The 72,089-nt window shown below is 36.1% G+C and overlaps 1 protein-coding gene across 1 annotated transcript; it reads left to right on the top strand.

Moving 5' to 3' along the window:
- Positions 1–45,730: 45,730 nt before the first annotated feature.
- LOC149544816 (transcription factor bHLH155-like) lies at positions 45,731–62,804 on the top strand. The gene is made up of 10 exons (XM_089795399.1): positions 45,731–47,242; positions 52,178–52,387; positions 53,954–54,065; positions 55,571–55,612; positions 55,793–55,852; positions 58,003–60,087; positions 60,237–60,338; positions 61,404–61,541; positions 62,250–62,375; positions 62,511–62,804. Exons 1-10 carry the CDS (start codon positions 47,136–47,138, stop codon positions 62,628–62,630), a joined length of 3,102 nt encoding a protein of 1,033 aa, XP_089651525.1. The 5' UTR covers positions 45,731–47,135; the 3' UTR covers positions 62,631–62,804.
- Positions 62,805–72,089: the final 9,285 nt, after the last annotated feature.

The following is a 72,089-nucleotide window of genomic DNA, read 5'->3' as shown; positions in this document are numbered from 1 at the left end:
TACATAAGCACATTGGATGCCATTCTAGGCCATAAGGAGCAATGTTAAGTGTTTTGCTCATAGCTTGATCATATGGACTCTATTTTTGGCAAACAAGATATTGAGCATAGTGCTTTTAGGCTAGAGTAGTATTGGGATAAGTGACCTCTCGAAAAGTCTCGATGCTTCACCCCTGTGAGCATCACCTAGATCCAATGAGTACTAAGTGTTCCATTTGTTCTAATGGGAGATGGATTCATGTTGAATCACTACTCATGAAACATGGGTCAATGAGTTTGACTTAAAATCACACAATTAATGTTAGAAAGGATAGGGTTGTCGTTACATGAAGAGATTGACCTTTTAATGCCCGACACAACCAATAGTCTTATAGAACCACAAGAGGCATTTAAGCCATGTCCTGAATCCTATGAGGGACACTAGCCCACTACCAACAATTAAATCCTGATAGCAATATCACAATTTGATGTGTTGTGGAAATCATCTCCTACTTATCAATTGATGAGCTTAAGGGGCTTTCTAATGAATGGTTCACAAGGCACAACACTTGGTGAAGGTTTTACAAATGGGTTTGCAAGCTTTGGGTTTAACCATGGAGGAAACTCCATAGTTAAGCATGCTTAGGTTGGAGTAGTACTAGGATGGGTGACCTCCTAGGAAATCCTGGTGCTTCACCCCTATGAGCACCACCTAGATCCAATGAGTGCTAAGTGTTCCATTTATTCTCATGAGAGATGGATTCATGTTGAATCACTACTCATGAAACATAGGTCATTGAGTTTGACTCAAAATCACATAGTTAAATTTTGATAGCAATATGACAAACAAGATATTTTTAATTTTGCTTTTGGATTTGATTGTGTTCATTTTTTTAGCATCAACGTTTCGGATCACACTCTGTGATCCATCATCACTTTTTCATTCTTGCATTCTCTCATCCTGATGATGGATCACAAAGTGTGATCCAAAACGTTGATGCTAAAAAAATGAACACAATCAAATCCATAAGCAAAATTAAAAAGTCTAATGGATTGTGGAAACCTAATCAAATTGAAACAAGATATTGTCAGAAAGTGGGTTCTGAGCCCATCATAATGATGTAGGTTTCATCAAATTTTGATGTTTTTTAGGTACCTATATTTACTATTAAATGTTGAACTTCCTTTTTTTCACTTTAGGGATCATATCTTTTGCGTCTGAGCTATGTCTTTAGCCAACGAAAAGGCATTGGAAAGTTCTTGCAATGCTTTATCTAGATCTACTATCTTTTTCATTAGAATATTTCAAAGGTACATAAGTCACTCAACTGAATCATTTTTATGTCCTCTTTGTATACACATTCCTTTTAGTTGTTGGGGTTCAATTTCTTGTATTATGGGGGGTATTTTTCTATATGTTGTTTTTGTCATTTACTTTAGTACAACATATATCTATCAAAACTAGAAATACCCTCTTGAAATAATGGTCAAGACCTCTTCTTGTCTAGCTCCTTTTAAATCCACATAAATATCTCACATGGACAGTTGCCATTGTAGACACCTAAAAACCTTTAGAAAATAAAGTATTTTTATTTTTTGAAAAAGTCCTGATGACATCATCATTTATTAATTAATTATTTAATTAATTAATTAATTAATTTTATGCCATTAAATCCCTTTATCTTAATTAAAAATATTTAATTAAGGAATCCCTCCCAAAAATGTTTAAATCTTATTTAAACATTATTTCCTTATTTATTAATTATTTAATTAATAAATTGACCAAAAATCCTAAAATAAATAAAAAAATTATTTTTTGCCCAAAACTTGGCCAATTTCCTTAAGACCACTAACCTCTTCCAAAATCTTCTAATCCTTCTTTACTTTTAATTAAAGGCTAATCCCATCATTTCCTACCCCTAATCCCAACTCAAAATATTTAATTAAGATTAAATATTAATCCTCATGTTTATTAAAAAAGTTTTAATAAATATCTCCTCAACCCAAACCCTTGAAATAAATAAAACTTTATTTATTTCCTAAAAATCTAATTTATCCTCACCCTAAGAAGTTCTAGACTCTTCTAGAAAGTCTTCATCCTCATCTTAGGAAATTCTAGACTATTCTAGAAAGTCTTTATCCTCATCCAAAGTCTAGACTCTTCTAGAAGATGTCTTTAAAACTAATCCTAATCCCCTCCTAACCTTGTCACATTCCCTAAACATGAGTTAAAACTTCCTAACCCAAGCCAAAGTTAACAAATATCTCCTCCTTCACCCACCCTCATTAAATTCCATCCACTTGCCTATCCCTAAGCTAATCCTAAACCATCCTAATCCATCCTCTAATCATTTGCACAAGCCTAAACAAGCTTAAAACCTTCCTAATCAAGTCCAAGTTGAAATTGCTCTCATCACCCTCAAAATATCTCAACCATAAAACTTTATGAAGTCCACTAGGTCATAAATGACTCTTACAAGCCCTTTTATTGCTCTTACAAGTCATTATGAGCGTCTTTATGAAGATTTTATCCCTTGAGCCTCCTTTGTTGACTCATCCTTCCCCTTTTCTCCATCCTCTCACCATGTGACATGTGTCACTCCTTGATTGGCTATAAGGAAGCACAATCCATGTGCTCTCCTCTCATGCAATCTGAGCCCTCCATAAGCTTTTTCCCATCCTTGCATCTTAGCCCTCAATCCCTCAAGCCTCTTGCCTATAAATTGGAACCTTCCCCTTTGCAAAATAACACAATCCATGAAGTAAAGTTATAATGCTATTTTGAGAGCCAAATCCATACTAAAGCCATCTATCCACACCAAAAATCCACAGTCATCCATTGAAGCCTTTGGAAGCATATTGAGCATACATCCTATCCATTTAGATAAAGCCACTCAACAAGAGAGCTTCTCATTGAGAGAGCCCATTAATGGCTCATATTTTCAATTGAGAGCTCATCTTAGTCTATCTTGAAGTTTATGAATTTTGTTTAGTTTGTAAAAGCTTTATTTAAATTTGGTTTCTATTAGCATACTAACATTGCTCATATACATTTTGGCACGCCCGGTGGGACCCCGCATGGGTCATCTTTATTAGCTTTTTTAATCAAGTTTTGTATGTTATTTGCTGATTTTGGCTAATTTTTCTTGTTTTTGTGATTGGTAGGATTGTATAAATTGGTTTTGTAGGTCCACATGAGCATGAAGAAGACAAAGGAACTCATAATCTATCTCATAGTGTTTGCAGATTTTTCAAGCTTATAGGTGGACAAAGAACTTGAAATTCTTCTTCCTCTTCTTGTCTATATTCTTCTTATTCTATCTACTTCTTCTTCTTCTTCTTGTGGGAGATCTTGGCCATTTTTTTTTAAGGAAGCAAAATCATACACACTTCTTTTTAGTGCTTAAAATGAACCCCCAAATCATACTTAAATCTATTGAAAAATTAAAAATTTGCAAGAAAGAAAAAATCTTTTAACAAGTGAAACTAAACCAATCTAATCATTTGCATCCTTGCAACATCAAAGTTTTAGATGCATTCATGCAAAATTAGAAACACTTCATTTTTGGGAATTTAAAAAGAACTTCAAGTTTCCATTTCAAAAGGTTCAAAATCAACACTAAGTGCACACTAAAATCTAAATCAAACTCAAAGCATCAATCAAGGATAAAATGAACCTCATTTGCAAATATTTTAAAGTTCTTTTAAAAATCTCATGAAAACTAAGAGTCCTAAAACTTTTGTTATTTGTTCCAAACAAATGTCTTGTTGCAAAATCTTGAATGTTTCTTAGGTTTTTCATGCATCAAAACAATCTAGGAATATCATTTTTGGGCTTAAAACATGCAAACTAGAACACAAAATCTTGAATGAAAAGAAAAGTCCAAAGAGTCATTTTCACTTTTGAGTACAAAACAATCTTGAATGATCTAAGGTTAAAAAAAAGCACTTCAAAGTTCTTAAAACAACACACAAAATCTCAATTTTGAATGGTCAAAAGAAAAAACTTGAATGTTTAATCACTTGTCTTTGAATGCATGTTGCTAAACACACTCTTGAATGCCATGGATTAAAATCAAATTTTTCTTGAATGCATGATTAAAACAACAAATCCAATCTTGAATTCTAAGGATCAATTAACCATTGCAATATAAACACTTCATTTGGAGCTTCTAAAAATTGAACAAAACAAATCTCTTTTCCACATGCAATCTAGGTAAAGTTTGATTTTTGGACATTTAAGAGACTTTGTTAAGTTAAATACAAATTTGCAAAAATCAATTTGAGTAGTTCCTTGGACTCACCTCTTTTCTAATCACCCGTCAATTCAACCATTGGTTGCAATCTCAGTGCCATTTATGGGGATGGGTCTACTTGAAAAAGGTGTTAAATGTTCCACAATCTAAATCACTCACTTGGTCTTTGAATGTTTGCTTTAACTTTATCAAAATTCTTAAATGATCAAAACTCTAGATTAAATCGATCACACTTCAAGTTTGGGCACTAAAATTGAACAACAACTGACGTGGAGAGCCTCCGGGCGCGCGCTTGGCAATCGAGTTTCACACATCTTTGTTTTGGGCTTAAAATAAACTCACACTCAATCTTGAATGCCTTAAAGAAAAATCAATCAATACTTGACGTGGAGGGCCTCTGGGTGCACAGGTTTACCTTCTTGTTGACCCTAACTCTTCTTCTTGTTCGCATTCTTCGATCAATTTTATTTTTGTCGACGCTTCAAAGTTGGAATGAACATTGTATGCCATAATCACAAGTGTCTTCAATCATAGCTTACAAAATTAAAATCATCAATTGGAATGAACGCGTGTCTTTTAAAGCCCAATATCATGTATGTGGTCTTGTTTTACACTTTTTAGGAGGCCTGCTTGGGGATTTCATCACCCCTTGGGACGACCTCAACTCCAGCGTTCCGGCGGAGTATAAAGATCGGGAGGTGAATCCAAAGACACTCTCTCTTGGGATCAAAATTTTGTCACTCGGGCTAAGCCTCAAGGAACTTTATACCCTTGAGAAGTGAAAGAGGAGAAGTGGGTTACCGCTCCTCTCGGCTGTGTGACATCTTTTTGGTTTCATCTATGGATTTGGGCCTCACGTACCTTGCATATATCGAGGACTCCCTAGCTAAACCAAATTTCATCCTTGTAGAAAGCTTCCTAGGATGTTGGTGTGTTTGACGTGCTTGCTGAAAAATTTTGTCTGCTTGTTTGTTCATAGCTTTTGAATGAATGTTTGCCAACTTTGGTCAAAATCCCAGAAAAGCAGAAATCTCCCAGCTCAAGGCATACTTAGCATAGTCACTGCCTTATCAGAAAATCATCCAAGCTCCCCCGCTGCAACCGAATCTATCTAGTTCCTTGCTTTAGAACAATCCCAAATCCAAAGTCTCTCCAAATCATCCCCCCCCAACCAGCTAGAAACCCAATCCAAAATCACCCAAGCCTTTAGAGAGTTGTTGTCATTCAGCTAGAATTTGTTATCCAATCAATCCGACCAATCCACCAGCCTCACCAAGCTTATCCTTTTGACAGAGCTTTGTTTAGGGTAATCTAGCTTTGTCACCTGTTATCCCTCATCACCTTGAGCTAAAGGTTGGGATCCACAAGTGATCAATCTCGTGTCATGCCCATAGGATCATTAGTCTATTCTTAGGTTGACACAATCTCCACCAATCCAGCACATAGGAAAGCAAAACTCTCACTTTTTGACAGCATGCCCTTGAAGTCTTCCATCCACAGGAAAGCCAAAAATCTCTAGCCAATCCTCCTTAAGTCTGTCATGCAACTTTGACTCTCCCTAGGAAATCTTTCATCAACCAATCCAAAATATGTGCTTAACCCAAATCCAACCATGAGCTTTCGTGTTCATCCATACGCAAGACCCCATCCCCATCAAACTCATCATCAAAGCATGAAGTACCAATCCTATCATGATGTATTTGGTCGCATTGTCCTTGCTCCCGCCACCTCCTATTCCAATGATGATGAAAATCTTGTTGACTATGACGGGTATATTGAAAGCCTTAGAAACATTCCCCCAAGCATCCCCCAAAATCCAAGAGTTATTCCAAACTATCTAGTCATGCCATCTGATATTCCAGCTTCCCCTCCATCACCCAATCAACCAAACTTCCAATCTTCCACCCCCATCACACTAGCTATTCTTGTCAATCTACCTCCACCTCTGACACACGAGTCTCCAAGGAATCTCCTAGAGGAAATACAAGAAAAGTTGCTTCCAACAATTGATAAGCCATGTCATCTAATCCAACCATGTGAAGTAGTCAGTGATGAAGCTTCCCCATCTATAATATCACCTCCATCTCCCATAGCTATCATCCCCATACCATCCATCAAATTGCTTAAAATCCTTCCACTTCCCGCAAGCATCAAAATCCTGCCACCTATCAAATCCCTCCAAATCCTATCCACATCGCCTCCAAGCATTTCCCAAATCTCTCGTAATGACCCTTATGCATCCATCTTCTACTCACCCATCTCCACTACTGAATCTCCCATCTATCCATCCGCTGCCTTTGAAGAATCCATCCCTTCACCTCTTATCGCACCATCCACTCAAAACCAATCCTATCAAGACCCTGCCCAAAAGCATGTTGACATCCCCCAAAGCATAAATGAAGATATCATCGTACCATGTCTTCCATCCATAGTGCAGTCACCATCTCCTCCATCTCCAAAACCTCAAGCCATATCTCCTCCACTACAAGATATCTTGTCATCCCACCAGCTACATCAAGATCCTATCCTTCCATCTCCCCCGCTCCATGCTTCCATCTTACCACCTATCCAAGCTATTCCACCATCTATAATCTACCCTCTTGGTTCACTTACATTCATCCATGGTGGCCCTCTCTCAGCAGAAGAATTAAGAACAGTATCTCCCCATTGCAATACACCTAATAAATCACTTCTACCATTTTCTGCAAGCAAAAATTTTCCTCAGCTTGTTCAAATGCTCAATCGATGGCATTATCAAGGTCAAGGTTTAGGACCACAAGAGTAAGGAATCAGAGAGCCTATTATTGCACAAAAAAATCTAGGATTTGATGGTCTTGGATATGTATCCAAAGGCTCACCATCTAAAGGTGTTGGTACACCACACCCCCAAACCAAGCCTATCTCCAAGCCCACCATGCCAGCCTCCCATCACTCCTTCAAGAAATCTTATGTCATCCCCCCTCCACCATCTTTGCAACCCAAAACAACCTACCATATCCCCCCTTCATTTGCTAAATCCATTTTGGGTCCCTATGTCCCAAAACCTACCATCCTCCATCCTCCTATTAGCCATCATAAAAATCCTATTCCATCCATTCCTATGCAAGATCAACAAAGGCACATATCAGGGCACATCATCCATCATCATCCCCCTACATGCTCTTCCATATCCTCTCCATCTCACAAAGCTTCTCCTAATCATCTTCCCAAAGCTTACCACAGCAATGTAAATGCCAACTTCAAAATGCATAAAGCTAAAAATCCACGTCCTAGGCAATCATATGTCTATTCTAAAAGACATACTCCAAAAAGGAAAAATCCAATCAAAGAATGCAAAACAATGCAAAAGCCTATGAAAAGAAAATCCAAAACCATGTGGATGCCCAAGAAAAAAGTTGAAACCCAATGCATAATGGCATCCACCATTGCTAATCCCCCATCTAGTGACTCATGTCCCCCATCTGCTAACTCCATCTTGGGTGCCTATATCCCCAAGCACGCTTCCACAAATCCTCCATCACGCCTGCATCTACCATCTATCCCCCATATGCTCTTTTCACACCTGTCCCAACATTTGCCAATGTTGCTCTTGCAAGCATCCCCATCTCATGCTCCTTTCCAGCATTTTCATCCCTCCATCTCCTACCATCAATCCCATCTAATCCGATCTATTGCATAAATCACACATCCGGTGTACCAACAGCTAGCAACAAAATTGAACATTCCAACAGCCAGTGAAAAATCCAAAAAAAGCCAAAATAGCTGAAGAAAGCCAAAATCATTCCAGCTAAGTCCAAAGTCAAAAAGTCAAAAAAGAAAATAAAAATAAAGCATCCACTGGTGAAAACTTGGCAATTCAAGCGCCTTGGACAAGTACCATGATGAAAACTTGGCAAACAAGCATCATGCGTAATCCCACCATCCCCAGCTTAGCCTATCACCCTCATGCTTTTGGTCATCTCTTGACATCCAACTCCATCTTCCAATCTATCCACCTATCCTCCATCCTCCAGCTTCCATCTCACACCATCCACTAATCTTATGCAGCTTCAGCCAATCATCTCAGCTATCATCCATCTCCCTAGCCCCTTCTGCTTTTTCCATCCTAGCTTCAATCCTATCACATCCATCATAAGACCTCCTTTCGCATGTTATCTTCTGATTGGGGGCACTATATTCCTTGGAGATCTTTTCTTGTCCATCCTCCCTTGTCATTGGTATCTAGCTCTAGGCTATCCTCATGCAAACCCAATGTCATCTCTTTATATCCATCATAATCCTAGCTATCTACCATCCTATCCAGCTATCTCATCCTGCTCCTCTAGCTATCCTTGGTCACAAAATCTCTCATCATCATTGGATGCATCCTGCCAAATCCATATCTTTCGCTATCACCCCACCCTTAGCTTTCGCATCTTGCACAACATCGAACCATCTTGCTATCCTATCATCCTAAGCTTTTGCCTGCTTGTAACTATCTTGGTCAACTTTAGCTTGTAAATATCTTGGTCCGTCAGCTTGTACATCCTCTTTAGCTTAGTACCATTGTATCTATCTAGCTTTTTTGTTAGTTCCTCCTTGATCAGCATCTTGCACACATCGCACATCTTGATTAGCTATTCCAATGCATCCTTTAGCTAGATTTCCTGTCACCAAAGTGTTATCTTTCTTAGTTCAGCTTGCTGGACGCATCACTCATCGAAATCCACCAGCTTAGGTGCTCTCTGATAGGTCCTTGTAGGATATAGCTTTCCTCATGTCTGATCTTGGTCCGTTAGTACCTCGTCCTACCCATCTCGTTGGCAAATGGTTCTCTTTTGGATTTTCACTTTCTTTTGATTTGGACTCTTCCCTGTTGGGTCTTGAAATATCTTTTCCAAGCAATCTCCTTGTTCCCTCCTCAAGGTTGCCACGATCTTCCATATCATGGTATGCTACGAATGGGGCAATTAGACCGTAAGGTCTTGATCAAGTCTTTCTTTTGTTTTTCTTTTCTGCTTGTGGGTTACCCAGTGTCGGTTCCGCACTGCTTCCTCTGGGATTCATGTGTGATGCTCGGGCAACCCTTGCGTGTTTGTTTCGAGTCAGTTTGTCAGTCCTCTGGATGATTGGTGAAAAGGCCTTGATGTTCTTGGTAACCTTGGCAATTAACCAACAGTCCTATAGCAAATCTAGTGCTCAACTACATGGTGGTACTTCTCTTTGAAGTATCCCCCCGCTCAAAAAGCTTCAATGGTTTTCCTTCATCTCCATTATCCCCCATCCATATCCAGCATCCGTCTCTCCTACCCCAGCTGATGCATCAGTATCTCTTTGAATCACTCATCACTCTTAGCTTTAGGGATCCACAATCCTAGTCTTAGGGATCCACCAATCCAAATCAATCCACCAAGCCTCATCTTTCGAGATCCACAATCCTAGTCCTAGGGATCTCCGAAACCCATCTTCCACCAATCTGACTCTTTGAAATTCTGTTGCATCAGCTTTATAATCCCCTCATCCATCTCCCTATCCTGGATTCCTTTTTATAGCGCTCTGCTCCTTCATCCTCCACCTTCCCTAAAGTCTTAAGCTTGCTTCCTCTTCTGCATCTGATTCTTCTTTATCATTCTCCCATAGTGAGAGTTTGAGCTAATTCAGCCCCTTCTCTTTGCCAATCTGAGTTTCCTTGTTCATCCGAGATTATTATACTTTTCAAGAAGCCATCGAGCCTCGCTTTCTCTCCCCGCCGCCTTCTTGAGGGGGCAACTCGCAGTCCATTCTCTCCTCTTCTGCTCTAGCCTTTGGCATCTTATTTTCTTATCTTTGATGCCATGCCACTTGTGGCATCACATCAAAGAGGGGCAAAATGTAGACACCTAAAAACCTTTAGAAAATAAAGTATTTTTATTTTTTGAAAAAGTCCTGATGACATCATCATTTATTAATTAATTATTTAATTTTATGCCATTAAATCCCTTTATCTTAATTAAAAATATTTAATTAAGGAATCCCTCCCAAAAATGTTTAAATCTTATTTAAACATTATTTCCTTATTTATTAATTATTTAATTAATAAATTGACCAAAAATCCTAAAATAAATAAAAAATTTATTTTTTGCCCAAAACTTGGCCAATTTCCTTAAGACCACTAACCTCTTCCAAAATCTTCTAATCCTTCTTTAATTTTAATTAAAGGCTAATCCCATCATTTCCTACCTCTAATCCCAACTCAAAATATTTAATTAAGATTAAATATTAATCCTCATGTTTATTAAAAAAGTTTTAATAAATATCTCCTCAACCCAAACCCTTGAAATAAATAAAACTTTATTTATTTCCTAAAAATCTAATTTATCCTCACCCTAAGAAGTTCTAGACTCTTCTAGAAAGTCTTCATCCTCATCTTAGGAAATTCTAGACTATTCTAGAAAGTCTTTATCCTCATCCAAAGTCTAGACTCTTCTAGAAAATGTCTTTAAAACTAATCCTAATCCCCTCCTAACCTTGTCACATTCCCTAAACATGAGTTAAAACTTCCTAACCCAAGCCAAAGTTAACAAATATCTCCTCCTTCACCCACCCTCATTAAATTCCATCCACTTGCCTATCCCTAAGCTAATCCTAAACCATCCTAATCCATCCTCTAATCATTTGCACAAGCCTAAACAAGCTTAAAACCTTCCTAATCAAGTCCAAGTCAAAATTGCTCTCATCACCCTCAAAATATCTCAACCATAAAACTTTATGAAGTCCACTAGGTCATAAATGACTCTTACAAGCCCTTTTATTGCTCTTACAAGTCATTATGAGCGTCTTTATGAAGATTTTATCCCTTGAGCCTCCTTTGTTGACTCATCCTTCCCCTTTTCTCCATCCTCTCACCATGTGACATGTGTCACTCCTTGATTGGCTATAAGGAAGCACAATCCATGTGCTCTCCTCTCATGCAATCTGAGCCCTCCATAAGCTTTTTCCCATCCTTGCATCTTAGCCCTCAATCCCTCAAGCCTCTTGCCTATAAATTGGAACCTTCCCCTTTGCAAAATAACACAATCCATGAAGTAAAGTTATAATGCTATTTTGAGAGCCAAATCCATACTAAAGCCATCTATCCACACCAAAAATCCACAATCATCCATTGAAGCCTTTGGAAGCATATTAAGCATACATCCTATCCATTTAGATAAAGCCACTCAACAAGAGAGCTTCTCATTGAGAGAGCCCATTAATGGCTCATATTTTCAATTGAGAGCTCATCTTAGTCTATCTTGAAGTTTATGAATTTTGTTTAGTTTGTAGAAGCTTTATTTAAATTTGGTTTCTATTAGCATACTAACATTGCTCATATACAACCATGGCATGGTTACTTCATTCCAAGGATTTGTGGTCTTGTTTAGATGAAGACCAACCTATTTTTTAGAGCCTTTATTAGACATACTAGCACAAGAATAAGATGGATGAGGCCACAGGTTTGATTTCTTTGAGTATTTAAGACATTTTGCAATTTCATCTTAATGAGTGTACTACTCTTTGAGAGATGTGGGTCAAGTTCAAGGACTTGCTTGGTACAGTTAATGAGTTCTAGGCACTTTAGCTTGAGGCAGAGTTTATATCACTTGTACCTAATTCTTTCCCCTCCATTGAGGACTTTGTGATGAATCTTAAGCAACAACGATCATTGTTATAGGGTTGTGGTAAGATAAAGACAGATAAAGAGTGCATTTTATTAATCTTGTCTAAGCTTTGGGGTAACTTTCAAATCTTCTTCTCTACATTTCACTCCATTATGGATGCATTAGGCTCATCCTTCACCATGCCTACATTTGAGATTTGTTGTGATTGATTAACTAGAGAGTAGGCCAAGCTTTCCCAGTTGGACTCTCTATTAGGATCAAAGAACATAACATTGGTTGCATAGTCATCTACAACAAAGAAGAGGTAGAAACTAAAGCCCAAGAGAGATTCAGTTGGCCATGAGCATCCCTCCAAGCCATCTACATAGTCTCCTTCTAAAACCACAACCCAACCCTAAGAAGGATAACTCTTCTAAGTCTGGTGAGTCTTCCTCCAAGACTAAGAAGTTCACAGGAAATCCTTGTAATTTTTGTGGCAAGGAAGGACATTCAGTTTCCAAGTGTTGGAAATAGTTAGAGGCTTTAGAGGAAGATGTTGGTGTAAATAAGTATTTATTATTCACACTTTACTTAATTTTACTTAGGATAATGTATATTCATATGAGTTATCATGTAGACACCTAGGAGTTTGCATATTCATATGAGTTGTCATGTAGACAACATAGTAGTTTACACTCCAATTGAGCACATGTTGTCTACTACATCTCTTTATGAGATACACCTTTGCATTCTTATCCTCTCTTTGCTAAATCCTAGTCATATTAGTTGACTTTATATATAAGGCACTTCTATATTAATGTATTTATCCAAATATTTGATATCCAATTATCTGATATCCATTCTCATTTGATCATATCTTGTCTCTCTTGTGCTATCTCTTGAGCTTCTAGATCTTGGCATTTCATTCTTGCCTTAGGAAAATTCTTACATGGTATCAAAGCTATACCAAATTCTTACATGGTATCAGAGCCATAGGAGTTTCATTACATAGCCATTGGAGAGATTTATTTTGTAGGTCAAGATTGGTGCTTGCTAGTGCAAATCAGATATTGGTATCACATTTAGAAGGTCAAAAAACCCCAAAATTGATTTTCGTTTCATCAAAATTGGACATCTGAGATGAAATCTAGAGTCATTTGATTTTTGGAGGTGTGACAGTGGCAATTTGGGATAAACAATTATAGAGGTGATTTTCAAACAACGATATCTCCCTCATACGGACTCATTTTTTTGAGCAATTTTTTTTTTTTTTGAGGTAGAATTTTGTGATCTACACATTGGTGTAGGTTTTTTGTGATATTTGTTCCTAAATTTTTTCAAAAATTTCCAATCCCAATTTTTACAACTTCAGATGCTTAGTTCGGGCTCATATGGATACATATTCAGGTGTTATTTTTTTTGAAAGTGCATAATTTTTGTCTACTTTCCAAATTTGGTATTAGTTTGGAGTAATATTGAGTAAACATAGTACTTTAAGAATTTGGTTATTCTTTGGCCTATTTTGGCACTTGTAATTAATTAGATCCTTAAGAGGTATTGTGCCTTATCTTGTTGAGTCATATATAGCTTCATATTTTTAGTTGTAAATATCAAAAAATTAGAGTTCCACTTTGGCCCAAAATTGGCAAGTGGCTATTGTACCCGCACTAAGTATAAAGTGTCAAAGCATCTATTTTGGAGGGGTTGCATTGATTAGTACATCATGGATGAGGAAGATTTAATTAGCTTGACAACAAAAAACTATAAGCAATGGAGTGAATTAGTTCTCACTTATCTTAGTGAGAATAATGCATTGCCATATGTGAAAGGACTTTCATACAAGATTCTACAATGGTTTGCAAGTTGAGGAAGTCTATCTATGGCCTTAAGTAGGCTCCTAGGGCTTGGTATGCCAAGATGGATTCCTTTCTACTCTCAGCAGGATTCACCAGGTGTCATTCAAATTCAAATGTCTACATTCTTTGAAGGGATGACTCACACTTAACACTTGTGCTTTATGTAGATGAATTGATCATTACAGGAAGTACTCCATCCATCATTACCAGTATCAAGACTTCTTTGCAGGAAAAATTTGTCATGACAGACTTGGTTTTACTTCATTATTTCCTTAGTATTGAGATCACATAGTCTTCAATTGTGATCACATTTTCTCAACCTAAATATGCTCTTGATTTACTTTCTCTCTTTCGAATGAGTCATTGCAAGCCTACACCTACTCTATTTCTTTTAGGTGTTAAGTTAGAGGGCAAGTGCTCCACTCTACTTGTTGATGCTACATTATATAGATGGTTGGGAGTCTCGTTTACTTGACACATACACACCCTAACATAGCTTTTGCAGTTGGCATGGTTTCTCGCTTCATGCAAGAGCCACATGAGCTTTATTGGAAGGCTACCAAATGCATCTTACACTACATAAAGGGTACACATACACATGGGATACACTATGCAATAGGTATTGGACTTTAGTTGGTTGGATACTCTACTTTAGGTTACATGTTTCATCTTGATTCCAGCCCCATTTGTTGGAAAAGTAAGAAGCAAAATACTATTGATCTTTCTTCGATTGAGGCTAAGTATTGAGGGGTTATTACTATAGCTATAGAGGCTATATGGCTACGACACATCTTGAAGGAGTTTGGGTTCAACTTTCCATAGTCTACAGTCATTTATTGTGATAATCAGAGTGTATTTGAGATCTCAAAGCATCTAGTTCAACATCAATGAACCAAACACATTGAGGTTCATATGCACTACATGAGAGAGTTGATACATGAGTAGGTCATTGAGTTGAGGTATTGTCCTACAACAAAATAGGTTGCAGACATCTTCACCAAACCGTTCACTAAGGTCAAGTATATCCATTTGTTGGATCTCTTGGGGTTCGTGATATTTCAGTAAGGGGGTCACTCAACTTCTCTCTTCTTTCTTATGGGAGGGATCTTTTCCTCACACAAGGTCTTTTTCTCTCTCATTTTATTTTATTGTACTTATCTCTCTTTTTAGAGGGGATTTTTTCCCACATGGTGTTTCCTCTTTCTCTACTTTATGAGAGATTGCATTACATATCATTTGTAATTGTATATTGTACATGGGTACCTAACATGGCCTAGTAGTCAGGACCCATCTTACATTATTGTCTAGCTTTTGTGAGCTTAAGTACATTTCCCTGAGTTACACTTGGGGGGGAGGGGGGTATTGGTGTAAATAAGTATTTACTATTTACACTTTACTTAAGTTTACTTAGGATAATGCATATTCATATGAGTTGTCATGCAGACAAAATAGTAATTTGCACTCCAATTGAGCACATGTTGTTTACTACATCTCTTTATGAGATACACCTTTACATTCTTATCCTCTCATTATTACATGTACATTCATGCACAATGGAGGATAATCCACTCTTGGTGAACATGTGCTTAGTTATTACGCTTGTCTCTTTGCTAACTCCTAGTCATATTAGTTGCCTTTATATACAAGGCACTTATATAATGTGTTTATCTAAATATCTGATATCCAATTATTTGATATCCATTCTCATTTGGTCATATCTTGTCTCTCTTGTGCTATTTCTTGAGCTTCTAGAGCTTGGCATTTCATTCTTACCTTAGGCAAATTCTTCCATGGTATCAGAGCTATACCAAATTCTTATAGAAGCCATGCAACAACATCACATCTCCTCTACTTAGCCCCCTTCCTCATCTATAGGGAAGGGTTATGCTCTTAATGCACAAGCCTTATCTTCGGGTTCATCTTGGATCATTGATTCTGGTGCTTCTCACCATATGACTCATTCACAGGGTTTAGTCACCACACTTGTTTGTAGTGATACATCACATATTGTAGTTGGTGACACTACATAGATCCTAGTTCCTAGTTCAGGTTCAGTTTCATTAGATGGTGGTTCTCTTCAAGACATTCTTCTAGTTCTTGATATTTCTACAAACCTTCTTTTAGTTTATCATTTTTTCCTTTGTGGCTATGGTAAGACCGTTGAGTTCTCACCACATGACAAGGCTATTCATGATCTCCTTCATATTGAATTATTTATTGCTACTAATAGTTTGGATCTTCAATCTCACTTATACTAGTTTGATGGCTTTGAGAATTCAGAAAGTGTAGGTTCTTCTCTTATTGCTCATGCGAACCTTGTGAGAAAACTTTGGCATGAGCATTTGGGCCATGTCAACTACAAATATTTACAACAAATGAGTATACATGCACTTGTTTCTAGGCTACCATAGATCTCTTGCATTGATGGTGTTTGTCATGGATGTGTTATTGGCAAGCATCATCGAGATCTCTTTCCTTCGAGAATAATCACATGTGCTAAGGCACCCTTGGAGTTGGTCCACAATGACCTTATGTCATATCCTACTCCTTCCTTCTTAGGGGATCACTATGTGCTCACCTTCATTGATGACTTCTCTAGATGTATATGGTGTACTTTCTTAAGTACAATTCTGATGTCTTTGATTCCTTTCAATTCTTTAAGACATTTATGGAGAAATAATCTAGTTTTTCTATCAGATGGATACACACAAATAATGGGGGAGAGTATGTGAATTAAGAATTCAAAGATTTTTTCACTTAGCATGGTTTACTACATCAATTTTTAGTTCCACACACCCCTTAGTATAATGGTGTTGCCAAGAGAAAGAATAGAACCTTATGGGAGATGGCCAATTGCATGATTCAGTCACTAGATATGCAATCTTCATTTTGGGTTGAAGCAATCAATTGTGCCAACTACATGTAGAATTGGATGCCCCGCAAGGTATTTTGGTAGATGACTCCTGAGGAGGCTTGGTCCCATGCCAAGCCCAATGTTTCTACATTTTGAGTTCTTAGCAGTAAGGTATGGGCCTTTATTCCCGATGCTCAGAGAAAATCTATGGAGAAGAAAATTTGACCACTCATCTTTGTTGGATACTATGAGGATGTGAGGGCATATAGATTGTTTGATCCTAATTCCATAGAGGTCTTATTTTGACAAGATGTCCAATTTGATGAGTGCTTTCCCCTTCCAAATTCTCCCTCCTTAGATACTTCCTCATTACCTACTCCTTCCTCTTCATCTCTTGAGGATGTTCCATTTTTTAGGATGATTCAGATGATGATCTACCATTACCACCATCACCCATTGCTCCAACTTTTCCTAGGTGGGCCCATATTATAGTTGAGGTAGTTAGCCCTTTGGCAAGGGATCCCATAGATACACATTGTACTCATGCTCAGACATCTAGCTCCAATCTTCTAAATCATGCTATTTCCACAAATCCTTAGAGATTTTTAGACGCAACATGACATCTAGAGTGGGATTTGTCTATGGATGAGGAGTATTCTTCTTTGATGAAGAATTAAACTTGGGATCTTTACACTCTTCCAAAAGGAAGAAAGTTGGTTTGGTGCAAGTGATTGTACTATACCAAGTATGTTGCAGATGGCTCTATTGATAAGTATAAGGTGTGACTTGTTGTGAAGGGATTCTTGCCAATTGAGGGTATTGACTACTCTAAGATCTTTTCTTTCATTACCAAGATGAACTCTATTCACTTTGTACTTTCACTAGCAACTTCACAAGGATGACCAACCTTTTGGATGGATGGGAAGAGCACATTCTTGAATAGTAATCTACGTGAGGAGATCTCTATGGAGCAACCATAGGGATTTGTGCAAGACTCTTCCTTAGTTTGTAGGCTTCAAAATTCATTTTATGGTCTCAAACAAGCCCCTCAAGCTTGGTATGAGAAGATGGACTCTTGTTACTTTCTACACACTTGACCCATTGTTATTCTGATCATACAATGTACATTTAGTGTCAAGGGGTTGATATTGTAATATTGTGCTTTATGTTCATGATCTCATCATTACTGGTAGCTTATCTACCATGATTTAGAGTATTCAACAAGCATTGATGGAGCAGTTTGAGATGGCAAATCTTGGTCTTCTACACTAATTTTTAAGCCTATAGGTTACTCAAACTTCCAATGGTATTTCATCTATCAATAGAAGTATTCCCTTGATATGTTCTAGTGCTTCAACATGCTTGATTGCAAGCCCTCCCCTACACCATTTCAATCAAGTATTATCTTGTCTACCACTTGTCCTATTGCTTCAACAAATCCCACTTTATACCAATAGTTGGTTGGCAATTTTTCATGTCCCTTTTCAAATAATTAAAAATAATAATCTTTGCTAAGGCAGGCAGGCCCAAAAAGGTGAAGTTTTGGAAAAAGGGGATAATCTTTGGAAGCTAATGGACTAATAAATGAAGATTATTATTAAAATATTTTTTATTAACCCCTTTTGGACGTGAGTTAGGGTTATGCCCTCTTTTAAGGGGTTTGGAGGCATTTTGGGCTCATTCCAGAACTTGATTTTTGCGCATTGCTTTGTTGTTCTTCAGAGGCTGCCAAACCTGTGAAGAAGGATACCCAAGAATAGGAGTTTGAAGGTTTCTAGGAAGGATAAGGATGTGAGTTTGAAGCCATTCCATGTGCATGCTCATGCAGAGTTTGCCTTTGTGCTGAACAGTGTAGATTTGTGGGTTTTTGGGTGTATTTTTTGTAAGAGTTTGGTGTTTCCGGTTGAGTATTTCATATCAGTTTGGGTTGCTGTTGTATATCAGACTTTTAAATGTTAAAATAGAGCTGAAAATATGTATTTGAATATGATTATACTTCTGTGATAGATTATTTATTTTTTGTGGTGATTCCAGGCTATTTTGTGCTATTTTCGGGAGCCCAATGAGCATTGTTTTTGTCCTCCGTTTGGGAGCTACTATGTGCATGTTATATAGATCTGGAAATGTCATTTTATAGGCTATTATGCTGCTCAAATTTTTGGAAAAGGTCCATTTTCAGATTTATTAATAATAGGTGAAGCTGTGAAGCTTTTGGCACTATTTCTGGCATACCTGATTTGGGGTTTATTGAGAAATTGGTGGATTTTTGAAATATTGGTTGTTTGATTTTAAAGATCTGATTTGAGGCTTGAAACATCATATAAAATTAGAGAAAGGAACATTTCAATGGTATCAGAGCTATGATCTTGCCAGCCTGAGGGTTTGTAGAAGTTTGCATGTCAATTTTGACAACTACCCAAATCTTGCATGTCATAATTTACGGTTGCATGTTGCTTCTAATCAGATGCATGTCAAAATTTATTGTTGCATGCTACTTCTAATCATTTGCATGTTAGTTCTTGGTGAATTTGGTGGTTTCATGTTGCTTCTAATCAGCTGCATGTCAAAATTTATGGTTGCATGCAACTAAGTGAAAGAGAAAAGGGATATTTGCAGCGAGAAAAGAATAAAGAAATTTTGATCAAACCTCCAGTTGAAAGTAAAAGTACAAAATCCAAGGAAGGAAAAAGTATGGCTTATCCAGATGAGATGGCAAAGAAATTCTTCCAAGACATCCAAGGTATTTTTCATAATTACTAGTTGTTGTAGCTGCATATTGCAAGTAGTTTAAGTCTCATATTTGTATTGAATATTGCCAAATTAGTTGCACATTCATGTTAAGTTATTGTTTAGACAATCTAGAGTCTTTTTGTAAGCATTCTCTTTGATGCAAAATGAAACAAGATTCCTTGCAGCAATCTAAAAAATTATGTTAGTCATACGACCCCTTGCTTGCAAAGTGTTTGACGAAATGTCAAACAACTAAAGTATAAAGATTCTTGGTGTTTGAAGAAGTTATAACATATTGGGGTTACACTTTACGTTATCTAGAATGGACAGCTATAGTATAGAGTCTTAGAGGACACGATCTTGGACAATTGATATCCAGAGTTTGAATAGTAGAAAGGATGGTTATTTAGACATTCAAGATAAACTTAGGAAAATAAGCCATGACATATCTAAACAGTTGGTTAAGCACCACCGTATGATGAATGACATGTTGTCTGACCCAGCTAAGGTGGATAAGTTGACTGGATTTCTATTTGGCAGTTTTTCTCATAGGGCAGATGACACAATTACCAAGAACTTGTATGAGGAGTTTGAGAAACTAGCTTATAGCCAGGTAGAGGTCTCAGATTCTACTTTGCCACAAGAGGTAGTGAGAAAGGATATTACACAGATTGATAGTAGTGGTCAACCTAATACTCAAATTGAGACAATTGTATATAGGTCATCAAAGGGTGATGTCACAGGTATTCAGGATGGTATAGTTACAACAGGCAGTGACTACAACATAGTGGGTTCATATGATGATTATGAGGATATTATTGTGCATGATGGTGAGATACCTAGTAGAGATGAGCAGACATTGAGCATTCATGACTTTGCTGAGAAAGAGTACCAGCCACAGTTAGATGCTTCATCACATGAGGTTAAGGCTGGTAGTACTTCACATGATTTGTCTAGCCAGCTGAAAGTGAACAAAGACAGTATTGTGACTTCATTATCTCATCATGACAGGTATGTGGAGTTAGTTGGTATTGGTCATATTACTCAGGTGAGGAGTTTGCTTGAGTTACCAGCTGATTCTAGTTTACAGATATGGACTCGAGATTGTTATATTGGCATTTGGGATTCAATTAACTGGAGATCTTTAACACTTTTTGGTAGCAGTGTTTGTTTGGGTGCTATCATGGATTTGATTAGCAGATTGCATGGTGTTGTCTTTTCTTGTGCCAGCAGCTTGTCCGATGTTGGTATTAGTTTTTATACACCAGTGTAGGGCTTTGTTCATATATCTAGTCAACCATACTCGCTGGAATGTGTTGATGATCTTTCATATTTGGCAGTGTGTACAGATGAGTCCCAGGATCATATTGGCATTGATGACATCCAGGAGGATGCAGTGGGCAATTTTGAAGACTTAGTTTCCTTGGCAGTTTCTTTTGGTACAGAGGAGTTGGACAGCAGTGCTACAATTTTTTATACTCCATATGTTGATATGAGCTTTGGAGTTGATTCACAGGATATGGATGGTAATACTCTAGAGACTAGTAACTTTGAGGATACTCCTTTAGACAGTGCATTAGAGGAGGTTTGTAGGAGACAATCTAGTCAATGCCATCATGTGTCTAATCGATTGAGAGTTAGTGAGCGAGACATTGCTATCACTTGCCATCATTTCAATGCTACTCGTCAGTTGTTAGCAGTTTATGGATGGGGTTCTCCTACTAGTGATGAGCAAGAAGGCAGTTATCTTTCCTTGACAAAGATCCACTCTTTATGGGAGGCTATTCGGATTTTGAGACATAATTATATGTAGTTGGTAGCCGACAGAGATTATCTTATGGAGTGGGGGAGTACAGCATATGACACATTATTGGCCAAGGAAGATGAGGTGAGTGAGCTTACTCAGCAACTCAAGGTGACTTCTGAGATTCTTGAGAGTACACAGTTGGCTTTCGAGGAGTCGCAGTTTCATTTGACTAAGGTGACCATGGAGTTGGAGCGACTGCAATCTTTACCAAATTTTGTACAGTCACAAGCTGTGGTGTCTAGTTATTTGAGGATGTCCATGGTTTAGATTATCAAAGACAGTGGAGATGGGGATGCATCCATCCTTGATACTAACATTGGCATATCGGGTTCGTCCCCACTAGAGTCAGGATCAGTTAAGTTGGGTGCTACAGCAGATTGTTGTGGTATGCCTGACATGGTGGTGACCTCTAGTACTAATGGCACGAAGACTAGAGATGTTGTATCAAAGACCATGTGTGATGTTGGTGAGCTGATAGTTGGCATGGTTCCTACTAGTAATATTACTCCCTTGGCGATGTCTTCAGAGGTAGTAGTTAGTTCCAACTTGATTAGTGATCGATTGCAGTTAGTTACATTTGGATTGCAGTCTGAGCCACTGACTGAGATTGGCGCATTCTAGCGACATTACATTGTGAGGTATGCTCATCAATTTACCTTTGATGACCATGTTGGTGAGATGATGATACAGAGATGTACTTTGGTTCCTAGTGCTTATCATCAAATATGGGATAGTTTGATGCCTTGGGATGAGAGTTGTGATGGGCACGACATAGCGATAGGTTCTGCAGTTGATAGCTTGATAATACATGACTTAGAGCAAGAGTTTTGGAGTGATGCTTCAGCGGGTGTTGTTATTGATTCTACTCCTTTGGCTATGACATCTCCTCACTTAGCTCGTGATCAGTCACAGTGGGTTGTATCACTTGTTCATGGCAAATTTGGTTTGGGTTCCATTTCTTGTTGTTTATCTTGTGATGGCTTTTCACCATCAGGGGTGCATGGGAGTTATGGTTATGAGACAGTGGCCAATGATTTGTAAAGTTGTGTTGAGTGAAAGAGTTGTACAGTGTGTAGATTCTCCATGCTTGGTATAGTTTCATTCAGGAGCATTCACCATTGTTGCAGAGTTGGATTGTACATTCCGTATAGGCCAGTGGGATGTGTTCATGGTATTTACTGTGTTGGCAGTTTGATTTGTCCACCTTACTTGGTTTTTGATGTTCTAAGAGTTTGTGTCTCATGGGTTTCTGACTGTGGAAGTTGTGACTTTGGAGTTTGGTTGAGCTGTAGTAGTCAGTTTGATTATAGATTCCTCTTGGTTATATTGCAAAGGATATTGCAGGAGCCTGTGTTAATTGACAATAGTATAGTTCATGACTACATTTGGGATCCAGGTGGATTGATTGGTTTATTGTTCAGCCATTGCTTGAGGACAAGCAATATTTGGGAGGGGAGGACTTGTCATGTCCCTTTTCAAATAATTAAAAATAATAATCTTTGCTAAGGCAGGCAAGCCCAAAAAGGTGAAGTTTTGGAAAAAGGGGATAATATTTGGAAGATAATGGACTAATAAATGAAGATTATTATTAAAATATGTTTTATTAACCCCTCTTGGACATGACTTAGGGTTATGCCCTCTTTTAAGGGGTTTGGAGGCATTTTGGGCTCATTCCAGAACTTGATTTTTGCGCATTGCTTTGTTGTTCTTCAGAGGCTGCCAAACCTGTGAAGAAGGAGACCCAAGAACGGGAGTTTGCAAGTTTTCAAGAAGGATAAGGATGGGAGTTTGAATCCATTCCATGTGCATGCTCATGCAGAGTTTGCCTTTGTGCTGAACAGTGCAGATTTGTGGGTTTTCGAGTGTATTTTTTGTAAGAGTTTGGTGTTTCCGGTTGAGTATTTCATATCAATTTGGGTTGCTTCTGTATATCAGACTTTTAAATTTTAAAATAGAGCTGAAAATATGTATTTGGATATGATTATACTTCTGTGATAGATTATTAAGTTTTTGTGGTGATTCCGGGCTATTTTGTGCTATTTTCGGGAGCCCGATGAGCATTATTTTTGTCCTCCGTTTGGGAGCTATTGTGTGCATGTTATATAGATCTAGAAATGTCATTTTATAGGCTGTTATGCTGCTCAAATTTCTATAAAAATGTCCACTTTCAGATTTATTAATAATAGGTGAAGCTGTGAAGCTTTTGGCACTATTTCTGGCATACTCGATTTGGGGTTTATTGAGAAATTGGTGGATCTTTGAAATATTGGTTGTTTGATTTTAAAGATCTGATTTGAGGCTTGAAATATCATATAAAATTAGAGAAAGGGACATTTCACAATTTCTTGTACCTAACACACACTCGTCTTGATCTCTCCTTTGTTGTTGGTCTTATTTCTTGATTTTCCCATTATCCTCATGAGAGCCATTGGAAAGCATCCAAATGTATCTTGAGGTACATTCAGGGCACTACACATTTTGGAATCAACTACACTACAAGATCCCCACATATTTTTGGTTTTACTGAGTCTTATTGGGTCAGTGATGCTAATGAGAGGAAGTCTACCTCTGGATTTATTTTTTTCTTTCTTAGCTCTAGTCCTATCACATGGTCTTGCAAGAAGCGGTCTACTATTGCATTATCCTCTATAGAGGCCTAGTACTAAGCAATAGTGTTACCTAGTCAGGAGATTTTATGGCTTCAACAGTTGATGACTGAGTTTGGGTTTCCTCCTTATAGTCCCATTATGCTTTGGTGTGATAATCAAAGTGCTATACATATTTCTTGCAACCCCGTGGAGTATCAATGTGCTAAGAATATTGAGATCCATATCCACTTCATCGGATATTTGATTCAGGATGGTGTATTCTTCTTGAAGTACATTCCTACAGAAGTATAGGATGCCAACATCTTCACTAAATATTTTGCATCATCGTTCTATCTTTAGTTGCACACCATGCTTGGGGTGAAGGAAGTTGTCCTTGGGGGGTCTTAGTGAGGTCTTCCTTCCTTTCATGTTTTTTGACATGTTTTCTCATCTCTTTTTGGAGTAAAGTTTTTGCCATGAGGTTTTCTCTATTTCTCTGCTTCACAAAGATTTGGTTGTGATTGGGTACCTAATCATACCTTTCCGTTGAGACCCAAGTTTCTTCTACATTGTAGTTTCCTTTCTTTTGCATGCATTGTTTGTAGTTGCATTGTCACTCATCTTAAGGGGGGGTGTTAGAGTAAAATATTTATTATCTTTTACTTACCCTTAATATTTCACTCTTGAAGTTTGACTTTTGTCTCTTCATGAAGGTGACATTTATATTTGTTTCCTTTTATTAAATGTCACATTATCTCTTAAGGATTTCTTTTAAGGTTTCCTTTTTTATAGTGGTTTATCTCCTTTTATAATGAATGGTCCACTTGTATATTGTAGCACTTTTTGATTCATTATTTTCCTCTTGAATATATTTTCATCTTTGAGAGCCACTCTTCTCCCCTCTGCTTCTCTCTTCAGGTTGTAACAAGTTATTTGCTTGTAGGTGATCTTTGTGGATTCTGTGAAATTGGGTTTTGCATCATTTGGACACCAACTTCTATAGATACTACCTAGAGGAAGAGGAAAGAAAAAAGGTGAATTACCCCTTAAATGTTTTAATTACAACAAGATTGTGTTGGTCTAAGTGTCTTAAAGATTTTCTAGTAGACAAAGTCATCAAAGGTGTTGTCATTGATAGAAACACATATGAAGGAATCAAGATCGATAGAGAGGATTGACGGGAAAGTACATTGATGTGTGATTCTAGTTCACAAGCTTGATTAAAGTAGAGAATATGTGTGAGAGTATCAGAGGCAATGGTAGAGGTGATCCACTTAGACAAAGTATGCTAGGTAAAATTTGTACAAGCAAAAGGAGGGAGGTAGAGTGGATGGGTAAGCAAATAGATCAAGTGAGTTGGATTGTTTAGGTCAGCAAGGTGAGCATGAAGCAAGATACATGTGATTGTCCAATCATAAAGAATGAAAGAGTATACTCAACATCACATTTAATGGTGATGGGGGAATGGGTCGAGGAACAACTAAAATAATTCAAATTTGAAATCTTTCCAACATTAGCAAGTCATTGAGGACACATGACATCTGTAACTCCTATATAAACATACTACATCTGACAAGAGTGATGTACTATTGTAACAAGAAGCTGAGCTAGTAATAAGGATGATAATTCAAATTTTGAATTCACATATTAGAGCTTCTAAGTGAAGTTGAAAGAGAGTATAAAAGGAGGAAGAGTTGAATGAGGAAAGGTTAGATTATTGAGTGATTAGTCGAAGAGCCACAAGAGCTGAGTGAAGTGGAATCTCAAGGAGTGAAGAAGGGTGATAAGAGAAAATTCACTTGTGGAGAGTTATTGTGCATAGGAGAGGCTAGAAAGCTTAAACAACACAAGGTTATTGTGTGTAAAAGGTAAGAAGATCCAAGCACACAAGTGATCAAGGTTTGAAGTTTTAGAGCCAAAAGAAGATAGAGCATAGTTCTAGACAGATCTCTAGAGATGAAGAAGGATCTATTCCAAGCCAAGTATAGTGATTATCTATTAGATCATTCCTTATTGTTTACTCACCTTTATAATAGTAAATCCTATCAAGGGTGGACCCTAATAGGTTCTTTGTACAAATCCCCTAACAAGGTGACACATTAACTTGTGTTTCAAAATCCTTTAACTAGGCTTCTCCTAATAGGGAAAGAATTTAATAGGTCTTATCAAAATACCTTAACTACGTGGCACCTAACAATGTCTTTGTAATCTTCTTCCAGGGATAAACTCTTGATTAGGCACACTTCACAAGAGTACAAGCTTTGTGAGGATTGACTCACACACCATGGGCTTTACCCTAGATGGGTTTCCATGAGATAAATATTGTGTTACGTGTTGTTATTGTCATGTTCTTAATTTTTTTTTTACCTTAACTAGTCAAGATATAGGTAGCACTGACTCATAGATAAGTGTGAAGTGTGATTTTAGACAAAAGGTTGAAAGTAATAAGTATACTTATTAACCCCCCTCTCTCAATATATTGACCTGTGATAGGACCAACAATCAGCATCAAAGGTAGGTCCCCAAGAGACAAGAGTTTAACAGCTCAAGGAAAAGACCAAGATGTTCAAAAGAGATGCACCAAAGTTTTATAGGGAAAACTATAGCTCATTGTGCAGGAAGATGAATTTGCATCTTAAGACTCTTGGAGATACTTACTGGACACATGTAGAGGTAATATATATTGAACCATTTGGTCAACTCAGTGTAGTCCATTTGAAGGATAAGGAGATACACAACCACAATGGATGCTCTAGCAAGCATCTTGTCTTACTCTGAGTATAAAGATGTAGAGAAACTAGAAACAACATACAAAATGTGGGAAAAGATAAAAGTCATCCATGGCAGTGATAAGCATGTCATGAGAGCAAAAGCTAAAAGCCTAAGAGGAAAGTTTGATGACATGAGGATGCAAGAAGATGAAGAGATTGATGCTTATGGAAAGCATGTAAAAGATGCCATGTTAGCCATCAGAGCATGTAGAGGAGTAATACAAGAAGATGAGTATGTGAGCAAGGTGTTGAGAACCTTGCTACCCAAATATGTCGTGAGAGAGTTGGCCATTCAAGAGCTAAGAACTATAGAAAATTTGGAGGTATCATGATGTCCTGATAGGTAAGTTCACTACATTTGAACTTAGCAACTATGACAACAACCAACTAGCCAAGGTTGAAATTGCATTCAAAGCCTCTATTGCACTGACTACAAAACTAAAATAAATGGGAGAGGTAAGCATATCTAACCCAACCCGTTCCCTAAGAGAAGTCAAAATAAGATTAGAGGAAAGATAAGAATGATGTATTACTTCCTCTCAACTAATCAAACCTCATGATCCTTCTTCCACTTCAAGGTAAAGGAAAATTACAATGATTAAACCAAACATGACTCAACCAATGGAGGCACAACCTCGAGAAAGGTTTACAAGAGATTTTAAAAAGGAGATTCAATTTTTTGAACTCTCAAAACTTTACGTAAGGCCTCTTATCAGAAGAGCTTGATAAGCTACCACAACTATTAGAAAAAAGGACCAGAAAGATACTACCCAATGAGAAGGATAAAAAGATATTGTTGAATTTGATAACACGAAGCTAGATTCAAGCATTAGGGATGGTCTGGAAGTGGATGAATTTTCAATGTATAATTATGAAAACATGCTCAAATTCAATGAGAAATCTTTGGACAAGCCTCTCAAAGATGTGGGCACAAGTTGGGACACATTGCATGTGGATAATAAGTTGATATCCAACCTCCACTAGTCCATTGCAATGGGAAGAGGGAACTTGGTTGGGCAAGGATGAACTAAAGGATAAGAAAGTGGAGGTTACCACCCAACTAGAGTTGGAAGAAGGATAAATTGAGGTAGAAAGGCAAATTGAGGAGCCTAAGGCCAAAGAATCATTTCATGTGCAGCCTCTCCCACCTTCACCTCAATTAAAAATGGAGTAGTGAGCTTATAAACAATAAGGGCCTAAGGAGAAAGAAAATCCAAAGAAAAGGTTTTGGGCTAATCTAGAAGAGTTGTCCTCTTCAAAGGATAAGGAAGAGGAACCTCTCAAGCTAGAGATGTATGTAGAGTAAGATGATAGATATAGCAAAGGAGATACTTAAACAAGAGGAACATGAAGAGGGATAAGCACATAAAGAAGAGCAAGTAGGGACTTCTGCAATGGATATAACGCAGTATAAGACCCTCACTACAGGCTCAACGTCATGTTCAACCCAACAGGAGCAGGACAATCCCCAAAGGAGATGTCCTAATCCCCAACAAATAAATACACAATGGAAACATGACAATACTGCAAGATCTAATACCAATTCACAACTCTTTATTCATTTAATAACTAATTACATGCAATGTGTTGGGTTGTAAGGCCTTCTTGGTTATGGCCAAATACAACAACATTTACAATAATAGTTCTACAAGATCCCTCAAGATCCAATCTAAGCACCACTCTAGCTAGTCCATATTTGTACTCTGGAAGAAAACCCCAAGGAAATTTCAACTTGTGCTCACAAGCCCACTCAGAAATCTCCTAGTTTACCAAGCCTCAACTACTAGCCCTTCAAAGTTTTCTCCTACCCTTCATCCCCTACTTATAACCAACCAAGCCACAAGTTGTCCCAATTCATTACAAATTAAATTAAAACACTTACAATAAATATATGTTGAGCCACAAGTCAGCTACAACACAAATTAAATACCCAAAGTTAGCTACAACATGTATTAAATGTAAAAAGTCAACTCACAAAAAATTTGGCACTTGTAGGACCCAAGATTAGATCGAGTATCAGAGAAACCAAGTTGTGCATCAACCAAACCACAAGCATTGTTGAGCTCCTAGTACATGCCGAGCATAGTATCTACTGAGCAACCAACACATGCCAAGTAGCTAGTACATGTTGAGCATATAGAAGACACTGAGCTCCAACAATGATTGAGCCCCTTCAATGACTGAGCTCCTTAGCCACAACTATACCCATCAATGATTGAGTACCACTATTTGGTGACTAAGTCCACAACTCCTAGCCAAAATACCTCCAACATGCAGGATTGCTAAAAACCCTAGGATACTCTTGCATTAGACACCCAAGGTTCAAAAATACGTTCTCAATAGCTAGAAGAACATCTTTTGGGATTCAACACATAAATCCCAAATTGGTTCTTCACATACATGTCCTCCAAGTCCTCAACTTCTACACTCTTTCCCTTGTTCTTCTTCTGCTTCTTCACATCCATTTGAGGTGTGCTATAGGTCTTCTTTCCATTTTGATCTCCAACCCTCTCAGAATCCTTCAACTCCACTCAACTACTAATACTTAGGTGCCTCCTACCGAGCTTTTTATTCTACAAAGGAATCAGGGAATGCTTTCTACCACCTTTCACAATTGTAAACACATTCTTGATAGAATTGTGCACACCTATACAATCATACTGCTAAGGTCTACCAAGCAACACATGACAACTTTTCATGTCCACAATATCACACAATACTTGATCCTTATATTGCCCAATCTGGAAATCAACAAAGAATTGCTCCCTCACCTCCAAAGCATGCTCACCTTGCAACTAGCCAATCCTATAAGGATAAGGATGTCTCACTCTCTTCAAACCAAGTTTTTGAACCATCTCCTCACCAACAAGGTTATCAGTACTACCACCATTCATAATCACCTTGCAAACTCTACCACCAGACTTACAACTAGTCCTAAACAAATTAGTCCTCTAACAAGATTCCATTATCCTTTGACTAATCAGTACTTGCCAAGCCAGAAAACTCTCCCCTTGCTCAGGTTGACCATCTTGGACTTCATCCTCATTCACAATAGCAACTTTCCTACCACGAGGACATTCAAATGATTTATGCCCTTCTTCACCACAGCTGAAGCAATTACCTCTAAACTCACCTCCACCTGTCCTCCTTTTTTGATCAACGGGTTTTGGTTCATCTTCTGCGCTCAGTTTAGCCTTTGTTGGGCTATTTCTCCTTCCTTCTAACATTACCTTGATTTGTCCTATTCAAATTAGCTTTTGCCTTTAGGGCATACTGATCATCATCCTCAACTGAAGAAATATTTAGCATACCAAAGTCATCTTGAATATTGAGTCTCATACCATTAATATACTGAGCTACCTTCTCCTTTGACAATTCTCTATCCCCAAACTAAATAGTCAACTTGTAGAACTCCTTGGTATAATCTTTCATACGCATATCCTTCTATTTCAAATTTTGCAACTTCTTAAATAACTCAAGTCCATAATCAAAAGGAATGAACTTAGCCTTCAATTTATTCACCATCAGCCTCCATCTAGTGATCTTTATTTCACCTTCCTCCTCTCCGTCTCTTTGTAGTTTTTTCCACCAAAGAGCAACATGTCCTTTCAGCTTAGTTTGTGCCAACCTTACTCTAAGTGGATCCTTAATATCCTCAAGCTAAAAGTAGTCTTCCAATTTGCTAATCTAATCAATCAGGTCTTTAGGAGTCAAAGTACCTCAAAAATTAAAACCTCCATCTAATGCTTCAACTTTAACTAAGATCTAGGTCTAGCAAACTGACTAGCCTTGGTTCCAATAGGTCTCTCCACATGATGAGTTCTATCTTCACTACTAGATTTAGTAATTTCAAAGTCTTTGGAAACTTCCTCATAACCATCTTCAGTACCCACATGCCTAGGTACACCACCTAAAGCACTCACAATTTTAGCAATCATGTCACTCTTCATTAGTGCAATCTTAGATCTAAATTTTGTTTCAATCTTCTTTGAGATTCTTTCCTCCACAACACCACTAAGATCATTAATTGCCCTAGTGTCCAATATTCTTGGAGGAATCTTCCAAGAATTTCAAACCCAAAGCAGTAGATCCACAAATCTAGAAGAGCAATCAACTCTACTAGATCAACCCTCTCTTCTAGCCTCCACCAAAGTCCTAGTGTAAACTACCTCAACGTCAATGATTTGTCCACACACTTAGAAACACCTTCACTCTAATGCCACTTGGTGTAGTGCAAGGCAAAAGAATCCCTAAAGAATATTTCCTAGCCCCCAGCAAATAATCACACAATTTAAACACAACAAAAATGCAAGATCTGATACCAAATCACAACTCTTTATTCATATAATAACTGGTTACATGCAATGTGTTAGGTTGTAATGCCTTCCTTATTATAATAAAATAGAACAATAATTACAATAACAATTCTATAAGATCCAATCCAAACACTACTCTAGCTAGTCCATATCTGCACTCTGGAACCCTAAGGAAATTTCAACTTGTGCTCATAAGCCCACCAAGCAATCTCTTGGTTTACCAAGCCTCAACTACCAGTCTTCAAAATTTGTCCTACCCTTCATCCCCTTCTCTGAGCTAGATCAATGATTTAAAGACTCCACAAGTCCCCCTACTTATACCCAACTAAGCCATAAGTTATCCCAATTCATTATAGATTAAATTAAAACCCTTACACTAAATATATGTTGAGCCACAAGTCAACAATAACACAAATTAAATACCCAAAGTTGGCCATAACACGAATTAAATATCAAAAGTCAGTTCATAGACAACTTGACACCTATAAGAACCAAGACTAGACTAAGTGTTAGAGAAACCAAGTTGAGCATTAGCCAAACTACAAGTGTTGCCAAGCTCCTAGTGCATGTTGAGCAACTAGTGCACGCTGAGCACAATATTTGTCGAGCAACCAGTACATGTCGAGCAGCCAATACATGTTGAGCACATAGAAGATGCTAAGCTCCAACAATGACTAAGCCCCCTTCAATGATCGAGCTCCTTGACCACAACTATACCCATTAGTGACCAAGCACCATTAGTTGGTGATTGAGTCCACAACTCCTAACCAAAATACCTCCAACATACAGGATTGATAAGAACCCTAGGATGCTCCTGCATCAAAAGAAGAGCAAGCAAGGACTTCTACAATGGATAAAACATGATATAAGACCTTCATTGCTAGCTCAAAACCCACTTGGCTAGAAAAAGCAATCCAACCCCACTAGAGAATGTATACAAAGGTTGAAGATGTGGGATAAATGACCAGGTAGAGATTTCATGTAGGTCAATGTATCCATAAGGCACAACGGACATCTTATATGACCCATGATCATAATAGAAAGTAGAAGACATAGGTGATCATACCTCCTCTAGATTCCAACATAGAGTGTATCATGCTAAAGAATAACACATTGGAGGAGGTTGATTTAGGAGAACCCACTACGAAAGGTGGTAAGGAATTGATGGCATTAGGTCTTGAAACATTGTTTGATTATTTAGATAAGGATGAGACTAAATTAGAAGCTCTTTATTAATACAATAAATTCCTAAAGGACTATTTGATGTAGAGGTAATGGCGGTGTATGGACGGCCCAACTACAAGTTCACAAATTTGTGAAAGTTAACTAGTGTTTCCCAAGGCCTTAAGTACTCCAATGCCCTTAAAACCTGACAAGAACTCCTCGTCAAGGTTCCAAGTGCTAGGGTTGATATATTTTGATGGTAATAACTTAGATTTAAGGATTCTTAGGGTTTTCGATTGTTCCAATCTCTCCAACCCTTCTAAACTCTTCAAATTGCCTTCTAGGCCTAGCTACCCCGATTAGGCCTCCAACAATAAAGATCCTTGATTTCCTCCCAACTTTTCCAAATCCTAAACTTAACTTCATGTATTTTTAGATACCCTTTTGGCCATTATTCAACATATAAAATGATTACCTATGTTCCTTTAGAAAAAACCTTATTATCACTATATTGTGGCTCTAAAATGCCTAAAAAGTGAGCAATTTAACAAAGGAATTACGAGTTATTTTCACTCCCCATTATCCCCACTTTATATAGTCTATTATTAGGTCATGAATGTCATACTTCCAAGAGGAATTAGACTCAAAGTGTATGCAACACCAGAAGCCCCAAATTGCTTCCTCAAACCCTCCAAAACTAAGGTTTTCTAAGTCAATGTTATCCCCACACTCCAGGGATCAAAAAAAGGTAGTTTCACCTTGTGCTCAACATTATAAATCACTTTAAACCATTAAAAAATAACCTCCAATGGCTAGAACTCCTATTGCTGCTCCATACCTAAATTTCCATTCACCATTCACACTTCCTTCTTGGGTGATCAATGTTAGAACATCATTTCTCATCTGCATATGTCAATGTTAGAACATCATTGGAAAATTTAGGGATGAGTAATTACATGATAATCAACAAACACATTCATGGAATGATCATCCTATCATTAGTTATTGTCAAGAATTATAAAGAAAGAGCATTATTCCTAATGTTGTCCACACTATTATGCAAGACTTGGGATCGACAAGTGACTTCAAAGCATGTAAAATGGATATTTATACAAATAAAATTTCCTCTAGTGCTAGAACAACTTCTTATAACAAAGCTAAATAGAAAATATGAATATTTTATCAACAAAATGGAGTTTATATTGATCTTTCATGCACATCTCATACAAAATGAATGTTCCAAATGTTGCTTGTCATACAATGCCTCCAATTGAACTTATTTACCTTCCTAACAACCACTCCAACTGATTGGAATCAGTTTCAAAGCTTGATTATGCATAAAACTCCCTAAAACTACTTTCCCTCCAAAAGTAAACTAATCGTTGGAATTCAAAGATTTGAATTTTTCCAACTTACATTTTATTGCTTAAAACAACTGCTTAACTTTGCCAACTTGCCTATTAGGTCCTCTAGACAAAATTAACAAACCTTAAATCCTTCTAGAACTCCTAAAGACTTTGTTTTAATTCATATGTCATTTCTACCCTTAATTCATTATTAGAGACCCTAAGGTCCTTAACAGGCCCTTTAGGACTCATTACATATTTACCATCCTCAATGTCTCCTAAGGCCATGATTGGCTTTAGCACATGCCAATTATTGGTTCATAGTCTTCCTTGCCTCTAATCCACCTTTTGTCTTCTATAAGGACCTTTATATGTGCTAATGCTCCTGCATCACTATGTCACCAAAATAATTGGTCCCATTGAACAAGATAACCCTGTGGTTTCATTACAAGTTGCCCTTGACAAAAAACAACTTTAGAGGCTCTTGGGGTTTAAAATTCTTTTACCAAGGCCTATGAGTGGAGAGTATTTAATTTCAAATGTTTAGAGAAGAAATCATCCATATTATTTTGAAGCACTTTTGGGTGATAGTTAGGGAATCAACTTGGCTATTATGGTTGATCAATAAAGAGGATGCAATTGTAAAGAATATTGAGAAGTAACAATAAACATTGCAAGACTTGTAGGTAATAAGGAAGAAACACTTCCAAATTATAGTGAAATTGTAAGAGGAGCTAGTTTTGGGTAATTTTGACATATGGGTTGGTGACATTAGTCAAGTAATAGAAGAATATCAGAAGAGGACAATAAAGATCAATGAGATGAAAAAGGATGTGCTACTATGGATAGATTCGTATGACGAGATGGACTTGGATTTGTATGAAGATGAGGATTAAAAAAGTTGTATCTAGTTTAGAATGTTATTCAATAGTTTATAGACGTTGTAGCAAAAATTAATACTTGAGAGGATTGTAGTAGATGTTCTACTACAATGAGGTTATATGAAAAATGATGGAACATATACACGAGATACTAGAGTCTAGCTCTAAAGTGGTTTTGTTTTGACAAAAATAATAAAAGAAGTTAGAGTCAATGAAGTTTTCCAATTTTGATGATGTCCAAGAGACTAGTGAAAGATTCCACAAAGCCCGCCCCAACATTCTTCCATAACACCAAGTTCTCGTGTTGGAGAGTTTTATAATTTTTGTCACTTGGCCATTTTTATGAGTTTTCCTCAGCCCCAAAAGTCTTGGGTCAACCAACTCTATACTTAACCATTTTTATGAGTTTCCCTTAGCCCTAAAATCTTGGGTCAACTAATTCTATACTTAAGCCATTTTTTTGCTCTAGAATTTTGGAGTTGCCATCAACCCCAAAATTATTGAACATGCATATTTTTCATGCTTTTTTATGAAAAAATATTTTTTCAAAGGGATTTAATGCATACTATGGGTCATTTTGGTTGATTAAGTTGTTCACTTTCAATAAGAATTTAGAAGAGAAGTTGATTCTGTTGGTTTTTTCAACTATTGAACAACAAAAGCTCAATACCAAGGTAATAATACTCATAAATCTAGGGACTAGCTACTTCCCATTAACAATTATGTGTGCATATTATTTGGATCCAACTTTAACAAAACCAAGACTAGTTTCCTGTTCTTTAGGCTCTGCAAAACCAAGGTGGGTGTACGTAGGGGATGATTCAAATGACTATTGTTGTATGAGAATCCTATTAGTTTCATTCTGATTCTCATCTTCTATCTTTGACATAGACATAGCTTATTCATTCCTTAACATTTTTAGGTGATATACATCCCTCATAAGCAGATTTGGTTACAATTCTCCTTAGGTTTACAAATATTTCTAGAAATAGTAGCTATCTAAGACTCAAAAATTAGATGCAAACGAGTGTTGACCAACATTTACAACCTTGAACAATGAAATAAAATTGATTTTGATTTTAGAATTGGTGCTTATTCGTGATCTCTCTATCTGTAGATCAGATTAACTGGATCAGTGCTTTATCCAATGGGATTCAGAGTCTACTTCAATTTATAGATCTAATTGATTGCATTGCAACCAATACTATCAGCAATTCTTGCTAGGATTCATCCTTACAGACATCCCTCCTATTATCTTAGCAATCCTATCAAATTCACTAGAGCATTTACTTAATTCATTGAATCAACAACAATAATGAATTGATATACAATCTAAGTGAATTGCATTCAATTGGACAAGCTTTACTCACACAACATAAGAATAACTAGGTAATAATAAAGGAGACAAAATTTAGCAAGAACAAATATGGGGATAGTTCAACTTTGTATTAATCTTCTTTGAAAATTGTATACAATTGTAATAAAACTAAGAATAACTCTAAAAAGAAAACATCAGACCCCTGTAACATCAATACATTCCCAAGTATTTTCAGAAAGATACATCATAAGTTTTGCACTAATAATTGGACCGAGCCATATTCAATATACACTAAATTTAACCATGAAATCAGCCCCTTCTCTAGCCTTGGAATCTCACTTAAATAGAGTGAGATGCAACAAGCTTCAGGCTAAGAGAAAAGGATAGTTGTCCCTCTAGACAAAAGATATTTACATTTTTCTTAACATGAAAAGACAAACTTTTGTGTAATAGAAAGATAATATATCATATTATCCTTTTGGTAGGTCCCATTTCTATTACATCTTCTCATGCTACTAATTTTTTAGTGGCTGCTATTTTGAATCTTCAGTATATGCAGCTGCTAGATTGGCCAATGATGAAGTTTGTTTTGGCAATTGTAAATCAATCTCAACTCAAGGGTTTTCACTATTTTCATCATGGACTGATAAAAGTACTTTTATTCTTGTTTCTTCCTTTGTCATGTCAACATCCCAGGCCTTTGGACCTACAATTGAAATTGGTTGCTTGCCTTTATCTTCTTCTTCCCTCTGATCTTGTGCAGTTGTATCAATGACCTATACTTCATCTTCCTGCACCTCATCGTCATCAGTTTCAGCTTCTTCAAATTGTTCATCAGAAGCAATATCTACCATCCACTTGTCAAAAAGTGTGTCATCTAGCCAATTGAAGTGCAATATGTCATGTTGCTTCTTAAGAACATACTCAACTTCCTTGTCAATATTAATAAAATCCTTTTTAAAGAATCAAAGAATAACTAGGCCTTCACCAATTCCTCTGTAGTAGTGGTCCACCATGCATGCCCTTTTTTATTGATGACTTTATTCATTCTCAAATAGAATAGGTCATCCAATTCCTTGGCCAATTTGTATTTATTCTTTAGTTTATTTTTTCTATCTAAAGCATGAGGGAATAAATCAAAATTTTCACTTTTATACTTACTGAAATAAGCAACAACTCTCAATTGTAATGCAACTCTTCTATCATCAAAATCTGAGAGATCATTTGCAACATCAAATATTTGTTTCAATATGGTCATGGGAAGACTTTATGACAGAGTAACACAAAAAGTAATTTATTTTCTTCTTTTACCCCACTTATTAACAATGGGTTTCAAAGTCTCTTCATTGGCCTTCATTTCTCCCCATATGCTTACAACCCTAGCTAACTGCTGATAGAACATTGGCCATTCAATTCTGTCTACTAGACACATGAGAGCCTTTCTTAATTTGTCTTCATATTGCACATTCAGCTCTACATGCAATGCCCATAGTTTGTTCTTTTCTTCCTTAAAATATTATGTTGTATAGTATTGTGGCCTTTGTGGAGTCTCTAGTATTTCAATGAGAGGAGTGGATTTAAAAGGTTCCACTGGAGGGTGGGGATATGTGATTCTTGGCCTAGAAGATCTCCCCATTACCTTAGTTTCAAGTTCAATTCTTTTATAAACTTCTTTATTAAATGCCTCCAAAACTCTCTCATACTTGGCTTGCAATTCCAATCTCTTATTCTCATCTTTCTCTACAGTGGCCAAAGTTAATTGTGATGTCTCAGCATTCAAATGTGTTACCTCTATAGAAGTTGTATCCTCTACTCTTTTTACAATCAAATTACCAATCAACCCAGTATTATCTGATTGCAGAGACATTGTTCTAGATGCTTTTCTGATGGACCAGATAACCAAAGCAGCTTGGTCTATACTGAACTTAGCACCTGAGATCTCCTTTTTATCTTGGTTGAATGTCTCTAATTTATTGGAAACAGAATTAAAAATTAGAGCATCTACTACATCCCAATTAGGAAGCAATAAAACACTTGATGCTCTTACCATTTCTCTCCCTTCCTCAGGGTTCAGGCTTTGAAATTCCTTTATCATTTCCTCTTTTATTTGTGTCTGAATGGTTGTACCTCTCAATCTTTGAATGCTCAACCTTCGATTTATTGTATCTTTCCTCATATTTGCCTATGTTTTTCCTCCATGCAAATTGGTGGAAGGCTCTGGAATCAACAAAACTATCATCTGACAAAAATTGATGACTGGCCTGCTCCATCACAAGGTCTAGTTCCTTTCCCTTGAAATCTGCCACTGTCAACTCAAGGCTTGGCATAGGGAGCTCTTCAGGGTTTCCCTCATCTGATTCTGCCTAGGTGATAAAAATTCCTCCTTAGGACCCTAGTTGTTCAATTTGTTCTCCAGAAAATTATTCCTCTCCAATTTGCAAAAGGAATTGTGTAGGTGAATATTCCTCAATGTGAGGACCTTTTTTTTCCATTAACTTTTGCCTCTTAGGAGAGGGCTCATCAGGTCCTTCTTCTAGGGCAACACTAGTGGATGTTATTATTTTTTTGCCCTTATCCATAGTGACCTTCTTATTTTGAATTGTATTATAGCCTAGCCTTTTCTGGACAATCAATTGTCCTGCCCCTGGATTGGGAGTGAATTCCAATCTCCTCATTACCTCCTTAGCCCTATATGGATAAACATTAATAAAAATTTGTTTTTTCTCATTCATAGTTTCCATTATTTCAGGAAAAGTAATCATGAGTTTATTTATCCTTTCTACCTCTGTAGTGGCATTACCCGAAGGATCTTAATCTTCATCAAAACAATGAATAAAATCCAAAACCCTTGAGAACACTCTCCATTTTTCTTTTTGGTTTCCTATTCTTGCAAGGAGAACTCATTTCTTATTATGTCTTCAGGAAAGTATGACTCATGTTTGATTTTTCCAAGCTTGATTCTATGCATGAAGGCCAAGTCATAGAATCCCTCTGTGTCACAAAAATGGGGATGAAAGATAGCCATCTTATATCAATCTAGTATTTGATACAGAAAAAGCCAACCCCCTTTTGTGATCACAAATTGGTGAGCTGAATTGCAAGTTGGGAAAATTGAGCCTTTAACCATTTTCACCAGATAATTTTCCTCTAGTCCTCCTAGTTGCCACAAAAATTCAGCTACCCCTACCTTTAATGGCACCTGGTAGGGCAATACATGAGGGGTTCCTTTAAAACCATAAATCCTAATAACAGTGGAAACAAAGTATGGGATTATGTCTCCCCAATTATGTGAAACTTTCAAACCAATAGGATTATCCATGGGCCTAATGAGACTTATCAGTGCCTTAGGCACTCTGGGATTGTCACTTGATAAAAGGCACCTCAATTTTGAGGCAAAGTACTTATCAAACTTGACAAAACTAGCATTTTTAGCATCGCATGTCATATCTACACTCCATAAGTGGATTGGCAATGCCTCTCCATCCTATTCTCTATTCAATTTCATTTCCTTACCAAAATATGCTACTCCTTTGAATAGAAACATATGCATCAAAAAAGAATAATGACCAAAAGTTTTTTCCACCTTGCCTTTTGCAATTCCTTCCAGGCTAGTATGAATTTCCTTTTCTATGTAGGAGGCAAAATAAAAAATAACATCCACACCAAAAGAGGCAATCTGAGTGATCATGTACATAAAACTGATGGGCATCACATTCTATTCATCCTCATTAAAAACTCGACACAAAGTCCTGTATACCTCCATAGCCCGGGAAGTGAAATATTCCTTTTTGAAGGGTTGCCTTAAGGACGCTATAATCATTAGAAAATTTCCAATTGTGCCTATATGTGCCCTCAGTGCACCCTGCTTAATTGCATCCTTCTTTACATATATTCTTTTTCTAATTCTTGTAGGTCAATGGGCATATGATAGTTTGTCAGAGGCTCTAAACCGAATACTTCTTGAATCTCTTCAGGGCTAATTGTGACCAGAAGCACACCATCAACTCTCCTTACTACTTTGATTGCTTGAACATAATTTTTTGCAACAACTTCCAAAAGGTCAAAATCCATAAAAACACTTGGAACTACTAGTTTTCCTAAGTCAAAGGCTTTGGATATTAGCATGTGGGGCAAATAAATTTCTTTCTGAAAACCATTTCTTAAACAAAGAAAGCTCGGTTTGAGAAGTTTTGGCATCCCTAACCCAATTAACCCTATCATATAACCCATCTACAATTTCAAGCCTAGGGTTTAACAAGGTTAACTTTTTCACTTTCACAGTTTCATTTGTAGACTTTGGAAACAATTCAAGAAGGTCGTCATGGATATTCCTGGCCAGATAATCTTCCTACCCAGAGAACACCTTCTTGGGAGGCATACTGAATATAGTCTGCAAAAAACTAAATTGCTACAGAGAGTATAGAACACGAGAACTTACTTGAGTTCTTGCTTGTTCTTTTCTATAATTCTACAATGTATTACAAACAATGGGAAAGTACTTTACATTTCGATCAAGCCCAACACAAATTCTCACTATATTCTTCTACTTTGGAAGGTTGAAATCTTGTTCGTGTGTGATAGAAATGGCAAGATCTTCTGCAATATACTCTATTTTTTACTCACACATGAAGCTTTCATTCCTCATAAATGAACTATAAGGGAAAAAGAGTGGCACCACCTTCTACAATTAAATTCACACCGTTGACCTTAAAAAATCTGACAATCCAGGAGTAAAAATAGGGATGACTCATTTTCCACTTGACATGTTGGTAGTCAATCCAATGAAATTTCTCCACTTGTTTTTTTCCTTCACTACTGGTGTTATAAATTGGACCCAATAATCCTCGAGGACACGTGTCATCGAGTTGCTACATCGCTATACATAAAGAGCGAGCATATTGTCTATGCGATATAGCGACAACCATTGATTCCATCCCAATTTGATGGCAGGCATTTAATTCATTTTTCAACACCACTGTGGTGGGTCCCTCCTTCATTCGCTTTGCTTGCTATGTCGCTACTCTTAAAACCTGAGCAACTTCCCATAGCGACGAAGTGACGACCGTTGATCTGAGCTTGATCTAATGGTGAGGAAACTGTATTAGACTTACACAACTATGGTGGGCCCCTTAGTCACCATGTCGCATTGAGTAAATAGCATGCAATTTTCCATAGCAACTTGGTGATGAACTTTGATCTGATTTAATCCAATAATCACAATCTCTCATCTGACTTCTAACTTGGGTGTGGGTCCATGTTACTAATGATGTGGAAATGTCCTGTCGAACTAGCAAATAATTTAATATTCTAATCCCTATTGTGACATCACATGATTTGGGCCTCGTCGTGTTTCACATTTTTAGGCTAGGTGCTATGTTGCTACCAACAGGGCACAAGGATTTTTTGATTGTGACATAGCGACCTCCCATATCATTCAAACTTTCAGTGCATACGCGTTTCCTAGTAGGATGCCACCATGTCTAGGAGATTACATGGCTCATTTCTGACAAGACAGTTGTTGGGACCCACCTTCTAAAATTGTTGTCACAAAAATCACTTCCCATCGAGTCATTGTGTCACTATCGATGAGATCCATTATTTTTTCGGTCGCAACATGGCGACCTCATGAATACTATTAAAATCTAATGCTGGGAAGATACCTGCTTTTCAATCATGATTACCATAATTAATACCTCTAACAAAGTAATAAAGGTGCACGTCCATAATACCACTTGGGAACTTCATGGTCACCATCTTTTTTAAAAAATCACTGTCTTCTATATTCTCCATTAAGGTGTTATGTCGCTACTGGAAGGGTGTATTCTTTTTTCGGTCGCGACATAGTGACTCATTAGAAAAACTAGACTTAGGTGACACCAACTGCAAACTCATTCCAAGTGGTTTCTTTTTTGACAATGACAATTCTGACATGAAGCATATGACCAGACTTTTCGAAACAATGCAGTTTTTTGGCATTGGCCCTCCACTTTACAACACCACTAGTCCATTTCACGACAGTCACTATGTCACTATCATTAAAAACCTCACATTTCCCCATAGCGACGATGTGATAGCCATAGATCTTATAAAGATTAGACGGTGGGAACAAACTAGGTAAAAGGCACTTGGTATAGTAGAAAATTTAAACGGGTCAAGGAATATTCAAAATTTCAAAAGAGCTTCACGCCCGATTAAATTTAAAGGGAACACAAGACTTAGGGGTTGATAGGGTTTTTCAAAGGGTTTGAAAATTTGCAAAGGCAAAAAACAAAAACCGTAGCAAGCAAGACATAAAATTAAATCTGATTTTTAGCTAGGAATAAGAAAAATTTATTTTGTAAAAAATTAGACCAACAGATTCCATGCATTTTGGGTGTGAAGAACAAAGTAAAAGTTCAAAGCACAGATAGTTCTAGTTAGAAATAGTGGAAAAAATAAAAATTCATTCCTTGAAATCCAGATGCATTTGTGGCTCATTTTTGCATGTTTGGGTAGATTAATCAATGTAAAATCATTTTGGTATGACAACTTAAGGGTTAGGAGTAGTTTACCATAGGTAAACTTTAGTTCTAATTTTCTTTTTTCATTCTTTCATGGCTAGAAACCCTAGTTACAATCTTTTTGTTTTTTTTTTTGCAAATGTAAAGTACTATGTAAACTCATGTTATTAATGTAATTAAGGCCATGTCTTTATGCAATATAGTTATATGAAGTTGGTGTTTATTCACAGTGTAGTTTTTTCCTATCTATGCATTTTATTTAAATATGTGCATGCCTATTCGTTTATTTCATAGAGCCAACTATATTTTATTGTAAATGTATCTGTGATTATTTAGTTAGTGCTACTCATTATTGGGTCTTCTTATTGTGAAAAAATATTGGAGAAATTATTTCATTTGAGCCAAAGGATAAATTTGTCATGTGTTCGCATGCATTTGAAGTGGCTTCACTATCTGATAAATTTTGATATATTTTGCATCTTGATCATATTCCATTGATGTTTGCATTTGGATAATAAGGATTATGTGTATTTTTAATTTATATTGTGCGAGTCTTCCATTTCTTTAACACTTGAATTTATATGAATTATACAATGATAATTGATGTTTATTAGGATTCAAATTCAAAAAATTGATTTATATTCTCATTTCTATACTCTCTTGTATTTTCATTGGACTTTGGTTAAGTATAGGATTCATACTAGAATTAGCATAATTCACATTATTAGGAAATTAAACATGTAAAATTGAGAAATACAAAACAAAGTTGTTAAAGTTTATTTTGCAACCGTCAAAAGATCAAACCAACATATGTCTTCATATGAACACTCACATTCTCTTCATTGAGCCATCTAAGCAATCAATCCTTGACCATACAAATCCTTCAGAATAAATTTTTTATTTTTTAAGAGGAAAAAATGAATCTTAATTTCCTAACTATTACTTTGTATAAAAACAACACTCAACACATACATATTACCTATAAATATTTTAGAATTTAGATTGAAGCTTTATTTCTTATACAAAGTTATCATCCTTAAACTGTACGTGTTTATTAACATTGCTAGATGCATAAGAGATATAAAGATCCTTTATATCCAAAATATATAATGGTATACTATTAATTATACTAACAATTTACAATCACATTAAGGGTTGACCCATCCTTACTCACATTTATATCAAAATTTCTTTACCATCATAATGCACTAACTGTTAATTTAATGCATTGAGACCATAACAAGAATTATTAAAATGTACTTTATGAGCTTTAAAGATAAACTATATTTAAAAAAATAAATTAATGATGATGAGTCAAAGGGACAAGCTTATGTGTTGAGATGAAAGTGACATCCCATCAAGTATCATCTTCTATTGAAAACACATTAATAATGTGTATTGAACTCCTCTTATCTTTCCTTTAAAGAGTTCAACTATAGAGAACCACTACAACTTAGGATTCTCACGCGAAGCTTAAAAATCCAACGGGATCCTTAAAATCGACTTTGACACAATGCTATTGATAATCTAGTAGTAGATAAAACACAATCAACCTAGATTGAGAAGTATTAGATATCTAATCAAATACAAAGACTTGAAGAAAAATAATGCCACATTGGGGAAAAGATCACATTGGATATAAAAACGTGTGGATTGAGACATTCAATTCATAACACTTTTACATTCACATATAACTTCTTCATTGACATAAAACAATTTCACTGTTCACATTTAAAGGAAACACTTCATTGCTCACACGAGAAAGGAGACTAATCAATTGACTTTGCCACTTTTACTCCACCATAATAATAAAAAAATGGTAGCTTTTGAGCGTGAAAAACACATACAAATTACACAAAACAATAATCTAGGTACCAATTCATTGTTTACATAGGAAAGAGAATAATCAATTGACTTTTGTCACTTTTACTCTATCATTAAAAAACAATGGTAACTTTTGAGCATTAAAAACACATACCAAACTATACAAAACAGTGAAGTCAAATAGATAATATGCTTTTACATTTAAAATTTTAAAAGTTATTAACCTTTCATTATGAGTAATAATAGATTGCTTGATGAAGTCAAAGTATCAATTATTTCCAACTTTGATGACTTAGATCTTATCTTCTTAAATCATATTGGACATAAAAACATGCAAATCGAAGCATTAAATCCATAAAACTATTTCATTCACATAAAAATTTATCCATTAACAAAAAAACCAATTTCACTCTTTATTAGTAAAGGAAACACTTCACTATTCACATAACAAAGAACACTAATTGATTGACTTTTGTCACTCTCACCTTATCAGAACAATAATAGATCCATTCTATTAGTGATGTTGAAAGGTTATTAAAGAGCCCACTACACACAAAGTAGTGCAAGACTCCGACATCAATAAGAGATAAGGTCGAGATTGTGTCTCAAGCAAATTTGGAAAAATAAGTACCTCTTAGTCCTTGACTCTTGATCGAAGAAATTTAGCCTAAAATTCATGCTCCCAGATCGAATAATGACTTTTGTTAAGTCAAAATATCTTTGATTCTAAAATTTTAAAAGTTGTTAACCTTTCATTATTACTATTAACATAAAATTCATTCTCTCGTATCGAATAACAACTTTCATTAATCTAATGTATTTTTAGTTCTAAAAATTAAAAAGTTATTAACCTTTTATTATGACTAATAACAAAAAATTCATGCTCGTATATTTAGAGAGAATTTGGCAAAAAGAGTACCTATTAGTCCTTGATTCTTGATTGAAGAAATCTGGCCTAAAATTCACGTTCCCATATCAAATGACGACTTTTCTTAAGTCATTATGTCTTTACTTCTAGAATTTTAAAAGTTATTAACCTTTCATTATGACTATTTATAGAAAATTTATACTCCAATATCAAATAATAACTTGTCTTAAGCTAATATATCTTTACTTCCAAAATTTTGAAAACTATTACTCTTTCATTATGACTAATAATAGATGGGTTGATGAAGTCAAGACATCAATTATTTCCAACTTTGATGGCTTTACATCCACCCTCAATTCCTTTTTAAGACCAACTCCAAAATCATGAAACCCAAAGCAAAAGCACTAAGTGTGTGTATGCAAGCACAAAACAAACCTCCACTAGCAATCATGATGGCCTTCCAAGAATACCTAGGCATTTAGCATTGGTTGTCCCCTTTTCCTAGTGAGTGGAAGGCTTCCTTCCTTTCTTCCCCCCCATAACAAAATGATGACATATTGCTCTCGAGAGTTGTGATGCCAAATCTTATAATAAATATTTTTGAGGATGGCCAATCCAAAATACTCAACAAGAGCATTAAAAGAACACAAAATGCCCCAACTCAAAATCGTACCTCAAAAGGAGATAGTCATCTTCAAACTCAAAAAACTTCTCTGACCACTTTGCTCACAACCCTATTGCATCTCAGTATATGCCCGCTATATACCTTACAAACTCTGTCTCTATTCCTTTTCCCCAAACACTATGATTATAACCCCCACTATAAGTCCCCTTCACTCCTAAAAAATATCATTTCTCTCCTTTCTCAACCAATAAAAAACTCTTTCTTCTTTTTGCTTTTTAAATTCGGCCCGGTAATAGAGCGCCGTGCTTTTTACTCCCGATAAACCGGGGCAGCTTTTGTCCGAAAGCCGGTTTGCCGGCAGCGCAACAGTAGGTGTTTTGTCGCCGACCGAAACCGCCCTTGGCCACCAATACCGCTTTTTAAGTAGTGCGCCCGAGGGTAGTAGAAAATTTTATTTTTGGACGATTTCGAGCGTTTTTACTGCGGCGCCGTGTGATGAAGGCTGAATCCTTGGAGCTCAGGTGCTGAATCGGGTAAAGTATCTGGGAAACTTGTTTTGAGTTGAGCATTTTGGCTTTGATTTCGCTGAATTTGGTCGAGTCTTGGGGATTCTGTTTTGAAACCCTCGTTTTGGTCTAAAGGACGGGTAGACTCTGAGGTCAAGCAAAAATGTTGCCGCTGGAGCAGAGAGTATTCGGAACAAAACGCATCCTAGTGAAGAAATCACTGCCGGAGTTCTTTTAGCGAAGAAAATTTGGGTAGAGGGCGGTTTCTAGTTGAAGCTTAGCGAGAAATTGGGTTCTGTGGTTCTGAGCGAGGTTTTTAGGTAGAAAGAACTTTGTTTTCATGACATATTTGAGTATCCTGTGACATTGTTCGATTTCAGTGAATTTTCTCAGTAGAGAGGCCTTTGTTATCTTTCATTTATGTGATCTTTTGTGACATTGTTGTCTGATTTTGCGCCGGTGGATTTTCGTAGTCCTTACTATTTTGTCCGTCAACACCTTTCTCATCTCGCCTGTCTGAAATTTTGTAAGCGATTACAGTCGCCAAAGTTTGTTGAGATATCTCTGTTGCTCAGTGTATCTTTCTTTTTAACCGTCGTTCCCGGCGAAGCTCGTTAAGATTTCTCCGACGTTCAGGTTGTCCAAAATACTCTTCTTTTTGTCGAGCAGACCCTCGAAAGCGTAGTGTATCGATCTTGTACGAAGGCAAGCTTGTTGCTTAACCGCTTGTTTGTTTTGATCACTTCAACTTTTGTTTTTGGGTGTTTTGTAAGAAGGGATTATAATGTTTGTCGGTAGGAGGTATGGGCCATTTGCCACTCAGCATTGCCGTAGTTCCAAGAAAAATAAGAGCTGGATTACGCCGAAACCAAGCAGGAAGGAGTTCATGCAGAGCCAGTTAGTGTTCAAAAAGGTTGTAGAAGAGAAAGATAAAGAGAATCTCCTGTGAATCGTTATCCACAGTTTTAGTTATTAAGTTTGAAGATACGATTTGTGCAAAAATCAGTGAGTTGTTTGGCTGGACTATGTTGAAATCTAGCCGAAGGGAGTTCATGAAGAGCCATCTTGTGTATAAGAAGGTTGTTGAGGAAAAAGATAAGGAGAATCTGTTGTGAAGGGAAGAGGCTGCAGTGAATTTGGAGGAGAGGGGTTTGTGCAGAAACAGTGACAGGTTTGGCTGGATTATGCCGAAACCAAGCTGCAGGGAGTTCATGCAGAGCCAGCTAGTCTGTAAAAAGGTTGTTGAGGAAAAAGATAAAGAAAATCTGCAGTAATTAGAAGTGCCCACTGTCTGTATTTTACTGTTGAGGAGGGGGAACTTGTGCAGAAACTGCGAACGAATTGGAGGATTGATGCCCAACGAAATGGGAGCAAAATTACGGCAGACCCTTCAAGGTCTCTGCTTCGATACCAGCTGGAACTATGCCGTTTTTTGGAAGCTGAAACGTGGAACCTGCATGTAAGGCTTTTACTTGACTGTTCTCATTGAAGACTACTTAAAGTTCAGTTTTAATGTCAAGAAATGCTTACGAGAGAATTTTTCTGGTTTTCATCTCATGTTTAAATTTTAAAGTGTTATGTTTCTAGTTTATTAATTTGTATATCTTCTTCTGGGATCGACTGCATAGTATCAAATTGCAATGTTTCATTTTGTCCCTTGCTGTAATCTTATATCATTAGTGAGTGAAGCTTTCTACCGATATTCACAGCTGTTGGGTTTTCTGGAATTAAATGCCTGAAATAATATAATTCTGATGTTTTTGGCGAACTGCTGCACTCATTGTCGGGGGGAGGAATTTATTATGAGGTGATAATAGATGGATTTTAAGGTAGGGATGGCACTTGTAATGCATAGGAAACTAAGAAAAGTAAGTGGTTTTCATCATCCAAAATAGTGATAGATGGATATAGAAGATGAGAAAAAACAGAAATAGGTAGTTAAGTTTTCTTGAGGCTTTGTGATTTACTACCAGCAGGCTCACACTACCTGTGTGAACGAGTTAAAAGTTTTCTTTCTTATCTATGAACAAGCAATAGGTAAGATCTTGTAATTTGGAAACTGATTGTCAGTTCTTATAGTAACGTACAAATAAAAAGTCAGTAGCACAAAGGCAAACGAAAGGATGCAAGATAGTTATATTTATCAGTATAAAACTAGGATAATTCACACCTGCATAACTCTATCCATGCTCCTCTCTTATCCCCCAGTTACCTGTGCAGGAAATAGCTGTCAGCCAAATTGTATTCCCAACAACAAAATTTGAGCTAGCTGAACCCATGAGCTTCCTGATGGTCCAAGGGCAAAACTCTTGGCTAAGTAATAAGAGCAAAGAAACTGAATCAAAAAAATTCACAATAGGCAAAGGCAAACAACGACTTAGGAGTAAAATTTGTTTGAACTGCTGAAATCCATATACCCTTACTTCTTTTAGTCAATTTCTCTCTTGCACAACTCTTACTGGCCTTTTGATCTGAAAAAATTCACTTGCTTTATCTCCATGCATTTATTTGAACTCATCTCTTTTAGAGCATGTGTGAGTTGCAAAAAGCCCTTCAAAATTTTCTTTTAATCGAGAGTCAAAGGCATAAGAAATGGTCGAAATTCTGTAGCAGTGGATAATTGGGTTATGTAGGGCTTGCTCATGTCAGAAATTTCTGAACCTTTTGGTATGGTCTGAGAGTGATGCATTCCTGAATTTGGCATCTTCAGTGCATGGTCAACTTCAGGCAGCTGATGTCATTAAACAAACAAAACTATAAACTGAAATATGTAGGAGTTTGCAAATTTGGCATTCTTCAGTGGATTGTCAACTTCAGGCAGCTAATGTCATAAAACAAACAAAACTATAAACTGAAATATGGAAGAGTTTACAAAATTTTCTATTCTAACCATTGCAGAATGTTGCTGCCCTCCCAGTCTTCGCATCCCTAGCCCTTCATTTATGCAAATCATGGCAGGCTTTATATCAGGCTCTCAATATGACATTTACTTGAATGGAAGGTTCAAAGTTGATTTCATCATTATATAAAGATGCTGGTATGCAGCCTAACTACTTTCTGATAACTCAGAATTTATTGCTAAAAACTTTGATGTAGAAAACAACCTTCTTATATAAATGACGACCTGGGAAATTACATTTTGCAAATCAAATTGGAGCCAAGCTTAGGTGCATTTGGCGCTGTCGCAACATTTACGTCGACCTATGAATTTCATGTTGCAGTGCCTCAGGTTGGATGTCACAGCCTCCTTGCGTAAAAGAAATTGAAAGTTCAGATTCTGCCCCTTGTAATTCTTCCATAAGACTGCCCGCTTTGAAGAGAGAATAATAAACAAATAAAATATGAGGTTTGTAGGAAGTAGTTGTTGCCAGTCAACAGCAGTCAACCAGACAGAAACAAGCCGCCACCAAAAAATGGGTTAGTGATTGCTCAGTATGGAAGGATAACAGTTGCTAGGGATTAATTCGTGCACCCAACAAAAGTAGCTGCTGCCTGCTAACAATGAAAAAGTTTGTATACTTGAATTGCCAGCCAAAGGAAGAAAGTTACAGCAGCGATCAGTTTCATCAAATAAAAAATTACCCTCAAGCACAAGGCAATTAGACCGGAGGGTGAAATTTGAAGCTAGCTATGCCATACAAGGGTAGAGAGTAGAGAGTACACAGCAAAGGCAAAGGGTAACAAAAAATATAGACCTGCGACTAGCAAGAATCAGAAGAGAAAATACCATTAGAAGAAACTAATTTTGAGTATGCAGGGTCACATGAGCCCTAAAATGCTGTATCAGAGATTGCAGAATTATAGGCGAATAGAAGAGCTAGCCACTGTATTTTATCAAATTTCCTTCATTTCCCACCTATTATCTAAATCTTACAACTCTTTTCACTTGATCATGTTGAGCCTGTAGATGCCAGTACAAGAAACTCTCACTTTTGTCCACTTTATATGTTTACATTTTTTTCACATCTGACAATAATGATTTATCTCAATCAACATCTACAATTGCATTTGGATCTTTATTTTGCCACGGATGACAAACACACATATTGGAAATTCTGAAGACTGACATGATGTGAAAGTCCTTAGGCTAACCAATAATACACAGTTTTTAAGTTGTTTAATAATTTGGCAAGGCCCAACCTGTTTCTGCTTTATCATGCAAGAACTCATGGGAAAATAATATTTTTAAAGATATACTATTGCTGATCTCATTAGAAAACTTGTTTTCTTTTATGAAGGCCAGTAATCAGCTTAGTGCTTTATTCTTCCTTCATAGCTAGCAATTTTAGTATCACCTGGGCATCAATTTTCTTAATATGCTTCCTTTTCTCCATATACTTGTGTGCTACTTGGAAATTCTACCAGATCCGCTAAACTCTTTCTGTTGTTTATAAAATGTATTGGAATATCGACTTTCCTGTTGATATGTTCATATCGGGATTATAAGCAAACTTGGCTTGTGGCAAAACTTAGTTCTTTTATTGCACCGAAGCCTTAACTGGAATTTTCATGAAACAATTGGTGGCAAATTCCCAAAATTCATATTTCCTTCCTCTGTTTCACATTAGTTTGTGGATGATATGCAGAACTGTACCGAGTCTTGTTGGTCAACTTTTTGACATGAAGCCAATTAGAGATTACTGGTGAACCTAGTACCCTATGACTTTAGGGTTGAGCAATACTATGGGAACACTCTTTAACTAATTGAAAAATACATCTTTTGTTTTGCTTGGTAAATTGAATGAAATGGACCATTTCTGTACAAGCGTACACAAAATAAGATAATTTCTTAGTAGCTGTTCATGAGAGTTTACCACAAAATCCATCTTGAAAGCAATTGAAGGTCCATCTGCTTCTGGCATATATTTTCTTGTGGATTTGAACTTGCCCTGGTAGCTTAAGCAGTAGAGAAAGGGGCATATCTGTTGATGTACTCCCCTATGAGAGGCCAAAAGATCATCTTCATGTTGTTCAAGCTTGTCTCTGCCAAAACATTCAGCAGGGCCTTGGCATGTATGACCTTAATCAAGTTGTTCTTCATAGAAGCCGCAAGTTTCAAGAATGGAAAATCACATCTCACAGAAAGACATCCAGGCTCTAACAATAGATAGTTTTTGAAAAGATTCTTGTATGATGCACGAGATGATGCAAAAAATAATTAATCAATGATCTGGAAACTTCATCTCTATCATATGGTTGACTTAATGCTTAAAGCTGCTTACATTTTTCATTTTTACAAGTTGATTGAAATTTCAAACTCTAATTGTGTACTGTTACATATAATTTCTCTCTTCAATTTTGAACATGAAAACAACAGCAAGGCAAACATGATGATCATTATCTATCATTCTGATAATTTTGCTTGCAATTCGACATTTTTAACTTTAAGAGCTTGATGTATAGTCAACAAGTACTTCTATGGTGTGAATACAGTACAGTACAAGATAAGGTTATAGTGAGTTTAAAGTCGAACACTATAAATATAAAAAGTGTACAAATATTTGCTAAAGAGAGAAACTTTAAAACTCGATCCAGGAGTTAGAAGAAGACATGCCATTCATAATTTTTAGGCCTTTTAGCAACTATCATATTTTTGGATAGATGTACTTCATTCTACTTGTTTCTGGATACATATAATTTAGGCGATTTCCTGAAAATTTATATAAACATCAATATGACCTAACAGTATGTTCAAATTATCCCTAATATGTTTATATCTGTTCTGGTGGACATATTACTAAATTTTTGTTTTGTGTTATAGTCTTTAGCTTGATGTTTTGCTCAAGGTTATGTCAACTCTATCTACTTCTTTGTTGCCAAACTAGGTTCTTTGTCAATTTTGTAATACTTTTATTGCTGTTGAGTAATCTCTCTCTCATAATATCATGATGCAAGGAGATTTGGCAGTATATGCAAAATTTAAAGAATCAATATATTTTATTGCAAACTAATATGTTTATATCTCTTGCTTGATGTTTTGCTCAAGAATAATAAGTCAACTCTATCTACTTCTTTGTATGCCAAACTAGGTTCTTTGTCAATTTTATAGTAATTTTATTGCTGTTGGATAATCTCTTTCATAATATCATGATGCAAGGAGATTTGGGAATATATGCAAAATTTGGCCTGCAATATGTAATTATTGACTTATCATCTCAGTACATAATCACTATTACCAGTCATCAACTATGCAAAATATGCATCTAGTTTTTTTGTTTTGTTCCATCATTAGTTTGAGACTATCATTGGTATAACTTCTCATCGTACTAAGCAAAACATGCAACTTAAAAGTTGTCATTCATTTGACCAGTGTTATTAGCTGTACGCTAAATTTAATGGCTGGTGAGATTGTACTTAAGTAGGCAGGGTCTCATTTCTTATTGTTGGATTGTAGGAACTTGTCATGGGAAGATGGCTACATAAATGAATATGTGAAACAATCTGTTGTTTCAAATGTTTCTGCATGCATGGCACCAGGTTTTCCTCTCAGTGGCATGGGATGTGGACAGGAAGGAGTGTATGTGCAAGATGGATTTTCAGTTGGAGATCAAATTGGTCGAGCTGTGGCCCAGATGTCATGTCAGGTGTTTATATTTGGAGAAGGGTAAGACTGAAACCTTATGTAAGATATGTTTTTTCTGTGAGCTGGAGCAAGTTTACACATTTAAAACAAATGATAATAGATTTAGTAAGAAATGTCCCTATGCAATTGCAAAATGGATTGCTCAAGTCTAACTTCCGGATGCACAACTTTTTAACTACCCACTATTATTTGGCCATGAGTAGGAGCACAGACAAATAACGACGTACCATTAAGATATCTGCAATACACTTAAATGTTGAATACTTTCTTTCAACCAAAATTTCAAACTATTCAAAGGGTAGTGTGTATTAAAACTGTGTTTCTTGCACTGATGAAAACATTCCATTTTGAATTATATTGTGTTATTTTTATATCTGTGTATAATGATTGTGTGTGTTTTATGTAAATTTGATGAATACCTATTTTCTTGTTGAAGTGCCACTTCTTAAGAGGAATGTTTTGCTTAGGAGTTAGAAAATTTTATATTCAAATGATTAATGGATTGTAAGTTATATAGGCTCTAGCACCTCACCTGTAAAAGCAAACAGCATTACTATGTTTAAAACTTTAATGTCATTTGATGGTTAGTTTTATGAAAAATCCTGTCATGCAACCAGGATGTAATTGATGTAAATTTTGATGGTTCTTAAGGTTTTTTGACTTATTGAACAATTGGTTTATTATATTAATTTTGCCTCAAAGCGAGTTTTGACAGAGATAGCAAGTCGCGGGGCAAGTTCTTTACATCCTGCTGTTGGATGTTAAAATGATACAACCCTAGTTTCAATTAAAATAAGAATAAGCATGCTCACATTCTTATGTGTAATTCTTTGTTTCTCCTAAAGGCTGATTGTCTGTGAATTTATCATTAATTGTAGGTAAAGTACATGAAGTCATTTAATGATGTAATTTTACAATACTGGTAGGGCAAGTTGGTGAAGTTGTATGTTAGACATTTAATGATCTAATTTTATAATGCTGGTATGACAAGTTGGTGAAGTTGCAATTTCTGTTTATGTGGTTTTATTGTGCATATGTGAATTGAATTGCACACGTGAATTGAATTTTTTGGCTAGGAATAGATATTTAGTAACTCAATAGTTAATATATAATAATGGGAGTTTTTCTGGGTGACCTTTCTAGCTTAATGTCTATCAGAGAAATGTATGAGCAGGGTCAACAATGTTTATTTTTATGATGATACATCTTGATAAAACAATAATAATTATCTGAAAAGTTGGAACTGAGGACTAAAAATGTATCTTCACACATCTTGATGTATTCTGGATATGTAAGTTTTTTGATACATTATGGTTCAAGACATATTTTTTCTGAATTGGCAATGAGATGTGGCTACTCTACATATATATTACCAAACTACCTATTTTTACATTGCCTTTGAATTTCATTCATATTTTAGCTATTGGATTCTTTCTCCCAGAATAGCTATATCACGTGCTAAAGCTTGTGGTTATTTGAGTTATACTGTTGTAAACATGATTGCTAACTGTTTTAGAGTCATTTTAAATTTTTTTCCCTAGCATAAAGTTTTATGGAGATTAAAAGGTGGACACATTTTTCCTGCAGCACGATTGGAAGTGTGGCTTTTACTGAAGGGCATCAGTGGATCTTTGGAGATAAGAACTGTTTAAGTGAGTTGAATTCTGTTGGGCCAGTTTATGGACGTATGTTGTTTGAGGTGAGTTTTTGGAGTACAAAAAATTATAGTGTCTATTGTGTGCTTTATTTCAAAAAACCTGCCTTCAACTGTTTAACGTGTATCATACCTTTCTACTTTGCACAAATTACATGTTAGTAGCGTAACTTCAGGGAGCTGATTCTCTAATATCTAGTAAACTTGCTGCTACTCTTTGTGACAAAGGTCATGAACATATCTGATTTGTGCCAGTGGATGCTGAGAAGACTCTCCAGTATACCCAAGATTGAAATATTGGTTCTAGTGTTTACTTAAGGCATTTCTAAAATTCTTTGTATTTTGTTTTCTTCATCAACTCAGTCAATTCCTTCTGCTTGTTTTGTAAACTGCTAAAAAGTAAAAACATAATAGAAAAGGATTAGATGGTGAAAAATTAGAATGCCTATAATGGTGTCCTTTGATTTTGTGTGTAATTGCAACATGTGGTTATTAATTTGTTTCATAAGATGAAGGAAAATGTAGAGATTCCTCCCTGGACTACAAAGGAGGAACTTGCTCTGGCAATAGTGGAGTAGGGATTGGTCTGTATGGTTCCATTTCTTTTTGGGCATTGGTGTTGTCCTGATGCAAGTGGTGGTTCATGAGTTGATTGGTTTGTGCATCTTGTGTAATAAATTGTACCTCATCCAATAGGGCTTCTATAGAAAACACACTTCATTAGACTGCTACTTTTGCTTGTGAATGGAACCTTTTGTGGAATCTTATCCTAGGAAACCTCCTTTGGTGGAGGCTCTGATCAGTGTGTTGGTACTGCTACTTACTGTTAGATTTAATACCACTATTGCTAAGAATAGTTTTTGTCCTTCTATCATTTTAGTTACTTTTCTTTCCTGACTGTATAGTGGTAGGTTTCTCCAATTCTTGATGTACACACTCTCCCATCTTTTTGGATATAAATTTCTAATTAGTGTAATATTAGAAACCAAAATTGTTGCTTAGTGTCATGTACAGTGTATTTTATGACAAGGTATGATACAGCTTGCTATTATTTCAGTGCATTTTGAATGGGGTCGTATCAAACAGTGTTTCAAAGCTGTGCTTCCTGCAGGCTACTTCACTTATATTTTGGTATCTGTCAAAGATAGCCCCAAAACAGCCAACTAGATAACAGACTTTGTATTTCATATGCTATCCAAGAAATTCAGTTTTTAAAATATTTTCATCCATTATCTTGTATTTTTGTTTTAACAGGTCTCCATTTCATGTATTAAGGTCATATTCTCAATATGCACTTGCATAATCCTCAAATTTAGCTGTACAAGGAGAAATGTTCATATTCCCAAAATGTGCTTGCATAAACCTCATTTTATGAACATTCTAAAATCTATTTAAATTTCTTCTTTTTGCATTTATTTTAGCAATGCAAGATTAGAATAATGAAATATTTAGTGAATACAAAATCAAATTCGCATTCGGTGGAGGTGGATATTATCATTTTTAATCTGTCAGTTTAGTATAGGCTAATGTTGTGTTTTTTAAAATTACAGTACCCCATTGAATGGCAGGATCAATTTGCTGCTGGAATCAAGGTTAGTGCAAGATTTTCTATAATTAGCTATTAGGGTTACAATTTTCTGTAGTGTAATCTCACAGTTCAGACTTAGAATAGCTAGTTCTAATCACATATTTACTAAATCATTATTTTTTATTGAATTGATGTACATTGAAATAGTTGAGTAGGATTACTAAATGAATGTCTTAGCCTGCAGACAATTGCTGTTATAGCTGTAATGCCACACGGTGTTGTGCAGTTTGGTTCCACTCAAATGGTGAGTTTAACGTATGATGTATTAGTTTCAAGTTCTTTGGAAATATTCATGTTGTCTAGAGTTTTGAAGATTTCTGCCCTGTGTAAGATATATAATTGAAAGGTTGCCACACCTCACCAGATCCTCTTCATGATAAAAATGTTCCAATCTCTATATTCATAAATGATTATTTGGGTGTCCACTGGTTTTCAAAGGCTGAAGTGAGACAAAAGAGTTGCCTTAGACAATCAATGGAATATACAAAATAATAAGGGTTCGCTGCTGAAATTTCCTCGTAGAACATCTATAATTTCAAATAGTCATACTATTAATGTTTTTATTAACTCTACCCTGCTTGAATTAACTTGTTAGTTACCCAATTATGCTTTTTGCCAATGTTAAAATCTCTCCCTATCAATCTTTAGCTTTAAATCTTGCTTGGCAGGATTTGGTTGACCATGAGGGATCATTACTTTTATTTGTTGATAACACTTCACAATCAACCTAATAATTTAAAGTGTTTTTTGAATCTCAAAGTGAATTTGGTTTATATTTTGTAACAATCCCACAGGTTTTGATTTTATTTTGTCCAGACTTTTTTTCAGTGAAATACCTTAATCTGCTTCAATTTTATTGGTTTGAATTGAAAAATAGTTCTTTAATTTGTTTAGTTAAACAATAATTTGTTACATTGCAGTCATTTTTAGTATTCCACATTCAAACAATTTCCTCTTACCAGCCATGCCTATCTCATGTCCATGCTATTTCTCTCTTCCTTTTTTCATCTTCTCCATAAAATCTCAATGATTTCTCTGCTGTTTGGTTTTCAACTTTCTCTTTCCATTACTTTTATGATTATCAGTGAAAGTTCACTTTCTTAATTCTAGGAACAAGGCAATTGGTATACTAACTAGGAAATTGAGAACATCTACATATAATGACGGGGTATGTAGAACGTCTTCATGCAGTTATACTTGTGAATCTTAAGTTGACATGCTCATATTTAAGGCCATCAGTAATTCATATCTTTACAGCGTTAGTTGACATGCTCATATTTAAGGCATCAGTAATTTCCTCTTACCAGCCATGCCTATCTCATGTCCATGCTATTTCTCTCTTCCTTTTTTCATCTTCTCCACAAAATCTCAATGATTTTTCTGCTGTTTGGTTTTCAACTTTCTCTTTCCATTACTTTTATGATTATCAGTGAAAGTTCACTTTCTTAATTCTAGGAACAAGGCAATTGGTATACTAACTAGGAAATTGAGAACATCTACATATAATGACGGGGTATGTAGAACGTCTTCATGCAGTTATACTTGTGAATCTTAAGTTGACATGCTCATATTTAAGGCATCAGTAATTCATATCTTTACAGCGTTAGAAGTCATTTAGCTCCCTGGGCACAGAGAAGGGGAATGGGCATGAATCATCTATTATTTCTCTACTTTTATTAAGTCATTGACCTTGGGTGTTAGGAGAGCTTTGAAGAGTAGTTTCTTCCTCTTAGGATTGACTAGCCTTTTTCCATTTGTCCATACAGTTCTGTAATGAATATCTTTGTATCTTAAGCAGGCCCTACTACTGTCATGGATAGTCATGTTAAATAGGTTCTTCTGTAAGCGATGATATTTATATGTGAAATTTTTATCTAGCTTAAAGCTTCAGCTTTGGCTTTCATCGATTTTGTGTTTCCCTGATTGGTCCCCATCTTGTCTTTTTGTATACTAGTTGTTCTTGGATGACATGGTTGGGGTTTACCTCCTGGTATTGGTATATCAACAATTATAATTCTAGTGACATCTTTAGTTGGCTTCCCATCTATGGAATGTATGCGCTTGCTCTCTTTTCCTTCTTTTTCCTTTCATACAATCTTAAGAAACTGAACTAAGGCTTGAGGAACTGTAGTAGATTGGGTTGCCTAATGTACGGTGACCTTACAATGAAAAACAATTAGATCTATGGCAAACTTCTACTATAAATTGTATCATATAATCAGACTCATCATTAGCAACTCAAAACACTGGTGTGGTAGCTATATAAATATGATTTGTTGCATAATTTTTAAAATTTAAATTTTCAAATCTATGAAAGCTCATGTCCAGATTCAGCTATATGCAAGTATTCATTTGATTTGCTCAAAATTTATTTGTGTATATGATAACATGCAGGTCACGGAAGATTTGGATTTTGTCAATCAAGTAAAAGAGCAGGTCAAAGAAGATTTGGATTTTGTAAACCACGTAAAAGATGAGTTTGGTATATTCCAGAATATTCCAAAGCCATTGTTGCCCAATAATAACCTGGATGGTCGAAGTGGTAAAATTGAAGGGCCCCTTTTCCAGAAAATGTCTATTCCACTGACTTCACTTGGAAATGCAGCATCATTAGGTTTAACAAATGCAACTTCCTCTGAAGACAAGTCTAATCCATCTGTATTAAAAATTCCAAGCTCAGGTATTCTAGATCAATTTATAAGCCCTGCAAACCTAGTTGAAAAGAATAAGAGCTTGCCTTCTTGCACCATGGCCTTTCCTTCAATGGGAAGTGACGGTGCTTCTACTGGAACTGTAAACCACCCATCTCCATTTCAGCAGAATAATCCTCTAAACAATCTTCTAGCTCACATTGCCGATAAAAATGGTAATGAAACTGGTAATGCAATTATATTGCCATCTTCTTCCAGGGTGTATCCTTTCAAAGGCCGGATACCAACAAGCATTGCCATGCCTGATAGGCAACAGTCATTAAACATGGGGTCTAGTTCCATATTTATGGATCAGTCACAGTATCAAGGAAAGATGGCATTGGATTTTCATGATGACTGCATCTTGAATTCCATATGTGGTGCTAAATCAATTAATGCTGAAAGGTTTGGCCAAGACAGTTTTAAAGGAACCCAGAAAAATGATAGGCTACAAGAAACTCCAGTACATGTGCAGCCGTCAGTTCCATTATTTCAAGATAATGTTGGACAGTCTGGATACTCTTCATTAGCAGCAAGGTTTCTTGCACGCAATATCAACAAGACAAAAAAGGAGCCAACTGTAATGCCAATCGTTAAGGTCGATACAGAAAAAATCAGTTATACCTCTCCTTTATTATCTTCAGTCAACATGGGGATAACCATCCCTGATAATAGGGAATCCTGTAATGTACAATGGACTGACACAGCTGGGTGTCATAACACAAAAATGCTTGAGAATTTAAGCAATGGTCTTGTAACTTCTATCGGGTATCAAAATGTTTCAGTATCAAACACAGTTGCATTGGATGAGTCATCTTGGCAAAAAGAGGTTATAGATAAGAACATTTCTGAGCATTTGTCAGAGAATGGTATGCATGGAATGAACCCTGTCAAAGAAGTTTCAAAAAGTGCCATGTCTGACCTCAGCAACTATTCTGCTATTCTATCTGATTTTGATAATTCTGATGTTATAGAATTCGGCAGCTCTAATAACAGCAGGTTTTTGCCTTCTAAAGGGCAAAATAAAAGTATGAATGCTGTTTCATGCACTCCATCAAGTGTTGAACTGCTTGAGGCACTGAGACCCACTTTTAAGGTGCCAGAGAATAGCGTTTGGGATGACATATTATTTCACAGAGGCATATCTGCTGCAAATCTGGGAAACCAAAATTTTGGAGTTTCTCCTTGTTCAGATTATCATTCCGAGGAGGAGGTAAATAAAAAATCTGATTTATCCATAATAACAGCAACTGAAGGGTGGTTTTTGCCTGAGACCAAGTCTGAAGATCTTTTAGATGCTGTAGTTGCAAATAGATGCCTGCGCACTAACCAGGGGTTGGATGAGAATATATCCTGTAAAACTACATTTTCAAGCACCGCAAATTTGACCCCCGTGTATTGTTCCTCTGCTAAGTCTGACAATTGCTCTATAGTACAGATGAGTGCATCTGAGAAGGAACAGTCTATGTCTGTAGACATTTCCAAGCCCAGAGAAAGCCTAGGTTTAGGAGACTGTACAAATCGAACCTTTTCTTCTATGTTCCATGAGGACATGGAGATAAAAATGTTTGTGAGTGAGTCCTCAACAAATTCAATGCCAAAATCTCTAGTGAGTGAGGCTCATTGTGAAAACCATGGGTTTGCACAGACAAAGAGACCCGGGGAGCCTATAAAAGGTAACAGGAAGCGAGCCAAGCCTGGCGAGAGTTCTAGGCCAAGGCCAAAGGACAGGCAACAGATCCAAGATCGTCTGAAGGAACTACGGGATATTATTCCAAATGGAGCAAAGGTAGCTTCCTGTAATTTGTATCTCATTTTTTGTTTTCTTTAGATCATAGTTGTTATGACAGATTTTGAAGTTACAAAAGTGTCTGGTCTCAAAAGACCAGAACTGGAAATTAAGGGACTCTACTTACAGCAGCTTTTTTAACACTTCAGTGCAGTATTGATACTTTACTTGAACGTACCATAAAGCACATGCACTTCTTACAGAGTGTGACAAAGTATGCGGATAAACTCAAGCTGACTGGGAAATCAAAGGTATGGTTCTTTTTGTATCATACATTCCCTTTTTATTACAATCATAGCATTTCTTTTAGGATGTTTTCAGTTTTGCTTTGATAGGCTCCATGGGGAGTGGGAACCGTTTTTTTATTTATGATTGTTGCAACTTTATGTCTTCATTAATGCTTGGCCTGAACTACCTGTATACAATATTGGTCAGTCCTCATTGATGCTTCACCTTACTATAATATATATTTTTATACAATAGAATTGTGGCTTTGAAATGTCTTTTTACATTTTTACCAAGTGAATGTTTTCTTTCAAATTTCAATTTGTAATTTACCACAGAGTCAAATACGCAGATTCCGACTAAGAAAAAGGTATGAAACACATACTAGATATTAAGTTGCATTTCCGAGCTCTATAACTATCCTTAGAGTCATGATGAAATTAAGTTGCATTTGCATGTCAGAGCTTTATACTCATGCTTTATAACTAATTTCAGTCCGCTCCTTGCAAGTGGGTGTGAAGGTAGCACCAGGTGAGTGTTTAGAAGCGCTCACCTATAAGATGAGCATGTGTTAGTTTTTCCTTAATGATGTAGTGAGGTCTATGATTTCATTAAAAAATATAAGATTATTTGTAAATGGTTTCTTGATATTTCAAAGAATTATATATGAACTAATCATTATCCAGTATATCCACCCAGTGCTTCAAATTTATGCAAGGGTATGAGCAAAGTGTTTCAAATTTATGCAAGCAGTTGAGCAAAGTGATGTGCTCATTGTAACTGTGTGGCCTGCCTAGAAAATATCCACAATTTGCTTTAGTAGGCAAGTTGTTTGTAAAGTTTATAATAATAGATCCCATTTGGCTAGTAATCACTTAAGGAAAATGTCATGTTTTCATATTTTAGTATTAGAATCCAAACCATTTATTGTCAGTTGAGTTTTTGTTTGGTCGTTTCTGTTAAATGTGTGTAGGATTTGATGTATCAATGAATTTTTTTATTGCAACTCCTTTAAGATTGTTCTGGAGAAAACTAGATTTGTGTTGCCAATCACATTGCATAATCTTTGTGATTTTTGGAAAATCTTGTAGGTTCTTGATGAGGAAGTTGCTATGCTAGCTAGCACAATGGAAGGTGGTGCTAGCTGGGCCTTTGAGTTGGGCGGTCAAGCATTAGGTTGCCCTATCATTGTGGAGAATTTGAATCAAGCGCGACAAATGCTTGTAGAGGTTAGTCATTGTGCCAGTGTAAGATTTCTTTTTTTCGCTAACTGAAATGAATGCACATACACTGACATATACACAGATTTTTACTGTGTGTGAGGTGCTGATGATTATTCAGAATCTTTTTTGATAAAAATTGAAAAATTATTGGTAGTGCTTTTGGATTCAACTGGGTTTATTTTGTGCCAATATTTTGGATCATGTTTTCCGGTATTATCCAAAATGCTATGGAAAATAAATTTTCTGAGCTGAAACTAAAGGTACTTCCAATTATCTTCATGGACTGCAGAAAAAAAGTAACTTGGTCCGAAAAATGGACTTAACAGATATTGTGGAGCTTATCTGGAATGTTATTTCATGGCAGTTAAATCTACTTTTTGTGATGCAGGATTTACAATTTAGTTATTTTTTTCACTTGATGTGTTTTCAATTTTATACGTTATATTGTGTTGTGAAACGTTTTTTGTTTGTGATTATTACTTGAAGTTAACAGTAAATATGTTTTTCAATCCAATTTATTTGTGTGCTGCTGGGCTGCTGTAACCGGAGTAGACCAATTTTCATGGCTGGCAAAGGCCCTGATAATTCATAATAGCCCAGAAACATTGTCCTCAATTTCTAAGAATAAGTGGACCTTTTTATGCTACTTTTCTTTGTTGGTTGGTTGGATTAAGTGATTTAGTGTTAATTTTTATGGCTTCATATAAATTGCAGATGTTGTGTGAAGAACGGGGGCTCTTTCTGGAAATAGCTGACATCATTCGGAACTTGGGGCTTACAATCTTGAAGGGTATCATGGAGGCTCGCAATGACAAGATCTGGGCACACTTTGTTGTTGAGGTAAACTGTTCCTCTGCGTTGCTTGATTATCTGAGTAAGGAAAACTGAATTTATTTGGGTCACCAAGGGGTAATATTTTTTTTTGAAGTGGTGCCTTTTTATTCCTTACATTTTTTTTTAATAATTGGATTGCAGGCAGACAGGGATGTGCACAGGGTTGATATTTTATGGTCACTAATGCAGTTATTGCAACCAAGCACCAAGGGTAGCTGTACAAGTAATCACTCTAGCATAGGTAACTCCCAGGTCACTTAAAATGTCTCTCAGACATTTGACACTTTCCAGCTATCACCAATGGTATGTGGGCCCTAGTAGTCTTAGCCATTAGCCACCCATTACTGACATCATACTATGCAAGTGCACTAGTGTATTCTAAGCAAGATTACTACGTACTGCTTTGATGGTCATTTATACCACTTTATTTGCAAACTTGAGCAGAGTTTTTATATTCTAGTGGTTGGAAAGGTTGCACTTTATATGCTTATTTTAAAGACTGACGACTAGAATTCGACTTACATACATTTTGCATGCTTTAAGTAGCAAAAAGTATTTAAGATGACTAGCTTGCTGTTGCATTTTCTATTAAATATCTACTAATTGGTCATGCAGTCAGATGAAATGAATTTCTGATGTTTGTCTTCTCATTATTGGGTAGATGAAATGAATTTCTGATGTTTGTCTACTCATTATTGGGTTCTTTTGAACTATTATGAATACAATTACCTCCTCAATTGTGCAAGCATCTAGAATGATTTGAAAAATGCAGATAGATATATATCCAGCTGTACATGTTGACGCTACATATCATAACTTCTTACTTGCTGAAGCAATGGTGTTGCATGCCCATGCCAAAGCATAAATTCAATTTCAAAAGCAAAATTAGATTGCTTTGTCACATAATCCTCTTCAAAAAGAGACGTGTATCCAACTTTAGGTTGAGACATTTGAATGTAGAACAAAATATCAGGTGCTCTTTTATCATTTCTATTGTGGTAAATGCGAACATGCTTTTCTGGGATATTTGCCTTGTTCGTTACAAATCAAGTTCTGCACTGACAAATATACTTGCAATTGTTGCGCCAAATAATTTTAAATTGAGCGTTCAGTGTATCCTTAATTTAAATTGGCTCTGGCTTTTGTCACTCGATTGGTTTCTTATTTTGTTCTCTGGCTGTCACAGACAGCTTTTTATTTTTTTTGTGGCATCAACTAATAGCATTTTTTACGGAGACAGAGGCTTCCTTTTCCCTGCAAACGTCCAGAATTGATTCCTCCCTGCAAACACCCAGAAATTGATTCCTGGACATGCATAATTGTCTGTGTTATGTTTTTTCTATTCCACTCCTGTGGATCTAATTCTGTTTTTTTAAGATTATTGGTTTTGGCTTGCCACGATGATCCAATTTTGCGTTGACACAATTTTTTTCCTCTGGTTATTGCTTGGTTGCACGTGCTGGGCATTATTGCCCCCATGTCAAACGATGTAAGGATGTCACTCTAGATGAAAGACCAAGGAGAACATTCTTAAGTATGCACAAGTTGCTTGGATGTTTGATCAAATTTATGGCCCTCGACAAATGCTCTTAATTATGTGTGCAAATAGCAGTGTTCTAGGATGCAAGATATCCGATGTGATATTTAATTTTGCTAAAATCAACTAGGGTCATTTCTTGCCGTGGAGAATACCTGCTATTCTAATGTTCAATTAATTAATTAATTTGTATATGCTCTTAATTATGTGTGCAAATAGTAGTGTTCTAGGATGCAAGATATCTGATGTGATATTTAATTTTGCTAAAATCAACTAGGATCATTTCTTGCAGTGGAGAATACCTGCTATTCTAATTTTCAATTAATTAATTGATTTGTATTTCTTTAGTTGTAATAGAGAGGTGGTACAAGTTACAGTTGCTTTTGTTATGAGTTGCATCCAGGAGCATCAAATCATGCAAATGTATGGGAGCTTTATTGGGAGACGTGTAATGCAATGGTTTTTTGTTTTAAATGATGCACAATAACAACCTATACGACTGAGCAACACCATCCTTGATCTACCTTCATTCTCTTTTCCTGTATTGGTTGCCTGCTATTAATTTGGGCAAGGAAGGTGGCCGTCAGGTTGTAAGATCAATCTTTTTAGATTTCCACAATCCATTAGACATGAGATTTTTGCTTCCGGATTTGATTGTGTTTTTTTTTAGCATCAACATTTCAGATCACACTGTGTGATCTCATCTGATCCGAAACGTTGATGCTAAAAAACAAACACAATCAAATCCAGCAGCAAAAATCTCAGGTTGTAAGATGTAAAATATTTTATGAAAGCTATAGAGCATCTGTGGGACTACATGGTTTTTGGTTTGGGCTTGCTTTACTCATTTGGTGCATGGGAATGTGTGTAGCACAATTTGCCAAACATATGGCGACATTGGAACGGTCCCAAACTTGTCGCACTTGTGATTATTGTAGTTGTTAAAAAATATGAAGACTAATTGTTTCGAGGCTGGAAGACAATTGTTTTGTAGTGTATGGAAATGATTTTATTGGACTAATATTGGTTGAGTTGTGTACATCTTAGGCTTAGGTAAAAGATTTGGAACACACATGGTTGGAAAGTGGGGCCACGAACAACATCAATTTTGAATTGTGGAAGCACAAAATGTAGGAGTTACGGGTTGACCAAGCCTAATCTTGGTTTGAGTGGGAGTTGTGTATAAATTGGATCTCTTTTTCTCTAGAAGACGATGCGTGTATTAGAGTAGTACAAGGAAAGCTTCAACGGAGAAATTTAATGAGGTTCGACTTGTGGGAGGTGTAAGACTTGTTCGTAGGTCAAAGATTAATTCGCTGTGGTTTTGAGAAAATAATATGGTTGCGGTAGCAGAGCATTTAGTTGGTGTTTAACATGTAGTGAGAAGATTGTTGAGTTTGTTTTTGCCAAAGCTAATGCTTCAAAATACTTAGGAGAAGACAATGCATAAGGCATTTGGGAGGGAAACTTGTAGGTCATCTTTGCATTGAGTTGTAGTGGTACTTTGATAGGTGATCTTTTTTGGAGGTTTGATCTTTATCTCTTTGAACAGCACTTAGATGCAGTTAGTGTTGTTTTATTCTTTTTCATGAGATGGGTTTTTGTGAACCAACACATGAAACATGGGGCAATGAGTTTGATGTTAAAGCTAAATAGTTGAATCTTGATAGAAATATCACGAGTTCTTTCTTAATTTTGAAGACGGTTTGTAATTTTTGAGACAATTGAATGATGTTAACTCATTATATTTTAAGGAGCCTAAATAGTTGAATCTTGATATAAATATCATGAGTTCTTTCTTAATTTTGAAGACAGTTTGTAATTTTTGAGACAATTGAATGATGTTAACTCATTATATTTTAAGGAGCCAATATGGTTTTTTTTCTCGAAGCTACCAAAGGCGCATCATTGATTGTGTGGAAAATGCCAAAGAAAACAAAGGAAATAATAGTATGAATGCGATTAGTTCCAAATATAAACACCTAACGGGTATGTACTTTGGGTTATCCAAAGTGGATTGTTAGAACCAAGGTAGGATATGACAAGTTTCTCACCTTATCCATAGGTTGTCGAGCTTCTTTCCTCTAATTCATAGGGAGTGAATGACTCCGTAACTACAACAATTAAAGACTAAATTCCTTGTTGGAAGATTTAAATAATCTTATGTGTTTCGAATTTGTTGGGAGATTTTAATAAGCTGATGTGTTTTGAATATATAGTGTTTGACATGAATCTTGAGATCTTTAACAAAGATTGACATGTATGACATGTATGTGTGTGCAATCTTGGTTAATGAAGATTGTAAGATGGTTTGAGGAAATATAATATAAGATGGGTATAAATTAGAACTCTTATTTGCTTTGATGCCACTTAGTATTTAGCATCATTGTTTTGTTGGTTTGTTATAAATACATTTGAAAGTTATTAATAGATTTGGAACATTTGGCACTATTAACCTACAAACTTTATAGCAAAGAGGTCAACTAAAACCAATTTTGGTGGTATGGAGAATGGGTATCGAAGTATGAACTTACTTGAGAGAATGAGTTATATGTCATTAAAATTTTGTTCTAATATCAACACATTGGCCACATTAGCAAAAGCATTTTTGTAACCTTGAGAATACAAATTTTATAGAAGGCTCGATTCATCTTATAACCTTGAGAATATAAATTTTGTATAAGGCTCGATTCATCTTTTGTGTGAACATTAGGGATTTTTTTTGTTCTAATATCAACCCATTGGCCACATTAGCAAAAGCAATCTTATAACCTTGAGAATACAAATTTTATAGAAGGCTTGATTCATCTTATAACCTTGAGAATACAAATCTTATATAAGGCTTGATTCATCTTTTGTGTGAATATTAGGGATTTTTTAGTGTTAAATATATTCCAATTGGTGAAATTGTAAATTAAAAATTGGTGAATTATACATCTTAAAAAATAGTTAAATTAGAAGAGCACTTTTCCACCTGAATGCTAAACATATTAGTTGGTCTTATTATTTAAACAAAATTTGGCAAAAGTTTAGTTTTAATTTTATCATTAATACCCTATAGAAGGTAAAGGTTATTTGCATGAAATAAACATTTAGGTGGCATTTACATGAACTTCTACGCAGAGTTTCATAATGTTTGAGAATTGATTTAAGGTAAAGGTTATTTGCATGAAATAAACATTTGGGTGGCATTTACATGAACTTTATGTAGAGTTTCATAATGTTTGAGAATCGATTTTACATCATCATGAGCTATAATGCAGGTCTTAGATTTCGATAGATCCAAAAGTTTTCACACAAATTTTAATGAAAAGGCTACCAAGTATCATTTAGTAGTTGTCTATGGTGTTGTTATTTGAAATCATCATCAAACATGTCCTTAGATATGATCTATTCTTATGTGAGTGAATTAGCAAGGGACCCAAGCAAAATATTAAGAAGTGAATTTTTGAAGCATTTTTAAAGAGATTTTCAAAGATTAACCTTATTTAAAAAGAATCATGGAGATAAGATAAATCTATTAATGTCCAACAAAAGACCACGAAGGGTCTAAGGGATTGAAAGCATACAAGCAACGAAGTAGTGGACTACAAGACACCAAATGGTGTTTGGGAAAGAGCAAGTGAGATCAAAATAAATAAAACAACAAAGGGCCTGACAAGGAGGCAAGACCTAGGGACCCTTCTTCTACTGAAAGAACTCCAACATTGAACGAGATGAATTCGGGAATGAAAAACCTCTAGTTTGTCGCTGTGACTTGCTGGAGTGGTGCTGTAAAGGAGTGAGAGTAGTAGTAGTATTAAACTTGGTCTAACCACGGGGTATTGCTAGTGCTAGAGGTTCGCTTAACCCCCCTCATCAGAGACAACGGGGAGAATAAGAAGGTGGTGATGGGGGGTTGATCCATGACCTTTTGGGGGGTCAAGCGTTGCAAAGTGGAGTCTCAGAGCTGCATTGCCTCCTCAAGATGGAGCGCTAGGCATCTCTGATCTGTATACATGAAGAAAGCTACGAGGGAACAACACTCTTTGAATAGGCAATAGAACCTTCCTTTGATCTCATAGTATGATGGGCAGCGAAAGATGAAATGGGTCTCTGTCTCGACCTCAAACAAGGAGCATAAAGAACAGATCCGATCCTCTCTATTCATAAACCATAATTGTTGTTATTAAATCCAAAGAGTTTTTAAGTGGTACATTCAAGAGGCCTTGCTTCATTATGTGTTGCCCTTTGACCCCATGGGGGATAACTACCCCATTGACTACCACAATGCATTACCTCTTATTGATCCGCACCTTGGGTACCTAATTTTTCATAACAATATTTTTTTTTAAAGAACTACCTGCCATGATAATTATCATTTTATTCCACAAAAAATTTTGCAAAGATTTTCTACTAGCTAATTGTGACATTTTTTAGTCTCTTTGATATATACTTGAAAAATCCATGTTACATATGTTTTTCATTAATATTTTCTCTAGAGTATATTGCATTTATGTATTAAGCAAATATGAGTTCATGACTTAATTCAAAGAGTTTAAGGATCTTCTAGAGATATAAAATGATTTTTGTTGAAACCAAACAATGATAGAGAATACTATTCAACAACAATTAAGAGATTTTGAAAGGACGATGATATTGCATGTTAGATAACTTCATTTACCCCTTCATATAATGTAGTTGTAAAGAGGATGAGCTTGAGGTAGATGGAGATGACTAGGAGTATGTTAAGTAGAGTTGGTTTATACTACTTAATTAATTTGTCTCTTACCTCAAAACTCTACAAAGATCCTACCTAGGCTTGTATAAGAAGCCCAAGTTTCAACATATTTGAGTTTTTGCTTAAGAGACACGTTTGTCTTGGAAGTGCTCTAAGTTGGGTTGTAGAGTTTTGAACAATGTTTTATTAGCCATAAAATTGAAATTAATAGGGATAAGCTTAGGGATTCTATGTTTGGTAAGACTTTGTACAATTAGAATGTGATCTTGAGGGAGGTGAAGTGTTTTCTTTTAGTCAAGCATTTGGATGAGAATGTGAAGTCTATAATATATATATATATATATATATATATATATATATATATATATATATATATATAAACAAAATTGCAAGTAGATCTCCTCAAAATATAAGGGTTTGACTAGAGTGTTAAAAAACTCCCCCTTATATTTTGAGGAGATCTACTTGCAATTTTGTTTATATATATATATATATATATATATATATATATATATATATATATATATATATATATATATATATATTCCACTTGATTTTAATTGTATTTTTGTTTTGAGCACTAACACTAAAATAATGATTATAGTTTATTCAACACAAAGAATTACAAAACAAGAAGGGCTAACCACCCAATATAGAGAAAAGTACACAACCTTGTCTTTATAGACTAATTAATCCAACATGCAAGACAATTATTAAGATAATGTTGGAATATTCAAATATGGAAAGAGTACTTATGAGAGAGGGGGTGAATCATAAGTACCAAACTTTTGCAAATAAAATTTTTAACTGAAAGTAAGTTGCATGCATCAAATAAGTATATAACAAAACTCATGCATCAATAACACATAACACCGAAATTTGGTAACCCAGAAACCCTCCAGGAATAAGAAGGTAAAACTGGGGTGGGGATGATACCCACACAAATTTACTGCAGCAATATTGTTTAACCACTTCTGATAGTTTGCCCTGTTAAAGGCCTGCCCTGTTAAAGCCTTTACACTGTATTAATAGTGACCTGGTTAGAGGATTTTCAAACAGTTAACATGAAGTGTCACCTGGTTAAAAGATTTTAATCACCTAATAAAAAGGTTCTTACAAAATAGCTGTAAAGCTAACCTATCACCATAGGATTTTCATTCTAATACAATTGCTAGAGAGTATTAGATACAATAAACCTGATAGATTACAATCCTTGATTGCTGAATACAGGCTCCTTTTCCGCCTTCTCCTGATCTTGATCCTTTGTGATCTGATAACTCTTGCTTCTGAAAATAGATTTGCTTATGCACCCTTGTATGTCCTTCAATATATCTCATCTCTCTCTTTTACAGTGAAATTTCGTCTTCCTTATAAAGACTTCAAAGACTTAGAGTTTGTTTTGGATCTACGATCCATATTGAATCTCAATTTCCCGCTCAATACTTATCTTTTGCTGATTGGTTGCATGCCTTTAGCATTGTTCTTATTGGCTGCATGCGAATTGCATAGGAAAAATAAAAGATTTGATCTTATCATTAAATCCCTCGAAATTTACCTTCTGTCGGCTGCAAAAACTGTTTGCATCATAGTTTGTGCAATTCCAAACTTTTATGCTGTTCTACTGAGTTACTCGGCTCCTGAAGTATTTTTGATACTTGGCACATGCTGTTTCCTGGATAGCTCGGCACTTGAACAAAACTGTATCACTCGGCACATGTTGCACTTGACACTTATTATCACTTGGCACCTGTTGCACTCGGCACTTGTTATCACTCGGCACCTGTTGCACTCGGCACTTGTTATCACTCGGCACCTGTTGCACTCGCACTTGTTATCACTCAGCACCTTATCTTACTCGGCACTTACTTTTGATCTTGGTTAAGTGTATTGACACTCAGTTGTCAAATTTATTCTTTAAGCTAACAATCTCCCCCTTTGACATGAGTGGCAAAAACACTTAATTAAGATCCATGTGACTCAGTAATTTATCCTTCATTCAAACTTTGCTCCCAAAATTTGCTATCTCCCCCAACATTTCAAAATTTGCTATCTCTGCTATCTCCCCCTTTTATTATACTTATCATTTCATTCCTGTACTCAACTCTTATTACTTATTCTCCCCCTTTTTGACACTTATGTCAAGGGTCTTTATAATGAAATGCCATACTTGGCCAAAAATGTGCTGTTAACTTCAAGGAGTACCTGCAGAGCTGCATCCCAATTTGCTAATGCGACATCTAATGTCTTATGTTGGATGGCAATCTCTGTTGCTAGGTGTACAAGTCCATCAGTTGAAGAAAGGTTGGGGTCTTTCCTCAGGATTGTCTCTGCATTTATCTTCTCCTTGTGAAGTAATTCCAAATGAGGGGTAATTGACGATTGCATTTGTATCAATTTGGCTTTTGTGGTTGCCTCCTCTGCTGCTAAAACAACTAATTCTCTTTGTGTGTGAAGCGATTGGACAAAATGCTTCTCACTCTGAGCTGGCTCTGTGGGGAGTTGCATGCTAGAAGTTTTCAGATTGTTTTCCAAGCTCAGTATTTTCTGGCTAGTGTCTTGTGTGAATGTGGAAAAATCACACAACTTGTTGTACAGGGAAAAGATGTTTCCTAGTACAATTTTAACTGTTATAACTTTCTTTGCCAGTTCTTCTTGTGACAGTGCTATATCACCAGATATTTTACTATTTACTTTACCTTGAAACTTCTTTTCTGACCATTCAAGCAATCTGGCATTTGTTTCCTGGTCTTCATTAGTCACCTGGTCAACTATATCAAATAGTGCTAGATTCAATGTAAGCTTATGCTTGTATTCCTTTCTTAGTGCTTCTTGTCTCTTTCTTTTGTCTAATGCACTCTGAATTTCATTAATCTTTTCTTCAATAAGAGTGCTAGATTCATAATATGGGATCTTTATTTCTTCATCAAGCTCAGGAACTCCATAGTGAAGTCTCCTGACTGCCTTTGATGAGCTCGATCCTGGTGTTTTGATTTGCAACTGTAATCCATCTGTGCTCGGCTGCTAAAGAGTTTGTGTAGGAGTACCAGATTTTGGTAATGCAACCAATGTTTGTATTGCAGTCTCCTCCTTCTTTGTCTCATCTTTTTCTTCAGCTTGAATATCCCTTTTATGAATGCTAAGTGGGGTTGAACTTGTTGGTTGTTCAGATATTTCTTTTATTTCCCCTGCTGCTGTACTCGGCACTTGGAGTGTATCAGTGATTATACTTGGTGGAGGAAGTGGTGGAAGGAATAGAATACCAGTAGTTTGTGTGGTCAAAGGTGGCACTTGTGCTTTTACCTTGACTTCTGGATTCTATAATTCATCAACACTGACCAATATAGGATTTGAACTTAATTTTGCTACTAGTGATGATTGGTCAAGGATTTCCAAATCCTCTGCAGTTAATGGATTAATGTTTAGATTTGAAATGTCTGTAACATCCTTTATTTTTATGAAATCT

The sequence above is a fragment of the Cupressus sempervirens genome, chromosome 8 (assembly GCF_028749045.1).
Source record: "Cupressus sempervirens isolate cs-2001-9-10 chromosome 8, ASM2874904v1, whole genome shotgun sequence".
Lineage (NCBI taxonomy): Eukaryota > Viridiplantae > Streptophyta > Pinopsida > Cupressales > Cupressaceae > Cupressus > Cupressus sempervirens.
This window is presented reverse-complemented; position numbering and strand designations above follow the sequence as displayed.

Coding starts and splice junctions, on each gene's coding strand:
- LOC149544816 (XM_089795399.1), top strand. CDS start 47,136: ATGCCCAACGAAATGGGAGCAAAATTACGGCAGACCCTTCAAGGTCTC. Junction 55,613..55,792: donor AATTTGCTGCTGGAATCAAG/GTTAGTGCAAGA, acceptor CTTAGCCTGCAG/ACAATTGCTGTTATAGCTGT. Junction 55,853..58,002: donor AGTTTGGTTCCACTCAAATG/GTGAGTTTAACG, acceptor GATAACATGCAG/GTCACGGAAGATTTGGATTT.